The following is a 71,296-nucleotide window of genomic DNA, read 5'->3' on the forward strand; positions in this document are numbered from 1 at the left end:
ATGCTGACTATTGGTGATCACAGCATTCCTTTCTAGGTGCTCACAGACTGTTTGCTTAATGATCTGCTCCAGAATCTTCCCTGCTATTGATGTCAGACAGACTGGGCGGTAATTATTTGGGTCCTCTCTTTTCCCTCTTTTGAAAATAGGGACAACATTTGCCCTCCTCCAGTCTGCCGGGACTTCGCCTGTTCTCCAGGAATTCTCAAAGATGACTGCCAGTGGTTCTGAGATCACATCTGCCAGTTCTTTTAATACTCTTGGATGCAGTTCATCTGGCCCTGGAGACTTGAATACATCTAAACTAGCCAAATATTCTTGTACTATCTCCTTAGTTATTCTGGGCTGTTTTTCCTTTGCTGAATCATTTGCTCCAAATTCTTCAGGTCGGGCATTGTTTTCTTTATCGGAGAAGACTGAGGCAAAGAAGGCATTGAGGAGTTCAGCCCTTTCTGTGTCCCCTGTTTGCATTTCACCATCTTCTCCTCTGAGTGACCCCACTGTTTCTTTGTTCTTCCTTTTGCTATGAACATACCCATAAAAGCCTTTTTTGTTGCTTTTAACCTCTCTAGCAAGCCTGAGTTCATTCTGTGCTTTAGCTTTTCTGACTTTGTGTCTACACGTGCTGGCTATTTGTTTCAATTCCTCTTTAGTGGTTTCCCCCCTTTTCCATTTTTTGTACACATCCTTTTTTTAATCTTAATTCAGTTAAACGTTTGCAGGGCATCAGTTGAAGAAGGAGCAAAAAGGGTTTTCTTGTGTGTGGGTGTTTCTTTGTGGCTCATTAGCTGTTTTCCCTGTGTAAAGGTCAGAGGGGGCAGGGTTTCTGTTGAGGCAGGGGATTAGCTGTGGGAGGAGCTTATCAGAGTTTGCAGGGCATCAGTTGAAGAAGGAGCAAAAAGGGTTTTCTTGTGTGTGGGTGTTTCTTTGTGGCTCATTAGCTGTTTTCCCTGTGTAAAGGTCAGAGGGGGCAGGGTTTCTGTTGAGGCAGGGGATTAGCTGTGGGAGGAGCTTATCAGAGTTTGCAGGGCATCAGTTGAAGAAGGAGCAAAAAGGGTTTTCTTGTGTGTGGGTGTTTCTTTGTGGCTCATTAGCTGTTTTCCCTGTGTAAAGGTCAGAGGGGGCAGGGTTTCTGTTGAGGCAGGGGATTAGCTGTGGGAGGAGCTTATCAGAGTTTGCAGGGCATCAGTTGAAGAAGGAGCAAAAAGGGTTTTCTTGTGTGTGGGTGTTTCTTTGTGGCTCATTAGCTGTTTTCCCTGTGTAAAGGTCAGAGGGGGCAGGGTTTCTGTTGAGGCAGGGGATTAGCTGTGGGAGGAGCTTATCAGAGTTTGCAGGGCATCAGTTGAAGAAGGAGCAAAAAGGGTTTTCTTGTGTGTGGGTGTTTCTTTGTGGCTCATTAGCTGTTTTCCCTGTGTAAAGGTCAGAGGGGGCAGGGTTTCTGTTGAGGCAGGGGATTAGCTGTGGGAGGAGCTTATCAGAGTTTGCAGGGCATCAGTTGAAGAAGGAGCAAAAAGGGTTTTCTTGTGTGTGGGTGTTTCTTTGTGGCTCATTAGCTGTTTTCCCTGTGTAAAGGTCAGAGGGGGCAGGGTTTCTGTTGAGGCAGGGGATTAGCTGTGGGAGGAGCTTATCAGAGTTTGCAGGGCATCAGTTGAAGAAGGAGCAAAAAGGGTTTTCTTGTGTGTGGGTGTTTCTTTGTGGCTCATTAGCTGTTTTCCCTGTGTAAAGGTCAGAGGGGGCAGGGTTTCTGTTGAGGCAGGGGATTAGCTGTGGGAGGAGCTTATCAGAGTTTGCAGGGCATCAGTTGAAGAAGGAGCAAAAAGGGTTTTCTTGTGTGTGGGTGTTTCTTTGTGGCTCATTAGCTGTTTTCCCTGTGTAAAGGTCAGAGGGGGCAGGGTTTCTGTTGAGGCAGGGGATTAGCTGTGGGAGGAGCTTATCAGAGTTTGCAGGGCATCAGTTGAAGAAGGAGCAAAAAGGGTTTTCTTGTGTGTGGGTGTTTCTTTGTGGCTCATTAGCTGTTTTCCCTGTGTAAAGGTCAGAGGGGGCAGGGTTTCTGTTGAGGCAGGGGATTAGCTGTGGGAGGAGCTTATCAGAGTTTGCAGGGCATCAGTTGAAGAAGGAGCAAAAAGGGTTTTCTTGTGTGTGGGTGTTTCTTTGTGGCTCATTAGCTGTTTTCCCTGTGTAAAGGTCAGAGGGGGCAGGGTTTCTGTTGAGGCAGGGGATTAGCTGTGGGAGGAGCTTATCAGAGTTTGCAGGGCATCAGTTGAAGAAGGAGCAAAAAGGGTTTTCTTGTGTGTGGGTGTTTCTTTGTGGCTCATTAGCTGTTTTCCCTGTGTAAAGGTCAGAGGGGGCAGGGTTTCTGTTGAGGCAGGGGATTAGCTGTGGGAGGAGCTTATCAGAGTTTGCAGGGCATCAGTTGAAGAAGGAGCAAAAAGGGTTTTCTTGTGTGTGGGTGTTTCTTTGTGGCTCATTAGCTGTTTTCCCTGTGTAAAGGTCAGAGGGGGCAGGGTTTCTGTTGAGGCAGGGGATTAGCTGTGGGAGGAGCTTATCAGAGTTTGCAGGGCATCAGTTGAAGAAGGAGCAAAAAGGGTTTTCTTGTGTGTGGGTGTTTCTTTGTGGCTCATTAGCTGTTTTCCCTGTGTAAAGGTCAGAGGGGGCAGGGTTTCTGTTGAGGCAGGGGATTAGCTGTGGGAGGAGCTTATCAGAGTTTGCAGGGCAGCGGCGCGCGCCTAGCGGCGCGCGCAGTTAGATCCATCTTTTAGATTTAGGGGAGCTAGTCTCAAACGTTTGTTGGGGGAGATCTAGGTGTTTTTTGTGTGGGGGAAGTTATTTGTCCTGTCTTCAAGCTTTTTATGATGGAGGACCTCTGTAGCCAACCCCAACGACACGATCTCAAGATGGAAGGGGAGGGAACAGCTGCAGTCGCCTGCGATTCCTGCGCAATGTTTGCCATCTTGCCAAAGGTTGCAGGCAGCTTTACCTGCAGCAATTGCATGTTGATTGCCCTCTTAAAAGACAAAGTCCAGCAACTGGAGGAACGTGTAGCTACGCTCCAAAGAATTAGAGAGCTGGAGCTCTTCTTGGAAGCAACAGGGCACACCGTCTCCACCAAGGAGGAGACAGGGGACTCCCATGAGAAGGAGGCTAGTTCACCAACACAGGAGCCAGATATATGGAGAAACGTGACTCAAAGAAGTAGGAGGCCCAGGGTTCACTCTGATTGCTTAGAAATACACAATCGCTTTGAGGTCCTCTCCCCTAGCATGGAAGACGAAGAGCAGACTCCATTTGAGGATCTCTCCCTCATTACAGTCGATCAGGTATATGAAGACGAGCAGCAAAGTCAGTCCTCAGGGAATGTGCAGGCGACCTTGGAACGGACAGCTCACGGAAGAACCCCGACCAAACCCAAGAGGAGGCGTGTAGTGGTGATAGGGGATTCCCTACTGAGGGGAACAGAAGCAGTGATCTGTGGGCCTGACAAGATGTCTCGGGAAGTGTGCTGTCTCCCCGGGGCTAAGATCCAAGATGTAACTGAATGACTGCAAGGAATCATAAAACCCACTGACAAATACCCCTTCCTCTTGGTTCATGTGGGAACCAATGACACTGCAAGCAATAGCCTCCAGAAGATCAAAAGAGACTACGAGGCTCTCGGCAGGAAATTGAAGCAACTAAATGCACAAATTGTCATCTCATCTGTCCTCCCAGTTGAACGACGTGGCCCAGGGAGAGAGGGGAAAATAGTGGAAGTGAACAGCTGGCTTCGCAAATGGTGTAAACAGGAACGGTTTGGATTCTTAGACCACGGACTGCAGTTTCTTGAAGATGGACTTCTGGCAAGTGATGGGCTGCACCTCACAACGGTTGGGAGAAATGTTTTTGCCAAAAATCTCAGAAACCTCATCAGGAGGGCTTTAAACTGACTAATGTGGGGGAGGGAGACAGTGCTCCTGAAGGTAGGAGTCTATCAATTAATGAAGATGATCATCCAAATGTCATAGACCAAATGGAGCAAACAGCACGCGGACCTAGTGGTGGGAGGAAAAAATCCTTAAATAAGAGACACGGGGGAATGATTAATGGACTTCAATGTCTGTACACTAATGCGCAAAGCATGGGAAATAAACAAGATGAGCTTGAGCTCTTGGTACAGCAAACTAAATATGACATAATAGGCATCACTGAAACCTGGTGGGATAAGTCCCACGATTGGAATGTAATAATGGGGGGATACAATCTATTTCAGAGAAACAGACCAGACAAGAAAGGAGGAGGAGTGGCGTTATATGTCAGGGATGTGTATACCTGTGAAGAGATCCAAGATTTAGATCCTCAAAGCCAAAGTGAGAGCATTTGGGTCAAAATTAAGGGAGAGAAGAATAACAGAGACCTCATTGTGGGAGTTTACTATAGATCCCCAAGCCAAACGGAGGACATAGATGATGCCTTCCTGGAACAGATGGCCAAGCATGCAAAAGGAAGGGAGATAGTAGTAATGGGGGACTTCAATTACCCGGATATTTGTTGGACGTCAAACTCAGCCAAGAGCATAAGGTCAAACAGATTCCTCACTGGCCTTGCAGACAACTTCATTGTCCAGAAAGTGGGAGAAGCAACAAGAGGAACAGCCATTTTAGATCTGGTCCTAACCAATGTTGATGACCTGGTTAGTGGGGTAGAAGTGGAAGGATCATTAGGCGCGAGTGATCATGCTCTTCTGAAGTTTACTATACAGCGGAAAGGAGCAGCCAAGCATACTAGGACTCAATTTCTTGACTTTAAGAAAGCCGACTTCATAAAACTTAGGGAAGTGCTGGGTGAGATCCCATGGACAGCAATACTAAAAGGAAAGGGAGTTCATGATGGCTGGGAGTTTGTTAAGAGGGAGATACTAAAAGCACAACGTCAGGCAATACCAATGAGACGGAAACATGGAAGGTGCCTAAAGAAGCCAGGGTGGCTATCTAAAGAACTTTTAACTGAATTAAGATTAAAAAAGGATGTGTACAAAAAATGGAAAAGGGGGGAAACCACCAAAGAGGAATTCAAACAAATAGCCAGCACGTGTGGACACAAAGTCAGAAAAGCTAAAGCACAGAATGAACTCAGGCTTGCTAGAGAGGTTAAAAGCAACAAAAAAGGCTTTTATGGGTATGTTCGTAGCAAAAGGAAGAACAAAGAAACAATGGGGTCACTCAGAGGGGAAGATGGTGAAATGCAAACAGGGGACACAGAAAGGGCTGAACTACTCAATGCCTTCTTTGCCTCAGTCTTTTCCGATAAAGAAAACAATGCCCGACCTGAAGAATTTGGAGCAAATGATTCAGCAAAGGAAACACAGCCCAGAATAACTAAGGAGATAGTACAATAATATTTGGCTAGTTTAGATGTATTCAAGTCTCCAGGGCCAGATGAACTGCATCCAAGAGTATTAAAAGAACTGGCAGATGTGATCTCAGAACCACTGGCAGTCATCTTTGAGAATTCCTGGAGAACAGGCGAAGTCCCGGCAGACTGGAGGAGGGCAAATGTTGTCCCTATTTTCAAAAAGGGGAAAAGAGAGGACCCAAATAATTACCGCCCAGTCAGTCTGACATCAATAGCAGGGAAGATTCTGGAGCAGATCATTAAGCAAACAGTCTGTGAGCACCTAGAAAGGAATGCTGTGATCACCAATAGTCAGCATGGATTTCTGAAAAATAAGTCATGTCAGACTAACCTGATCTCGTTTTTTGACAGAATTACAAGCCTGGTAGATGAAGGGAACGCAGTGGATATAGCCTACCTTGATTTCAGCAAGGCATTTGACAAGGTGCCCCATGATATTCTTGTAAAGAAGCTGGTAAAATGCGGTCTTGACTATGCTACCACTCAGTGGATTTGTAACTGGCTGACTGACCGAACCCAAAGGGTGCTCATCAATGGTTCCTCTTCATCCTGGAGAAGAGTGACTAGTGGGGTGCCACAGGGTTCTGTCTTGGGCCCGGTCTTATTCAACATCTTTATCAACGACTTGGATGATGGACTCAAGGGCATCCTGATCAAATTTGCAGATGACACCAAACTGGGAGGGGTGGCTAACACCCCAGAGGACAGGATCACACTTCAAAACGACCTTGACAGATTAGAGAACTGGGCAAAAATAAACAAGATGAATTTTAACAGGGAGAAATGTAAAGTATTGCACTTGGGCAAAAAAAATGAGAGGCACAAATACAAGATGGGTGACACCTGGCTTGAGAGCAGTACATGTGAAAAGGATCTAGGAGTCTTGGTTGACCACAAACTTGACATGAGCCAACAGTGTGACGCGGCAGCTAAAAAAGCCAATGCAATTCTGGGCTGCATCAATAGGAGTATAGCATCTAGATCAAGGGAAGTAATAGTGCCACTGTATTCTGCTCTGGTCAGACCACACCTGGAGTACTGTGTCCAGTTCTGGGCACCACAATTCAAGAAGGACACTGACAAACTGGAACGTGTCCAGAGGAGGGCAACCAAAATGGTCAAAGGCCTGGAAACGATGCCTTATGAGGAACGGCTAAGGGAGCTGGGCATGTTTAGCCTGGAGAAGAGGAGGTTAAGGGGTGATATGATAGCCATGTTCAAATATATAAAAGGATGTCACATAGAGGAGGGAGAAAGGTTGTTTTCTGCTGCTCCGGAGAAGCGGACACGGAGCAATGGATCCAAACTACAAGAAAGAAGATTCCACCTAAACATTAGGAAGAACTTCCTGACAGTAAGAGCTGTTCGACAGTGGAATTTGCTGCCAAGGAGTGTGGTGGAGTCTCCTACTTTGGAGGTCTTTAAGCAGAGGCTTGACAACCATATGTCAGGAGTGCTCTGATGGTGTTTCCTGCTTGGCAGGGGGTTGGACTCGATGGCCCTTGTGGTCTCTTCCAACTCTATGATTCTATTATTCTATTATTCTATGATTCTATGACCCTACCTGCCCATGGACTGTCTCGCCAGAGTGGTGCATGCTCTGGTTATCTCTCGTTTGGACTACTGCAATGCGCTCTGTGTGGGGCTTTGAAGGTGACCTGGAAACTACAACTAATCCAGAATGCGGCAGCTAGACTGGTTACTGGAAGCGGCTGCCGAGACCACCTAACACTGGTGCTGAAAGACCTACGTTGGCTCCCAGTACATTTCCGAGCACAATTCAAAGTGTTAGTGATGACCTTTAAAATAGGGTTACCAGACATCCCCAGATTTGCAAATATGTCCCTGCAAACGTGGCAGTGGCAGCCTCAGCAGCCCGGAGCCAGCCTGTTAGCGTAGTTGGCTCTAGCTGGCTCCAGGAGCTGCTCGCTGCCATGGTGCCCATCATTTTTCCTGTGCCACAGCAGTGAGCAGCTCCTGAAGCCAGCCAGAGCCAACTGCACTACCAGGCTGGCCCCTCCTGGGAAACGACCGCCCACCCATGACTCCCGAGCCTCCCCTGATCTGTCAAGGGGGAAGGAGATTGGGGAAGGCTCAGGAGTCACAGGTGGGCGGTGTGCCATTGCCCAGTTTTTTAAAAAAGAACTCTGCATATTTATGTATCACAGGGTGTGAAAGAAAGGCTTTGCACCTTTATAAAATATGCATGCGTGCTTGGGCCCAGGGTCTTTTGCCTCACCATCCCCACTACTGACTCCCTGTTGCTACTCAGTTTTTTTTAAAAAAAGTGTCCCCAGATTCATTGCAAAAAAAATCTGGTAACCATACTTTAAAACCCTTTATATACTTTAAAACAGTATATCTGAAGGAGCGTCTCCACCCCCACCATTCTGCCCCCCCCCCACTGAGATCCAGCTCTGAGGGCCTTCTGGCGGTTCCCTCCCTGTGAGAAGTGAGGTTACAGGGAATTATTATTATTATTATTATTATTATTATTATTATTATTATTATTATGGTGCACCTGTAGCAAGAAAACTTGACGCCTCATCTGCCCAACCTGCAACAAAACATCTCTTCTCCATATCGGTCTCTACAGCCACAGAAAACGCTGTCACTCTCCAATGGTTTGACTTTAACCCTGAAAGTGCACCCTTCAGCTGTCTCCCAAGACAGATGGATGAGCTTCCAATTGCTTTCCAGTTCTGCGTTGTAGTTTATTTCACAACTAATGTGGCCTTTTTAAACTACACCTTCAATTCTGGCCCCCGATAGATCTGGAATGTACAAAGCTTGTATGTCTCCCAGGGTAACAGAAGTTTTTAAAGTCATCTTCATCCTTCTCAGAACTTCTTTCCAAAAGGGTGCAACTATCGAGCAATTCCAGAGTAAGTGACTGCTGCAGCTGGTTGTCGAAGGTGAGAGCAGAATGATGGATTAGAGAACCCCTTGGCCTGATACAGAAAGCTCATTTAGCATTATCTATATTGAAATGGCACTAGATCATCAGTATCTATCCTGGCCCATTCAGGTGCATTAGAGTCTAATTCTGATCTCCAGAACATAGCCTGGGAAATCAAGTACGGTTTGTAATACATAAATTGGGGAGAGTAGATCTTCTTTGTGCGACTGTGAGCTTAATTTAGAAAAAGCAATATGCGGCTTTATGCCTGTGCCCCAAATAAACTTCCCAAACAGCTTGCCTAAAGGGAGGGTGTGAGCAGAAGACCTCTTAAAATATACATTGTATTTCTTCTTAACATGTGCATTCTAAGTGCATTTCTTCTTTAAATATGCATTCTGTCAGCAGAGAAACCAACCCCCACAGCAGGTTGCCAGGAACGGACAAGACAAGGAAAAGTCCTTTACATCTGTTTTTATTCAATATTCACAGAGAGAGGCTTGGGAATGTAGTCTTTTGGAATAATGGCATCGTCCCGAGTGAATCTCCACCCCCTCCGTCTCTCCCAGTTCCTCATTTGTCAATCTCATAGTCTCTCCTTCAGATGCTGAAAAGTGCTCTCTGCCTTTGAGATCTTTGCTCTCCTACTTTCAAGTCTCACCGGATTCTGGGAGGGGGGATCCGGAATGCTTTCTAAAGAAACTGAGTCCGTCAGCTGTTGCTCCCCTCCTCCTCCTCCTCCTCCTCCTCCTCCTCCTCCTCCTCCTCCTCTCCCATTATTTCCCAGCTTTTCCCCTCATCCGCCTCTGAGCTGTGACCTACCTCAAACCCCTGCTGTAATTCTGAACTGTCTTCCTCTTCTGTGGAAGGGTCAGGCTGGGGAGGCAGTCTCCACCATTCCTCCTCTGCCCGGTCCCTGACACATTATAAAACATAGTTGCAACTAGAAGCTGCTTTGCAATGTTCAGGGAAAAGCAAAATCTGAAGGATAACTATGTTCTGATTCATATAATAGTCCATGAGCAGAGATCAAGTCAGTTTGAATTAAGATCCACAAAGAAAAAATTCCTCAAGCATCCATAATTTAAACAGGCCATCCTACTTAAATATCAAAACTGCTGAAATTGCAAGACACAGGAAACATTACGGCTCCATCAATGTATTGATTTTTTTTAATGATATTTATTAAAGTTTCAAAAAAGTTACAAAAATAAGAAAAAGAATAAGAAAGAAAGAAAAGAAAAAATACAAAATACAGAAAAATAAAAACACTTAAAAACAAATCAATCTTTCCATGTCTTGTCTTTTATTTACTTGTTTCCCTGACCTCCTCACACCTCCCTTTTTTGTATTCCAGTTCAGTTATTTAATTCAGCAAATCCTTTCCCTCTTTGTTTTTATCCTAATCCTTTAACTTAATATATTGTAACTTTGGATTCTCACCTGTTTACAAACCATTTTTACATACTCCTTTGTAACATTGCTGCTAAAACCACTTAACTTCATTCTGACATCATTCTAACATTCATTAATTTTGCAGTATTTCTGTAAATAGTCTTGTATTGATACACAGAGTTGCTGGGGAAACCCAGTCAGGCAGGGTGGGGGTATAAATATATTATTATTATTATTATTATTATTATTATTATTATTATTATTATTATTATTATTATTATTATTGAAAGTGGCAAAGCTAATAGTATTCCAAGAGACAATGCAGGAGGCAGGCAGCCCTTCGAATATAGGTTGCCTCCTCAGATCTTGCAGTAAACCTGATACTTCATCTTTGCTCCTAGTTTGCTTTTGGCTAAACACTCTTCAAACCTTCTGTCCATTTCTTGGTTCTGAGATTCTGAGAACAGGCTTTTCCAGTCACCAACAGATCCTGCAAATGTTTAAGATAAATGAATAGTTGTAGCATATATTCAGAAGGTATTTTATTAAGCTGGAGTCTCTTCAGTGGGGTGGATTTGCAGCAATGGCTTCCCAGACGCAGTGTCACTGCGACTTGCTTGAAAAGGGAGCAGACGTCCAAGACAGCAGCAAAATTATGGCAGTGTGATGGCAGTCTTTTACAAAGGAACTTTTCATTGCAACTAAGTCAAATTTAACTTTAAAAGAGGATAGTGGATTGGTTCTCACTTCACAATAGGGTAGACAATTATGCAATGTCAAAATAAAGTGGATTTGCATACATTTGAATAGAAATACATCTCACCAAATTGAGGAATACCCCAAGTGACTTGCCAACCTTGGACTGGACAGCCCTCAAACAGAGGACACCTTTAGCTAGAGAACGACTAGAAACAGCTCTTAAAAATAGATCACTGTCTTCTGTAAGGTAGGACTCAGGGACATCCTATTCCACAATCTCCAACCAGCTCTTGTGGGATGTATGTCCAAGTGATATTTGAAAAATCACCACCTGTTTCTCTTTTAAAATGTATTATCCAATTTAACTACTTCTGACACCAAAGTAGGAGACACAAAAGACAGGAGTGCCTGATGGTGTGAGGGGGACCTTGGTATAGTTCCTTCTGATGGATCCCTCCCATGCCAAGTCCCCCATATACCATGGGTGCCCTCTTAGCTCTTGGAAACAGGGGGCAGAATCAAATCATTGTGGGAAATCTAAGTGGTGGCTCCCAGTTCCTTTGCGCTGTCTACTACTGGGGGGAAATATGTGGACAGGAGAGTCCAGAGCAGGCATTAGAAAGGGATCCCAATGGGGCATGAGGAAGTTCCCAAGGTTGCTGCAAGTTGATACCAGAGACATGATGATGGCAGCCTTTTCTCCATCACAATCCTCAACAACTTCTGAGCTGATTTTATTCAGTCAAACATTGATTCCTATTCCTTTACACTGCGTTCTTGAATGATAACACAGAATGATAACTTGCCTTGAAATCACAGGTCTGGACTGAAAATTAAACCTTGCAACCCTTTGTGGCATCCCTACTTTACAAAAGCATACACAAAATATAACTTGATAAGTAACTGTAGATAGTTGTGATCACTTAGCAAGCAACTATTGGTGAACAATCTTATCAACGCCCACCATACCCTAGAAATTTACCTTTGCGGAAAAGAACATCTCCAAATGCTCCATGAGTTTCAGCAGATTTCTGCTTCATAGCTTTGAAGCTGCCTTTTTCGGCAACACTTTTAATTTCTTCTTCAGTCAGGACAAACCCAAAGAATTTAGCTATTTTTTGCAATCCTGAATGTAGATCCTTTTGTTTTTTCATAAACAAGAGAGAGCATATTGCATATGTCAAAAACATTACATCTATAGTGGAGCAAAAGTAATGTGTCTGTTAAATTAACCCAACATCATCTACTACTCAGTAGTCCAAAGATTTCACTACCCTTTTGTCAATCTCATTTAAATACCTATTTAGGCATATGGACATATAAAGCTATATGTTTAAATTAGGATTGATGGATTATTATTTTTTTGTATGTCAGCTGGCAATATTTTTTCCCTTTCTTTTTGTTATATATTTAAATAGCATTACTTTAAAATATTTTTAAAAATGATGTTTTAACTCTACACTGAAGGTGGAGACCAATGTCATATAAAAAGAAACTCACTCAATTGGGTTCTTCAGCTGTGATATCAGCCCTGCTTCCTCCTGGCCTTGTAATAGTGATAGGTGTAGAGTGACCTAGGTATCCGTTGAGAGGTATTCAAGCCTAATACATGCTTTTGCTTTCAAAACTCTGACCAGAAGAAACCATCTCTTTGGCTTAGCTGCCAGCCACAAGCCTACACAACATCTGTGTTATGAGCATTTCAGAAAACAGTCAGACATGTAATGACATGTCCGTGTTCAGATTCCTGATCCATGTTTGGAGTCATGGGATTGTTGTCTATCACATGATGGTGTATGTTTTCATTCCACAGAGTGGGAAGTGACGGAGACAGAATATTTTGGCTGCGGATACTCTGTGGATCCCTAAGTGTGCTGATGCTTCTTGGTATCAGTCGCTGTGATGTTTGGGCTGAAGAAAGCTTTGGAAGCTCCCGAACGACAGAGCAGGATGGAGAGAACATGCCAGTCGGGCATGTGTCTCTACCAGGGTCCTACATGAGAGTCGGACGATCCTAACAGTCCGTACGCACTCCTCACTTACAGGACACGTATAAACTGTCCTCTTCGACAACAGTTCACAAAGAAACCTAGTTTTGATATCCCTGGGGCTAATGTTAACCTCACCTCCTTAAGTTCTTCGTAACATATGCCCATGACATTTTCATCATCAACGTACTTGTCCCATTCTGAGACATGGTCAAAGTAGGAGCCCCAACACACTGGATAAAAAGGAGAAGAAAGCTGCATGATATCAACATTTTAGAGCTTATCATTATAAGCAAATTCAGCTATGCAAATTAGAATTGCTGGGGGAAGCAGCACTGTTTTCCACAACAAACACATTGAAGTAGAAACTATATAAACTAGAGGAGCATTTCATCAGTTTTTCCTTTTTGTGTGGGGGTTTAAGAGGTTCTTAGCGGTTTCCTTTTGGTTCACAGAAGCTAGTGACTTTATTTTTCAACTTTTCTCCCAAATCCAGACACAGCTTTTATGTCATTCTGAATGGAAAGAATGTGTGACCCACCAGTACCCTACCAGAGTAAGCTCGCCAAAACATCTTCACCATTTTTGTGGCATCATCCCTGGTTTCTTCCATGCCCAGAGCCCCCTAGAATTCACACATACACCTTAGATCCTTAACGCAAAAACTATCTGAGAACTTTAAGCTCACTGTTAGCATACACACATAAACTCACCAGCATACACACATGTGGGAACTCTCATTGGACTGGCATTCCCATTCATGTGGACATGGATGTTTTAAGAAGGCATATACATGTGTAGCTGTCATGGACTGGCTGGATGCACAGGAGTGGTGGGAGGCACCAGCTGGTTCCCAAGGGAGTGGTGGTTTCCAAGTGATGATAGCTCAGAGCCAGGGGATTGGTGGTGGGACAACGATGAGTTGTCAGAGGGAGAAGAGGGAGCAGGCTGGGAAGAGGGGGTGTTGGAAGCTGAAGAGGGGAAAGGGTTTAGTGAGCAGGAAGAGGCTGGGGCAGAGAGCAGTCCAGAATCAGAGGCAGAAGTGGAGACTGGAGAGGAGAGGCATCAAGAGGCAAAGATCAGGCAGGCTGCTGAAGAATCCAGGGGGTCTTCCCCTCCTGCTGCAACTAGGTACCCCCCTGGTCTCCCAGAACCCACAGTGGCATGAAGAGGGCAGAGTAGAGGCAGGCAAGGTGATGGAGCCTCAGATTGCTCGGAAAGGAATTGGGGGAGGAGTAGTCTTAGGCGGGGGGACCTTTAGTCCTTGCAACTGCCTCATTGGGGCAAGATCTGATGGGAGGAGTTGCTGTGCTCACTAGACCTGAGCTGTTTTGTCTCTTTGAATAAAGAGTTAACTTCACCAACACATTGTGAGTTATTGCTGACCTGCTCCCGATACCCGCCCTGACAATATAGGATTTTAAAGGTTGAAACCAGCACATTGAAATTAGCTTAGATACGTACTGGCAAACAGCGCAGCTCATGTAGGTCTAGGTCTGGATACTGAGGTCCAGCGCCGAGGCCCTTCGAGAAGCGAAGTTACAGGGAACCAGGTAGAGGGCTTTCTTGGTAGTGGTGCCCACCCTGTGGAATGCCCTCCCATCAGATGTCAAAGAAATAAACAACTATCTGGTTTTTAGAAGACCTCTGAAGGCAGCCCTGTTTAGGGACGCTTTTTGTATTTGATGAATTATTGTATTTTAATATACTTCACCCTCCCCCCATAAAATATTTGAGTTCCCACCCAAAGTTGATGGACATTTCCATTCAAATTGTGTCTGTGTGCTACATCCTGAGATTGATTATGCGGGGCAGGGCTTACCTGCCCCTCCCAATATTTTATTCAAGTTGGCTCCCTTCTTTCCATAGCATTCTTGACTGTGTCTAGGTCCTAAGTCTCTGGGAAAGGATGAAGCTGGCATATTAACCAAAGTGGACAGTACATACTCTAGGCTTCTGCTTCCACCTAAATATCAAAATGGGGTGCTGGATCCAGAACCTCTTCCCATACCATGAACTACTCTTGCATGTATTATTTTTGACATTTGTTGTAAAATAAAAAGGATACCTTGTCCATTCATAAAATCTGTGAAATATGCATCCCATGTTGCATTAGGAAAGCCAGGAAAATTATTGTTGAAATGAAAATAAGACACCACTGTATCTTTGGGATTCCGAGTCAGCACCAGTATCTGAAACACAAAGATATAAATCACGCTTTAAGATTGTGCTCTTAATGCTCTCAAATAACATTTAAGTGAATGCTGTAGTAATGCAGTCTTAGCTGAAAGACTGTAAGATGCATGTACTCACCTTGGCTTTACTTTTGAAAATAGATTTGGGTAGTAAATGAGGAGGGAGATGAGTTACTATGATCCTTCTGGAAGGTAATTTCGTCATCCTCTTAAATAAGATAGGAAATAAACACTGTGGTCAATTTTGAATTTAATCAGTTCATTTCTTCATTACATTGTAGTATGGATTGCAATGGAAACATTTCATTCCAGATTTTTCACTAGATCTATTTTTATTTTATTTATTTAATCCCTAGCCTGCTTGGTTCCTATATGTCTACATAACACACAAAGCGCTCTTCCCAATTCTGATTTTCAAGCACAGCTACCACTGTTCTAGGAGACATTTTTTGAATACGTGTCATGTAAATACAACTCTTTGATTTTGTGCACAGTTATCAGTATTTTACAGTTATTTTTTTAAAAACCTGGTCTTAAAGAATGATGGATAAACTGCCAACTGACCAGAAAAAAGGAAAAAGAAACACAATGATGAGCTAGATTTCTGGAACTGGCAGATTTCTCAGCTTACATAACAGTTTATTCGTGCTGCTGTTAATACAAATGACACAGTGAAATCAACATCTGCAGGGGGAAGTGCATCTCCAGTCTAAACCAAACAAAAAATGCAAACCCTCTTCCATGACTTCAGGTGAGGTTGTACCTCCCTGGTACATGTTATTATTATGCCCCATGTCTTCAATCTACTTTTAGGCTAAAAAGAATAACGGTCAGAGATGGGAATACATGCGACTGTACCATGATTTGATGTTTCATACATAAATAAACTTGCCTCAGAGACACTGTGTCCATCAGGCCATGAATACTTTGGCTTGGCCATCTGTGCCCCTCAGGATGACGCTACATAATCACCTGGCAACTGCTACCAAGCCACAGCTTCTTATACAGTGGTACCTCAGGATGCGAATTTTGACCGTCTGCACATCCACGAGTGGTGAAACCCGGAAGTAACATGCTCCGTTACTTCCAGTGCACCGCGGAGCGCAACCTGAAAGCGCTCAACCTGAAGCGTATTTATCCTGAGGTATGACTGTAGTTAAAAATAGGGGAGAAGACAGAAACTGGCCAGCTCATCAAAATATTACTCCCCTCACCCCAAAGTGATGCAATCCCCCCCATACACACACACAAATATAAGCAAAATCTCTATGAAAGGTTTTCCCCAAAACCAAAATGTGCTGGGGAAAGCATTAAGGCAGCCCCCCACTGTACATTTAAAGTATGTTCAACGCGCATTTGTAACAGAGCTCACAGAGCTACAATTCCCAGCAAACAAACAGTTCCCAACTGTAACAAACTATAGTTTTCAGGATTCTTTGAGGGAAGTTAAATGTGTGGTGTGGCTCTGCAGTAAGTTGAACAGATAAGTTGAACACCCAATTGATTGGAAAGAGTGTGTGGTGTTGGTTGACATGAGCTCATCATGTATGGAGAAAGGCCAGTGTTATTTCCCTCTAGCATAGGAATCCAAATGTCTGCTCCTTGGGTGACAAAGATCTGCATGCCATTCAAGGAGGTCTGATGCTTCCTAATTTTTTAAAAGAGTGGTTCTCCTAGACAATGAACACTATCTGTCTGCTTTTCAGAGACTAATTAATGTCAGTGATGGTCTGATTGCTGATGAACTAACCTTGATGGCGTCTAGATCCTCAAACTCAAGACGTGGAGGCACTGGCCATTCCTCTTCAATTGCCATTCTTCTTTTATATTCCTCTCCTGTATATTTCCCAGCCCTGAATTCCAAGTCACGTAGCATGGTTTCAAGCCAGTTTGTACCTGAATGAGATGCAAAACGTCTGGGGTATGTGCTTCATGCTTCTTTTTAATAACTTGCTCATGGAAATCCCTGCTGCTCAAGGACACTGACCACAAATAAAGAATTTATCCAAAATGTATAAGTTATGATTAAATTGGCATTTAAAAGACAAAATTGTTAAGTATGTAAGGATGTAATGGCAAAATGGGCCCAAGACTTCAGATATACAATAGAATTGGAGAAATGGGAAAATCTTTGGAAATATGATATCAAATTTTCAGCCTGCTATTTAAATAAAGAAAACTTTTTTAAAAAATGATGTATATTGGCAAAAATTGGCGAAAATGAACAAAAAAACCCAGTAGTAAGTACTGGGGATGTAACCATAAGGATGGGAATCTATTCCACATGTGACTTTAGAAAGCATTCCAGACCCCCCCCCTCCCAGAACCTGGTGAGCCTTGAAAGTAGGAGAGCGGAGGGCTCAGAAGCAAAGAGCCCTCAGCACCACCCGTAGAATAGATGACGAATGAGGAAGTGGGAGAGAAGGAAAGGAGAGATTTACTCGGGGCAATGCCATCATTCCAAGAGGCTGCGTTTCCAAGCCTCTCTCCGTAAATGTTGAATAAAAGGCAGGTGGTAAGAACTTTTCCTTGTCATATCCATTCCTGGAAACCTGCCACGGGGGTTGATTCCTCTGCCTCCTGACAGTAATGGAATTATTAATGGTCAGACATGAATGTGTAGTCTGGGGGTGAAGCCAAATCAGACAGTTCTCCATTTTTTAGTATATAAATAGGGAGAGTCATATAAGTACTCCTCCTGTGACTCTTTCCTCATCATGGTTGGGCTATTTAGATTCCTTGGCTATATGTAACTGCACCTATGTAATTTGTTTTTTATACAGACTATGTTCCATGTATGGTTATGTTCTTCATATACTGCCTTTCATAAGACATTTTGGTTAGTGTCAGGGAACTGACATCAGAGGCACGGGAGAAGGAGAGGGTCTCTGATTCTGCAGGAGAAGGTCCCAGCGCTAGGGGGAGACTCATCTGGGAAGAAGGGGAAGAGAATGAGTGTAACACCAGGGATCCAGGAGAGCAACGGGACAGGGAGGTGCAGGGGCTCCAGGACTCTTCGTTGGAAGTTAGTGAGGAGAGCCCAGGCACCCCGCTGCCCACGCCTACCCTGCGCAGGAGACTCCCGCGCAGTGATAGGCGGAGACAATTGGGCGTCAAACAGCTCTTATGTTGGCAGCGCTTTAAGAAACGCCCACAGACAGATTCTACGAGTGACTAAGGGCAGCCACGCTGAGATGGGCTGTGCAGTCCGGAGGGTTTAAGCAGGCAATCCAATGCTCAAACGTGGCAGGATTACGCACGAGTAACTCCCAACCACTACAGTTAGGGTGGAAAAGATGGCTACTCACCTGTTTTAGGATATCCTACCAGGATCACATCATCTGTTCTGGCTTCAAAGGTTTCAAGAGCTTGGAAATTTTCTAGCTTGCAAACAGCAAGAGGATACAAAATCCCTTTATAGGTAAATAGCTTATCTTCTGGAGCTAGATTGACACCATTAGCCAACAACTTGTCCAGAATTTCAATACGTTTCCTGTTCATGGTCATCTTTGTATCTGATGGGATGGACACTTGATGAAGACTGAGATTTGAGCTATTCTGCCTGAACAGATTAATACTTATGTTGATCAGAAAAAGTTAATATATTACCAAGATTACGATTCATATCTGGTGATGAAGTTCACAGTGTAAAGTTACTGTTTAACCAAGATGCCTGTAAAGTACCTCTAGCCTTACATTTCCCATTCCATGTTCACAGCTGTCCTTGACATTTGGGCTTCTGATTCTTTCAGAAGTCATCAGCATCAAGAATAGTTTTGCTGGATCAGTTCAAAAGCCATCTTACCTAGCATCAGGTTCTCACAGAAATTGGTTCAGTGTGTTCAGAAAACAGGCATTGTGTGTGTGAAGCAGGCGAGAGAGACTCATTAGTAAGTGTGGTAAACAATGAAAAGTGTCGGTAAGACGTACAGTAGCCATTATACCATGTATATGTCCATTGGTTGAAATTATAGCAGTGCAAATAAATGATTTTAGACCACCACTTCCAATGGTTTGTAAAATAGTGTTATTTTCCAACAGCATTTTACAAGAAGATAAACAATGAGCCATACACAGTTGATAACCTTCATCCCATATCAGCTAGTTTCTTCTGCTTTTGTCTTAAGAGAGCTATTTATTTCTCTGGCTAAGTTTGCTTAAACTATTGCACACAGTAGTATGAACTACTGTGGCCACACCCTTACGTAAAAGCTTTGCTTTAAATGCCTTATCTTGGCGTTCTGCGACCAAATGCCACCCTTCAAAGTTTAGCACCTCAGGCTCTGAGAATGAGGAAGTGAGTGGGGAAGGAGTTAGCACCAGTTAAACTGAGCTGACTGCAGCTTCTGAGAGGTTATGACCAGAGCTTGTGACCAGGACTCGTAAACAGGAGAATTTGTGAGGGTGTTGAGCAGGGAAAGCCCTTGGTGCTGTCTCACGGTATGCATAGAACCAAGATACATGAGAGGTGAGGAAGCTGCTGCAGAGACATGCAACACCTGTGCCATGTTTGTCTTCCTCCCAGAGAACATGCAAAAGTACACTTGTGGCAACTGCAAATTGGTTGCCTTGCTGGAAGAGAAGGTTTAGCAACTTGAGACCCACCTAGCCCCACTTGGAGCTACAGAGCAAGAATTTTTTCAATAGTGTTGAGTGGACCATGCTGGACTAGTAACAAAGGTGGGGTGCCCCTAGAGAGGAAGAAGATTGCCCACTGCAAGTGATGAACCCCTGGAGGAGCATGACACACAGAAGCAGGGCTGTCAGGAGCCATGCTGCGTCACTGGAGCTGCAAAATGGATTCCACACGCTCACCTCAGTTTCAACTGAGCTGCTTTGCAAAGTTCAGTTAAATGCAAAATCTGAAGGATAACCAATTTTTATACAATAGTCCATGCACAGAGATCAAGTCAGTTTGAATTAAGATCCACCAAGAACAAATTCCTCAAGCATCCATTATTTAATCAGGTCAACCTGCTTAAATATCAAAACTGCTGGAATTGCAAGACACAGGAAACATTATGACTTCCTCAATGTTCTGTACAGGTACACAGAAAGAGACAAAGCTAATTGTATTTCAGGAGACCATGGAGGAGGCTGGCAGCCCTTCGAATATACGTTGCCTCCTCAGATCTTGCAGTAAACCTCATACTTCATCTTTGCTCCTAGTCTGCTTTCGGCTAAACACTCTTTAAATCTTCTGTCCACTTCTTGGCTCTGAGATTCAGAGAAAAGGCTTTTCCAGTCACCGACAGATCCTGCAAACATTTAAGATAAATGACTAGTTTTAACATATATTCAGAAGGTATTTTATTAAACTGGGGTCTCTTCAGTGGGGTGGATTTGCAGTGTCACGGCCACTTGCTGGAAAGGGAAAGGGAAAGCCAAGACAGCAATGAAGTCAATACTGTGTGATGGCAGCAATAGGTGTTCTGCTGTTGCTCCCGTGCAGCCCCACCCTTGTGACTTGCTTAGCCTTCCCTTCCCCTCCAAAGCAGCAGTGGCTCCACTGTTGGAAGGCTTTTGCTTCACCTCTGTTCCACTGAGCCTGCTGCTCCTATTGACTCCTTTGGAATTTGTTGGCTAAAGGAGGTAACTGACCTTGACAGAAAGGTACCATAATCGTTTGCTCCTCAGCCACACACCACACAGCTGCTGTTAGGATTTACTATGAAACATGCTATTTATTAACCACTCACCGTGCATAAGTCTCTCACACAGGAGCTGTTAATTACAACTAAGTCAAAATTAACTTGAAAAGAGGTCAGTGAATTGGTTCTCGCTTGACAATAGGGTAGACAGTCATGCAAAGTCAAAAAAAGTGGATTTGCATACATTTAAATAGAAATACATCTCACCAGATTGAGGAATACCCCAAGTGACTTGCCAACCTTGGACTGGACAGCCCTCAAACAGAGGACACCTTTAGCTAGAGAACGACTAGAAACAGCACTTAAAAATAGATCACTGTCTTCTGTAAAGTAGGACTCAGGGACATCCTATTCCACAATCTCCAACCAGCTCTTGTGGGATGTATGTCCAAGTGATATTTGAAAAATCACCACATGCTTCTCTTTTAAAATGTATTATCCAATTTATCTACTTCTGACACCAAAGTAGGAGACACAAAAGACAGGAGTGCCTGATGGTGTGAGGGGGACCTTGGTATAGTTCCTTCTGATGGATCCCTCCCATGCCAAGTCCCCCATATACCATGGGTGCCCTCTTAGCTCTTGGAAACAGGGGGCAGAATCAAATCATTGTGGGAAATCTAAGTGGTGGCTCCCAGTTCCTTTGCGCTGTCTACTACTGGGGGGAAATATGTGGACAGGAGAGTCCAGAGCAGGCATTAGAAAGGGGTCCCAATGGGGCATGAGGAAGTTCCCAAGGTTGATACCAGAGACATGATGATGGCAGCTTTTTCTCCATCATAATCCTCAACAACTTCTGGGCTGATTTTATAGAATCAAATACAGATTTCTAATCCCATACCCTGTGTTCTTGAATGATAAATAAAAAACCAGAAGAAGAACTTATATGCCTTGAAATCACAGGTCTGGACTGAAAACTAAACTTTGCAACCCCTTGTGGCATCCCTACCTTTAAGAAGCTTACGCAAAAAATAATTTGATAAGTACCTATACATAGTTGTGATCACTTAGCAGGCAACTATTGGGGAATAACCTTATCAACCCCCACCCCACCCTAGAAATTTACCTTTGCGGAAAAGAACATCTCCAAATGTTCCATGAGTTTCAGTAGATTTTTGCTTCATAGCTTTGAAACTGCAATTTTCTACAACACTTTTAATTTCTTCTTCATTCACGGAAAAGCCAAACAATTTAGCGATTTTTTGCAATCCTAAATTTGGATCCTTTCCCCCCGAAAACAAGAGATAACATGTCAAAACAGTATATGCAGTCCTTTCATTCTAGCTGTACGCAACAGTATGTAGTCCTGCCACTTTTGGGGGGGAAGGTGGCACGAGGGCTCTCGAAAGCATTTGTCCAGCTTAGGACAAGGAGGCACAATGCTCTGACAGGATCCTGGAGGCCTGCTGTCTCCTTCCCAAAGTCAGGAAGGAGAGGCTTCTTCACCCAAGCAGCAGCGCCCTGGTAGGTGGGTGGATAAGGGAGCATCAAGCAGCTACTCCGCCCTCACCGCCCAGACTTGGCATCAGGCCACGCCCCCCACACTGGCTCCTCCCCCTGCTTGCTGGTGAGTACTGACACCTTTTTCAATAAAAAAGCACTGATTACATCTATAGTGGGGCAAAAGTAATGTGTCTGTTAAATTAACTTAGTATCATCTACTACTACAGGTCTGATGGGCCTGTTATTACTACTACTACTACTACTACTACTACTACTACTACTACTACCCTTTTGTTAATCTGATTTAAATACCTATTTAGGCATATGGACATATAAAGCTATATGCTTGAATTAGGATTGATGGGTTAATTTTTATTGTACGTGTCGGCTGGCTCCCCCCCCCCTCCTTTTGTTATATGCCCATAAAATAATTTAAAAATATAAAAGTTCTAGCCCTACACTGAAGGTGGAGACCAACCCAAAGAATTCAGCTTTTTTCCCCTTCTTTTTTTGCAATTCTGAATGTTGATCTTTCCCTCCCAAAAAAACAAGAGATAACATATTGCATATGTCAAAACATTACACCTATAGTGGGGCAAAAGTAATGTGTCTCAACATCATCTACTACTCAGTAGTCCAAAGATTTCACTACCCTTTTGTCAATCTCATTTAAATACCTATTTAGGCATATGGACATATGAAGCTATATGTTTAAATTAGGATTGATGGATTACTATTTTTGTATGTCAGCTGGCAATGTTTTCTCCCTTTCTTTTTGTTATATTTTTAAATAACATTACTCAAAACTCTGGCCAGAAGAAACCATCTCTTTGGCTTAGCTGCCAGCGTAGGCCACGAGCCTACATAACAACTGTGTTATGAGCATCTCAGGAAACGGTCAGGCATGAGATGGCATGTCCGTGTTCGGATTCCTGCTCCATGTTTCTAGTCATGGGATTGTTGTCTATCACATGACGGTGTATGTTTTCATTCCACAGAGTGGGAAGTGACGGAGACAGGATGTTTTGGTATTACTGTGTTCCGGAAAGTGGGACTATTGTCCTTTGTTCTTTCTCTCTTTGCTATCTGATGAGAAAGAGGAAGGAGCTAAGTCAGAATGCTTTGAGTGTATTATATGTAAATAAAAGTAGATTAGCCAAAATGCTGTGCTACTGAGTTCTGTTACGCAAACTGTGAATACTCTGTGGATCCCTAAGTGTGTTGATGCTTCTTGGTATCAGTCACTGTGATGTTTGGGCTGAAGAAACTTTGGAATACATGCTTTTGCTTTCAAAACTCTGACCAGAAGAAACCATCTCTTTGGCTTAGCTGCCAGCCACAAGCCTACACAACATCTGTGTTATGAGCATTTCAGAAAACAGTCAGACATGTAATGACATGTCCGTGTTCAGATTCCTGATCCATGTTTGGAGTCATGGGATTGTTGTCTATCACATGATGGTGTATGTTTTCATTCCACAGAGTGGGAAGTGACAGAGACAGAATGTTTTGGCTGTGAATACTCTGTGGATCCCTAAGTGTTCTGATGCTTCTTGGTATCAGTTGCTGTGGTGTTCGGGCTGAAGAAAGCTTTGGAAGCTCCCGAATGACAGAGCAGGATGGAGAGAACATGCCAGTCGGGCATGTGTCTCTACCAGGGTCCTACACGAGAATAGGATGATCCTAACAGTCGGTGTGCACTCATCACAGACAGGACATTCACCTATAAAGTCTCCTTGTGCATTTATCTCTTCGACAGCATTTCACAAAGAAACCTAGTTTTGATATCCCTGGGGCTAATGTTAACCTCACCTCCTTAAGTTCTTCGTAACATATGCCCATGACATTTTCATCATCAACGTACTTGTCCCATTCTGAGACATGGTCAAAGTAGGAGCCCCAACACACTGGATAAAAAGGAGAAGAAAGCTGCATGATATCAACATTTTAACACTTAGCAGGCTCTCTGCTAGCGTACTCACATAAACTCACCTGCATACACACATGTGGGAACGCTCATTGGATCTGCTTTCCCATGCATGCAGACACTGATGTTTAAGGATGCATGTGTCTTAGTGTAGGATTTTAAATGTTGAAACCAGCACTTTGAAATTAGCCTAGATACAAATTGGGAAACAGCACAGCTCATGAAGGTCCACTATCACGAGTCATGCTGCTAGATTCTGGACAGATGGAAGATGCTGGCCTATTTTCAAAGGCAACACCAGCTAAAGCACATTACAGTAGTCAAGTCAACAGGTTGCCATAGCATTCATGACAGTGTCTAGGTCCTAAGTCCCTAGGAAAGGATTCAGTGGGCATATTAACCAAAGGTTAACACTCCCAGCTTCTGCTGCCACCTGGACATCAGAATGGGGGGGGGGGCAGATGCAGGACCTCTTCCCATCCTGTGAACTACTCTTGCATGATTTTTTTCAAAATAAGAAGGATACCTTTTCCATCCATGAAATCTGTGAAATATGCATCCCATGTTGAATTAGGAAGGACAGAAAGGTTATTGTTAAAATGAAAATAAGACACCATTGTATCCTTTGGATTCCGAATCAGCACCAGTATCTGAAACACAAATATATAAATCACGCTTTAAGAATGTAATCATAATGCTCTGAAATAACATTTAAGTGAATGCTGCTGTAAAGGAATTATAGCTGAAAGACTATAAGATCTATGTACTCACCTTGGCTTTACTTTTGAAAATAGATTTGGGTAGTAAATGAGGAGGGAGATGAGTTACTATGATCCTTCTGGAAGGTAATTTCATCATCCTCTTAAATAAGATAGGAAATAAGCACTGTGGTCAATCCATTCCTTTCTTCACTACATTGTAAATTGCATGTAAAAGAAACACTTCATTCCAGATCTTTCACTAGAAGTATTTTTATTCTATTTATTTAATTCCTCGCCTGCTCAGTTCCTAAGTGTTGACAACATACAAAGGGCCCTTCACAAATTATCGCTTTCAGGCATAGCTACCATTTCTCTGGAGAAAATTGAATATGCGTCATATGATAAATACAACTCTTTTATTGTGTGCACAGTCACCCACATGTTTTTATATTTCCTGTAAGCTGCCCAGAGTATCTGAGGAAACCTAGCATGATGGGTGCATAATAATAATAATAATAATAATAATAATAATAATAATAATAATAGGTGTTTTTTTAAAAAAAAACAACTGTGCTTAAAATGCTTTTCAGAGATGAAATAAAGTCAGTAATGTGCTGATTGCTGATGAACTAACCTTGAATGCATCTAGATTTCCAAACTCAAGGCGTGAAGGCACTGATAATTCCTCTTCAATAGCCTTTCTTCTTTCCTTTTCCTCTTCTGTATATTTCCCAGCTCTGATTTCCAAGCCGCTGAGCATGGTTTCAAGCCAATTTGTACCTGAAGCAGATGGCTTATGTCTTATGTATGTACTTGAGACTGGTACACATGACCACTCTGGCTTCATGCTGCTTTTAAATATTTTGCTCATGAACATCCCTGCTGCTCAAGGACACTGCCCACAAATGTCCCCTGGTATCCTTTACTGGTGACTTCTCCCCAATGATAGCATGGGCAGTTATGGACCAGAAAACCTCAGGGACTGTGGTTATACAGGTAAAATCCATGTGTCACCCCTACTGACTGACAGATGGGGACTACAGCACTGTGACTTAGGGATGGGTGAATTGGTCGGCTTTGGTTTCTCTCAAAGCTTGAGATCTTTCTGAACTTTTGGAGTTCTGGATTAATTGGACTTGTTGAGATGTCAGAATGTTGAAGCAATTGGTTAACTTTCTAAAGGAACCAATGCATTAGAAATTCACCAATGTTCCCATTTTTTTCTTTCTGAATATTGCAGATATGTGCTGCAGTTCATTGGTCATCCTGCTCCCTTCACATTACATGATAATTGATACTGATAAGTTGATATATGAATAAATTGACATTGAGGACATCTCAAAAAAGCAAACTTGATGTAATTGCACATACAATTCTGTCAAGACTCTTTTTGAAGGGACATGTGGGCACAGTAACAGCCCCACAGAAAATAAATTGTGCTGTAGTTGCATGTACAAGCACAACAACTTTGTTTTTGTTGAAGTGTTTTATCAAACTACATGTGCACATTGGTGTCTCCAGGGTGTGGGAGAGGGGAGAAGCAAATGATCTAAAGATGTGGAGAATAGAGTCGTGATGCCCATACGTCAATTCTGAATTTTGCACATTCTATTATAAATGAACCTTTAATCTTGACTTTATTTTGACTAGATCAATAATGGAATTATTAGAAGAGTGACTAGTGGGGTGCCACAGGGTTCTGTCTTGGGCCCGGTCTTATTCAACATCTTTATCAACGACTTGGATGATGGACTCAAGGGCATCCCGATCAAATTTGCAGATGACACCAAACTGGGAGGGGTGGCTAACACCCCAGAGGACAGGATCACACTTCAAAATGACCTTGACAGATTAGAGAACTGGGCCAAAACAAACAAGATGAACTTTAACAGGGAGAAATGTAAAGTATTGCACTTGGGCAAAAAAAATGAGAGGCACAAATACAAGATGGGTGACGCCTGGCTTGAGAGCAGTACATGTGAAAGGATCTAGGAGTCTTGGTTGACCACAAACTTGACATGAGCCAACAGTGTGACGCGGCAGCTAAAAAAGCCAATGCAATTCTGGGCTGCATCAATAGGAGTATAGCATCTAGATCAAGGGAAGTAATAGTGCCACTGTATTCTGCTCTGGTCAGACCTCACCTGGAGTACTGTGTCCAGTTCTGGGCACCACAGTTCAAGAAGGACACTGAGAAACTGGAACGTGTCCAGAGGAGGGCAACCAAAATGGTCAAAGGCCTGGAAACGATGCCTTATGAGGAACGGCTAAGGGAGCTGGGCATGTTTAGCCTGGAGAAGAGGAGGTTAAGGGGTGATATGATAGCCATGTTCAAATATATAAAAGGATGTCACATAGAGGAGGGAGAAAAGTTGTTTTCTGCTGCTCCAGAGAAGCGGACACGGAGCAATGGATCCAAACTACAAGAAAGAAGATTCCACCTAAACATTAGGAAGAACTTCCTGACAGTAAGAGCTGTTCGACAGTGGAATTTGCTGCCAGGGAATTTGCTGGAGGTCTTTAAGCAGAGGCTTGACAACCATATGTCAGGAGTGCTCTGATGGTGTTTCCTGCTTGGCAGGGGGTTGGACTCGATGGCCCTTGTGGTCTCTTCCAACTCTATGATTCTAATTATCAGTGATCAAACATGAATGTGTAGTCTGGGGGTGAAGTCAAATCAGACAGTTCTCCATTTTTTGAGTATATAAACAGGGAGAGTCATATAAGTACTCCTCCCATGACTCCTTCCTCATTGTGGTTGGGCTATATAGATTCATCGTAAAACCTTTGCTATATGTAACTGCACCTTTATAAATTGTTTTTTATACTGAATATGTTCCATGTATGGTTATGTTCTTCATATACTGCCTTTCATAAGACATTTTTGTTAGGGTGGAAAAGATGGCTACTCACCTGTTTTAGGATATCCTACCAGGATCACATCATCCATTCTGGCATCAAAGGTTTCAAGGGCTTGGAAATTTTCTAGCTTGCAAACAACAGCAGGATACAAAATCCCATCATAGGTTAACAGTTTATCTTCTGGAGCTAGATTGACACCATCAGCCAACATGTTGTCTGTAACTTCAATCCCATGTTTACCTCTCATGGCCATCTTTGTGTCTGATGGGACGGGCACTTCATGAAAACTAATATTTTCTGTATTCTGCCCAAACAGAACAAAGTTAATAGATTACCACAGTTGCAATTTGTATCTGCTGAGGCATTCAGAATGTAAAGTTATTGTTTAACCAAAATTGCTGGAAGATGTCTAGAAAACATCTCTAGCCGTTGCATTCCCATTGCATGTTAACTTAAAGTTAGCAGACGTCCCCGTTTCCTGGGGATAGTCCCTGGATTTACAAATCAGTCCCCATATAAAATCCATTGAAGTTGAAAAGTGTCCCCGGATTCATTGAAAAACATCTGGTAAGCTTATGTTAACTCCAGTTAACTTGACATCTGGGCAGGGCTGGATTTAGGTTTGATGAGGCCCTAAGCTACTGAAGGTAATGGGACCCTTTATCATGTCCAGCTGTCCTTTATCAACAACAAATTGTTGGTTTTTTGTGTTGAATATATGCTATATGGTAATTTATGGACCTAATTGGTATCTAAAGCCATTTGCACATAACAGAATAGAAGCCTACACAACACAAAACACTGTTGCTGTATGTAGGTTTTATTTTATTTGGTTTTTTATCTTATATTTTGGAAAGGTACATCCAGGTTTTTTTCCTTTAATTTTTTTTGGGGGGGGGGCCAAGAGAATGGGGTCCTAAGCTATAGCTTGTTTAGCTTATATGTAAATCCGGCACTGCATCTGGGCTGCCAATTCTTTCAGAAGTCATCAGCATTAAGAAGGGTTTTGCTGAATCAGTTCAAATTTCATCTTACCTGGCATCGGGTTCTCACAGTGGCTAATCAGATACCAAAGGGAAGCCTGCAAGCAGAACATGAGTCCACTTGCCCCACTTGCGATTCTCAGCTGTTGGTATTCAGAGGCATAGTGCCCAGCAGTGGAGCTACTGAAATGTTGCCTGCATTCCCAACACACATTTCAGAATTAGAATTAGTTTTGGAGTTCAGAAAACAGTCCTTATGTGTGTGAGCAGGGGAGAGAGATTTGTGTATAAGTGTGGTAAACAATGAAAAGTTGCAGTTAGTCATTGAGAAGCCATGATCAGCCAGAGACCAAATCTGCCTCCTTAGTAATGACAATAAGCCTAGTTTTGAGATAGAATCTGCCTTTTTGCCCTATGGGATAACCTTTGCTGGCAAAGCAGGTGTGTGGGTGGGTGTTTGTGTGTTTGTGTGTTTGTTTGTTTGTTTGTTTGTTTGTTTGTTTGTTTGTTTCCTTTGGACCTCTCAGGGGTTTCTAAGCCATTGATTATACCACTCTGCAGAGGCTCTCCAAGCTGGTTGTGAGAGGCAGCACTTGACAGTCGTTCCACTCCTATTTGGCGGGTGAGTTGAGTAAGATGGGATTGTTGCTCAACCCCCTTTACAATTGTGCTTTGGGGCCCTGCAGATTTCTGTTCTTTCTCTTGAGCTACATAATGTTGACATTGCTGTTGGGAAACCTTTGCAGCTCAAGGGTCACGTTCCTGCAACATTCCAGGAGCCACATGCCAGTGCTGGGCAGAGTGAGAGGCCAAAGTACAGTGGTACCTCAGGTTACAGACGCTTCAGGTTACAGACTCCACTAACCCAGAAATAGTACCTCGGGTTAAGAACTTTTCTTCAGGATGAGAACAGAAATTGTGCTCCGGTGGTGCGGCAGCAGCAGGAGGCCCCATTAGCTAAAGTGGTGCTTCAGGTTAAGAACAGTTTCAGGTTAAGAACGGACCTCCGGAATGAATTAAGTACTTAACCCGAGTTACCATGATAGATAGAGCAATGAATGCAAATTTTTACCTTTCTACAGTAGGTACACCTGCATGTAGCCCACTTTAGCATTTATCCAGGCAAGCCAGAGTCATTATCAGAGTCCAGCCAGATAGAAACCCTCATGAAGGGTATGAAACAAGGCCTGTGAGGGGGGTGGTTTGCGGAGAGGAGTGTGTAGCTGGGGAGGGATATGGCCTGGAGAGAGTCCCAAGGGCCAGATAAAGAGGCTTCGGGGCCATATTTGGCCTGTGGACCTGAGGTTCCCCACCCCTGATCTACAGGGAACTCCCAGGAGAGGTCATCTAGAGATGTGGGTGGAGATATCACCAGTATATGGGTGACACTCAGCTTTCCCTCTCTTTTCTGTCAGATGCAGGGGAGACTGTGGGTGTCCTGAATCAATGCCTGGGCATGGCAATGGGCTGGATGAAGGTGAATGAACTCAATCCAGGCAAGATGACAATGTTGTAGGTGGGTGATTCATACACCCAGCTGAATGGGAATCAACTTGTTCTGAACAGGGTTGGCATTCCATCTAAAGAATCAGGTTCACATCCTGGGGTCAGTTACTGATCCAGCTTTGTCATTTGTGGTTAAAAGGACCTCTGTGGTTTCTGTCTATCAGCTTCAGCTGAAATGCAAGCAGCAACCGTACCTGGATTGAGATAGCTTGGACACTGTCACCTCCTATTCAGACTATTGAGACATGGCTTTAAGGACAGCCCAGATTCTGCAGAATAACTAATGGAACTGGGCAGTTGGATCATATTGCACTACTGCTTTGTTCGGCCAATTTAAGGTGATGGTTATTATCCTTTTAACCTGACTTGGGACCAGGTTACTTGAAAGATCAGCTTCTACCATATATACCCCCCTACCAGTCATGGCATGGCTACACATTATCTCCTGTAAGAGAGGCAGCATACCTCAGAAAAGCAGTTGCTGGGAAACAAAAATACCTAACAAGTTGTTCTCTCTACAGGGCAGTAGGAACACTAGTGAAATTGTATTGTGAGTACAAGCAACTGGAGTGTTGTTTTCTAGCAGTGTTTTACAAGAAGATAAACCACAAGACAGCACAAAGAGTAATATGAAGTTGAAGACTTTTATTCCATATCAGGTGGTGTCTTCTGCTGCTGTCTCAAGAGAGCTATCTATTTATCTGACGAGGTTTGCTTAAACTTTTACACACTAGGAAGTTATGAACTTTTGGTTCCACACCCTTACACAAAAACTTTGTTTTAAATGCTTTAACTTAAACCCCACCCTTTGACGTTTGGCGCCCCAGGGCCTATGAAACATAAGAGTTCTTGCCTCTCTAGCCTGGTGTGTGGTTTCCCACAGAAGCCTCTGAAGCCCCCATGGGAAGCCCACCAGCAAGCACAGGAAGGCAACAGCCCTCTTCTGCTCTTGTTTGCCAGCAAATGGGATTCAAATGCTGCCCCTGACCGTGGAGGTAGAGTGGTGGTCATTTTGACAAGTAGCCTTATTCTCCATGAATTTGTCTAATAGCCTGAATTCTTGCCATCTCCACATCTGGTTAGTGTGAGAATGTTGAGGAAGGTAGGAGAGGATATATTGATTAAATGTTATCCCTCCTCACTCACACTACTTGGGCAAACAGCAAAGCACATTCCATTGCAGATTGCTGGAAGCAAGTTGATGATTTGTTAGAATCCTTTAAATTAAGCAATGTAGTCTGGCTTGTCTGGCCTGGCTTGTTCCTGGTAAGTTTCCCCTTTATTTCCCTTTTAAAATAACAACAACAACAACAACAACAACAACAACAACAACAACAACAACAACAACAACACAACAGTCTTCTTTAAAAGTAAGAGTAAAGTTGACTTACATTCAGTTCACAGCAGTAATCTAAAGGTAGGTTATATCTTGTGCTTACATTTACATTTGTGGAGAAAAGAAGTCTGAGCTGGGCTGCAGACTTTCTGTCCTCTGTAAGGAAGAGCCAGAAGAGGAGGTCAATGCCCATCTACCTGGTCACACACAAGGGGAGGAGGCTCCAGAGCAGGTATGACAGGAACTGGAGCCACATTCCCCTGCATGTCCACTCTAGGCAAAAGGAAAATGTTGCATTTGACTGCTTCAGTGATGATACATCCCACAGTTAGGTACTGTGCAGATTCCAGCAAACTGCTTTCACCAAGACTTCTGGGACAACGCGATAGAACCTCCATTTCTGAATATGTGAAATCCAGTAGTTATTCATATCTGTCTCCAGTCCAGATACATCTATCACTCTATTTTTTAACTTTTAAATTTGTCATATGCAAAACATAATCTGCTCAAAAAAGTAGTCTTCAAAATCATTATACCAAATTTAAAAATGGAAATTAAAATTCTTAAACATGTTCCAGCTTAGGAAGTCTTTCTTCTTTCTGTTCTAGTAATTAGGTCAGGCATCCCGAATGTTTGAGGCCCTCCAGAGGTTTTGGGACTACAACTCCCATCATCCCTAGCTAACAGGACCAATGGTCAGGGATGATGGGAATTGTAGTCCCAAAACAACTGGAGGGTCAAGTTTGGGGGTGCCTGAATTAGGTGAATGATACCACACAAGTCTGCTCACCCCTCTTTGTGCGGCAGCATTACAGGATGGCAGAGGCTTCACAGGGGCCCCGACGAGGGAACTGAAACAGTGGTGCCCTACTTGGTAGATGATGGGGGCTTAAGCCCCCTCTGCCTATCAGGAACTGGATCCTAGCCTGCACCCAGCTTTGGTGAATGGGGATGCAGGCTGGGGACTTGGGCTGAGCCAGGGGGCAGAGCCGACAGAGCAGGTAGGCTTCCCTCGGATCCACCCATTGCCTATTTAAGCAGCCTGCACCTGGGGCACTACCTGTTTGTTCCTTCGCTGGGTTTTCTTCACTGCCTACCCACCCTCAGTTTAAGCTGATAGTCAGTGACTTTGCTGTGGCTATGGTGGTTGCTGTTCTTTATCGGGCCGGGTAGGAATTTGCCCACCGGGCTAATTGGCACCGACCTGGTGGTTTTGCTTACCTCATAGCAATTGTCACAACCAGTTTGGCATTGGGTCAATCCTTTGTTTTGGATGGAGGGGAGGTTGTAGTCTCCCTGTCCCTCCAAATGCTGGGGTATCCCGTTAAAGGGATCCAGGGGCAGTGGCCATGTCTGTGTGCCCAGGCACTCCCCCAGACGGTGGTCCCCACAGGGGTCACCCTTGTTGGGAATTCCACTCCACCCTTTGCTGCAGATATGTGGATTGTTACATGTCACATGTCTGTTTACATTCCAGCACAGATTGCTGGCATGAGCGGAACTTCCGCTCTGTATTGCTTTTGTTTTTCTCTCTCTCCGAGAAAACGGCAAGGAGAGAGGCCATGTTTTCCTTTGTCCTGATTTATGTAGAATAAATGCGTAGCTTAGTATTGTATCCACGCCTCAAGCCTGATCTGTTGTGCAGTTTACACTGCTGAGTAATGTGTGCTCAAGCATGCACTGCAGCTTGAGTCACAGACGCATGTCGGAGGAGGATGACTGATGGATCTCCACAGCGGCAAGGCTGAGAGGGGAGACGCTCCAGGTGGGGCCGAGCCTGATGGCTTTTCAACCCCCAATTCCGACAACCCTATTTGATGTAAGTCTTAGGAAACCCCATCTGGACTGACCACGCCTCACTTCCGGCCAGTGGGCCGGAAGTATTTTGATTGTCCCATGCCCAAGCCAAACCTCTTTCATTTGTATTCAATAATGTTACAGCCTGTTTTGACCCCCAAAAAACCAGCCTCATTGGACTCTTATTTGCATGGGTTGGGGGATGGGAACCTGACGCCTGGTCCTGCAAGTACAGTTTCAGTTCAGAAATAATAAAAACTGTTGGAAATAGTTCACACTTTGAAAAAAGAAATTTTAATAAATTTTACTATGAAAAAATTATCCATTTTATTATGGGCATAGAGATGGGCATATACCAGAAAGACTTCCCTTTAACAAAACCAACCCAAACATGTCTTCCTTTATGGACAAAACAGAAGGCATGAGACAACTGTAGCACCATTACACTTCTTAGCTCTTGCAATATAGGTCGTACTTCAACATCTTTCCAAGCTTAGTTCTTCCTGCAGCCTCCTCAAATTTTCTATCCATTTCTTCATTCTGGCTCTCAGAGAAGACACTCTTCCAGTCACCTACTATGCCTGCAAATATAAAGCATAATAAAGATTATAGTACAAGAGAGAGATATTTATTGTGCCATGAGCTTTTGGTGACTGGAGTCACTTTATCAGACACATGGAAGTGTTATCTTAAATGAGCCCCTGCTTTTAATTCTCCACAACTACCGCCAGATGGGCCCCCAAAACTGGATCTTTTCAGGTGCCTAAAATGTAAAGCAGCTCCCCAAGTCAGGTTCACTTGGTCCCTTTGCTGCTTGTTACAGCAAAAGCCCTCTTCTGCTGTCTGGGACACACACACATGGGCTAAAAGTCGGGAGGGGACAAGGGTGCACAGGAAAAGAAAGTCCCTGGTGTCCCCACCTGTAGCAGGGAAAGTTTGAAGGGGGGTTGTTAATATGTTTTGGTAAACACACTTAGCATCTTCCTTGGGACTGGGATCCCCTGTGATCAGGAAGTTGGGCAGGGATACTGCATTGTCTCCTGCCGATTTTCAGCCCACACACATTTGGGTGAATGCCTGTCTAGGGCTGTAGAATATTTCATTTCAGTGAGCTTTTGTGGGTTGCCATCTTGCAATATGTGCTTACTTATTTTAGAGCTCCAAAGAATGTTGCACTGAGTGGTATGAAACTGAGTGGTAAGAATGAATACAATTGCAGCCTGGGATTGTTTCAGACTGATTATGGTTTTATGGACACCGCGTTGTTGGTAGTGATGGTTTGTTGTTGTTGTTGTTGTTTTACTGCAATCCACCATGAATGTTTTGTTGAGAGGGTGCCCTTCAGAGGCAAAAATATATTATGATAAATATAAATGACTCAGGACCGCAATACCTCAAGAACCACCTCCTTACATGAACCGACCCAGACCCTGCGCTCATTATCTAAGGCCCATCTTCGTGAGCCCTCTCCATGAAAAGTCTGTGGAGTGGCAACACGAGAACAGGCCTCTTCTGCAGTGGATCTCCATGGGGAGGTTCGGCTGGCACCTTCATTATATACCTTTAGGCACCAGGCAAAAACTTTCCACTTAAACCAGACCTTGAGCTGATTGACATCCAATGCCTTTTTAAATGTGTTGTGGGTGGGAGGATACTTATTTTTATTCCTATTTTCATTATGTATTTTGTCTTTTTTATATTGTAAATCTATGGATGAAGGGCAGTGTACAAATTTCATAAATTATTGTTATCATTATGGTTATGATCATTAAAATGCTATAGCACTTAACGTAAAAAAAATATCTAAACAGCTTATACTGTAAATGATGAAAACAGAACAACCAACATTCACTAAATATGTGGATGAATTCATGTGGAAAAACTGTAAGCAGAGCCCTGAAATCCAAGAGGAAAGGTAGGTTTGTGGCATATTCATGAAAACAACAGATTCTAGGCTACTTTCTACCTGATGTAACAGAAGCACTACGGAGGTGTGGTTTCTCTCCCTCAATAGAGCTTCACTGAAACATACAATCCCGATCTACATACTACAGTGGTACAATCCAGTCATAAGACTGTGCTACAGTTATAGATTTACTTTAAAACATTCCACTTATAGGCTTACTTCTCATACTGCACGATGTTTCTGGAAGAAAACGTACTAGAGAAGCAAGGTATGTACTGTTGATGATAGTAATTTAACATATTAGAACAGGGGTTGGCAAACCATGGGCTGCGGGTTGGATTTGGCCCAAGGGGGTCATTAAACTGGCCCCTGGCCCTTGCCGCCCACTCAGTCAGTCCCTGCATGGAGCTAAACCGGGGTAGTGCACTGTTTAGCTCCACACGGGGACTGACTTCCGGGATGCAGCCACAGCTTCCTATTGGCTGCAGGAAACTCCTGCAGCCAATAGGAAGCCACAGACACCTCCTCATCCTCCCCCGCCATGGCTCCGAAAGCCAGCGAGGAAAGAGCAGCGGGCATGTGTGCATGCGCATGGGTGCACATGCTCCTGTGCGCAGGCGATCTGGCCCACTGGTGGAAAAGTTTGCTGACCCCTGTATAAGAATGTTACCTTTACGGAAAAGAGTGTTGCCCATTTTTCCATGGGTTTCATTGGATTTTTCTTTCATGCTGTTGAAACTGGTCTTCTCCATAATGGACTGAATATCTTGTTCCGTCACAGAAAAATTAAAGAATTCAGCTATTTTTTTTATTCCCAAAGTTGTGTTCTGGATAAAGAAAACAAGGTGTCACAAGTGAAAAATATTGTGTCCTCATGAAACTTTTCCAGATCCCCAGTTCCTGTTTTTGTTCTGCATTCTACACAAGAGTTGCAACCAGCACATAAGTTTCTTCAATCCTGCTCAGTTGTTCTTTGACTACTAAACAATATGTTTTGTAACAGAAAAACATGTGACCTTATTATTGTTTCCAGATGTGTCTTTCCTTGCAAGCTGTAATTGTTTGGAACTGTCTATGAAGAAATAGTCCTCAGTGACTTACAGAAATCCAGTCAAAATAAGATTTAACAAATCCAGAAGTTGTATTTTGAAAGAAAGCATTCATGAGCTGTTTACCAGTCAAAGAGAGTAGAGATGAGCAGAAACCATGATTTAAATCCAGTTTCAATTTCCTTCACACACACTCCATTAGAAATGCTTTAAAAATTTAAAAATAAATTTTAAAAAGTGTTATTTACCTCTTTTAGGTCCTCATAGGTAATAAACATAATATTTTTGTCATCCAGATACTTGTTCCATTCAATGATATGATTAAAGTAAAGGCCATAGGGAACTATTAAGAAGAAAGCAGAACATTTTATTCATGTAACAAATCTCTGATAAGACAATGATAAAGGCTTTTATGTAAAATCTGAATTCATTTTCCACAAGTAACATTTGCTTATGCAAGCTAATGTTTGGAAAGGTAGCATGTGAAAATGTTTCTCAAAATGTCTTCCATGGATCTTGTTTGCTGATGGTCCTATGTTATGTCTTTTACGCCAAATCCGTAATTCTACTGAGGGAAGACTAGCCTCTAGGCCAGTGGTATCCAAACTTGGCCCTCCAGCTGTTTTGGGGCTATAACTTCCATCATCCCTAGCTAACAGGACCAGTGGTCAGGGATGTGGGGAATTGTAGTTCCAAAACAACTGGAGGGCCAAGTTTGGCCACCACTGCTCTAGGCGTTTGGGATACAGGGTGGTACAGAGAAAAATTGCCTTAAAAACTTTGATTGGACAGCTTCCGTAGATCCAAGGTCCAAGTCTGAGCCCTGTATAATAACTGTGCGAGGGGTTTAGCTTGGAACACTTCCAGGACCGATGGTATATGTTTACCACCTTTTGTGTAGAAAAAACATGTCAGAATTTCGGCACTTTGGGATGCTTTTTCTTTTGCACATTTCTGGTGTGCTCCCCATGACCCCATAAATTGGAAAATAAGGCCAAGATATTTGAAGACTTTGACTTGTTCAATTAGCTGGTTGTCCATGCGCCATCTATGGGCCTTATGTAGTTTCTTGAGAAAACCATGACTTTGGTTTTCTTGTAATTCACGGCCAGCTGTTCTCTCTGTTATGTCTTTTACAATGATTCATGAGGTTAATTAATTAATAATAGTTTTCAAATGCACTTCACTTATGTGCCTGTGCATTGTGTGCACCAATATTTATTATATGCGCTAGTTCAAATGTAATTCTTTTCACTTTATTCACTTTTCTGGAAAGTATAGACCACCATGCATAGCTTAGACCACTTTGGCTTTGCCTGTGGTGACTGCTTCCACACAAATCGCAGATTGTCTGGCCTTGTTCTCCAAAACTGAAATTCTGTATGTCAGCCAATCAGCAAAGGTGTGGTGTATAAAAATTCATTTACAGTTGTACCTCAGGTTAAGTACTTAATTCGTTCTGGAGGTCCGTTCTTAACCTGAAACTGTTCTTAACCTGAAGCACCACTTTAGCTAATGGGGCCTCCTGCTGCTGCCACGCCGCCGGAGCCCGATTTCTGTTCTCATCCTGAAGCAAAGTTCTTAACCTGAAGCACTATTTCTGGTTTTGCAGAGTCTGTAACCTGAAGCGTATGTAAGCTGAAGTGTATGTAACCCGAGGTACCACTGTATTGTTCATGATGCCATGCAAGATTTCTGGTGCTTTAAAAAAAAAATGTATTTGCAAAATTGCAAATCTAAAACTGCTCTACTGAAGACTTGTGAAACTCCAAACAGTTTACAGCAGTGTTTCCCAACCAAGCACCATATGGCCCTCTGTCCCCCCCCCCCCGGATATTCCAAGGGGGGCACAGGTGAAAATTACGTAAAGGGGGGGCACAGAGGAAAGTGAAAAAGAAAAGTGTGTGTGTGTATCCTGATTGGCTGGCTGGCTATCTACCTGCCCAATCACAAGCAGGTAAGCGGGCAGCCCACCAGGGGGCCACCTAGTACTTCTTTTTGCCCCATGCATTTTCTTGGGGCAGTCCTGGTTTGTTTACAGAAGGAGAGGACGATCACGATTGCACCTGTTCTGACCACTGCTTGTAGCTGCCACCAGTGTTGGGCCAGGTGGCAACCTGGGCCTGATTCTGCAAGGCACAGGGTACATTCCATCTCAGCGCCAATCAGATCAGGGTCTTCAGATGTTGCCAAGGGGCACAGGGCCCATTGACCACATCAGCCTGGCTCTGTAGCCCCGGCGCCTAGCCTCGTCTGGTGCTGCTGACTTGCTAGTAAATAAGTGTCTTCTCAGAAGAAAGCCGCACTGAGTTCAGTGGGCCTTACTCCCAGGTAAAAGTGTGTGGGGCTATAGTGTTTCATCTAGACAGCCAGGGCTACTTTAGATGACAAGATCTTTTTGCACCAGGTCAGTAAGGACCACTTGCTTTTTAAAATTCTCCCATATATACAGAACTCTCTGTGAGCCTTTTGTAGATCCTCCAAGTGTCCCTGTTTTCCAGGGACAGCCCCAGATTTACAGAAGTCATCCCAGTTTCTGGTTTGATGCCGGAATGCCCCGCTTTTCCTTAGGACGTCCCTATTTTCACCAAATGTTGAAGGGTATGGAGTTATCCAACCCCCTAGCCATCTGAAGGCAGCCCTGTATAGGGAAGGTTGGGTGGTTTTTTTTTAATGTTTAACATTTTATTATGTTTTTATATATGTTGGAAGCCACCCAGTGTGACTAGGGCAACCCAGTCAGATGGGCGGTGTATAAATAGTAAAATTATTATGATGGAAGAGGGCGTCCCTATTTTCATTGGAGAAATGTTGGAGGGTATGCTTACAGGTGTTTTCCCCTCTGTATCAAATAACTGGGGTCAAATAAGTGTTGTTTACGTTTTATAATACATGGAAGATGGATCTCCCTTGGGAGGATCTGGACTTTCCTTCCTTGGAGGTTTCAAAGCAGAGGTTGGATAGCCATCTGTCATGCATGCTTTAGCTGAGTTTCCTACATTGCAGGGGGTTGCAGTAGAAAGATGACCCTTGTCGTTCCTTCCAGCTCTATGATTTTTCCCCTTCAGTAAAATTTCATTAAGTTCCTTTCATTTTATGTAATTGCATTTTGTATAAATTTAAAATAAAACATGTTCTATTTAGAAATGAAACATTTCCACAGGAAGGAAACAAGGTTGGAAGGAGGCCACGGTCAGAGAAAAGTTGGGAAACACTGATTTAGAGCAACATGACCTTTTCTTCTTCTTACAAAATCATATTTCTGTTGTACCTAGTCTAGAATTTAATAGGCTGAATGGAAGAGGCACATACCTATTCCATTCATAAATTCTGAGAAGAACTCATCCCAGGTTTTCTGATCAGGGATGATGCTCATGCCTTTGGAAAAATGGAAGTAGGATACAGCCGTGTCTTTCGGGTTTCGAAACAAAACCAGGATCTTCAAAACAGAAAGAGGCAGAACAGGTATGCAGAACTAGGTGGACAAAGTTCATACCCATAATACCAAAAACATAAATCATCTAAACTTTTTCTTTAATCCGTAGTATGAAAATATTCATGTATTTAGCCATGAATTAATATGACGAAGTTTAGAGAAAGAGTATAAAACAAGGGGACAAACCCCTTAAAAAATAATAATAATGAGATGAGCTCCTAGCTCATTGTTAGAAATTGTTCGCTGAACATGGAAGTCAATTCCTCAGAATCCCAGGTAAGAATTGTACAGGATTACAGCATCAGGGTGGAATCCAATGTAGCCCCAAAGCCACTGTTCCATGAGCTCAAGGATTTCTGCTTGTGCAACAGAAGGCCTCACCCTCTCCTTTCCTTGTACTCCCCCTTAAACTACTCTGGAGTTTCCCCCAACCCTTTGGAGCAGATTTGGAGAGGACATGGGGCATGTACAGAGAGAGGCAAAGACTTTTTGAACAAGTGTAAATCCTTTGGCTGATGGGACTCCTTAGCAGAAAGCCATCCTTAGGATGGCAAAAGCCTCTGCTTGAGACCCTGATAAACTTCTGCCATGCAGAATGCAACCATTCAGTGGCTGGGCATGATGCTAATGTATTCTTTAGCATTATTTTTTAAAAGCAAACCTTAGACTCATGGGCTGCACCTCTGCTCTCTTCTCCCTCTTATACAAGGAGACTGAAAACTTCTGCCCTTGGTTTTGAATAAAACAGTTTTCCATTGTAAAAATGAAACAAACCTAAAGTTTATTCTGACCAGAATCTGAAACAAGAGTTTGTTCATTGCCATATTTTGGTATGTAAGCCAATTTGATGAATTTTTCATGAAAAGTGGTATATAAATATTCTTAATGGTTGGATAGATGGATGGAGGAAACTTTAAGCAGTGAACTTACCTTTGCCTTCTTTTGGAAAATAGATTTGGGAATCTTTTGAGGAATGAGATGTGTTTTTATCACTCTTCTGGAAGGTAACTTCTTCAACCTCTTTAGTAACATGTTAGAAAAAAAGTGAAATGTTAACATTCCTTTGTGTGAAAAATAGCAAGGTGGTTTGATTGTACTATAGGAATAATCCACAGCAGGTTTGACACATTGAGAGCTGCTTCACATAACTCTGAATGTAACCATTTCTATGCAGAAGTAAGTCTTATTGAATTCATTGGAGTTCACTCCCTGGTAAATCGGGTTAGGATTGTAGCCTTAAATATTAGGAAGCCAGACAAGGCACAGCTGAAGTCACTTGTTTTTGTCTCTGGCTTCTACAAGCTCATCCAAACAAATGCCCAGAAGAGGTTCTGAGTTGAGCTTTGGCACGGAGAAACTGAATTCAAAGCTGGGAAGCCAGCCACACCAATGTGTTCTCTCTACCCACCCCAATGGCACTAACTCATCACACTGGCTGCATATTTCTGGAGGTTGGAGAAGACCATATGGTATCTCTCATGTCATTCTAATGCATCAAGCTATGCACGATTCTCGCCAATACTGACCTCAAACTTCCCGGGATCTCCAAATTCAAGGTATGGCAGTAATTTTAATTCTTTCTCTATCTGCTGCCTCCGCTTCATTTCTTCTTCATCGTATTTTCCAGATGCGGCTTCCAACTCTTTTAAAATCTGACCAACCCAGTTAGTACCTGAAGGAATGCCAGAGGACTGTTAGAAAACATAGAAAGAGACTCCTCATACCTACTGTAACATAGGCCTTGCATCACTATTTCACAGCCAAAGGATCTTCAGAAACAAAATTCATAACCATGGAATTTGAATGTAGTTGTGGTGTGCATATAGGTTAAAGAATAGTAAAGGTAAAGGGACCCCTGACCATTAGGTCCAGTCCCAGACGACTCTGGGGTTGCGGCGCTCATCTCACTTTATTGGCTGAGGGAGCCGGCATACAGCTTCTGGGTCATGTGGCCAGCATGACTAAGCCGCTTCTGGCAAACCAGAGCAGCGCATGGAAACTCCGTTTACCTTCCCGCCGGTGTGGTACCTATTTATCTACTTGCACTTTGACGTGCTTTCAAACTTCTAGGTTGGTAGGAGCAGGGACCGAGCAATGGGAGCTCACTCTGTCGCGGGGATTCGAACCGCTGACCTTCTGATCTGCAAGCCCTAGGCTCTGTGGTTTAACTCACAGTGCCACCCGCGTACAATCAAACTGAATGTTCAGGGAGACTCCAAAAGGGGTAGGTTGTTTTGTTTTGCAGACGAATACAGCATAGCAGGTGGTGCTATGGGGACGCATGTGGCAGTGTGGTCTAAAACCACTGAGCCTCTTGGCCTTGCTGATCAGAAGGTTGGCTGTTCGAATCCCTACAGTGGGGTGAGCTCCCATTGCTCAGTTCCAGCTCATGCCAACCTCCTGCCAAGCATGCCCAAAAGTGCAAGTAGACAAATAGGTACTGCTCCAGCAGGAAGGTAAAAGGAGTTTCCGTGCGCTGCTCTGGTTTCGGTATTCTATTGCGCTAGAAGCGGCTTAGTTATGCTGGCCACATGACCCAGAAAAACTGTCTGTGGACAAATGCCGGCTCCCTCAGCCTGTAAAGCGAGATGAGCGCCGCAATCCCAGAGTCGTATGTGACTTGACTTAACTGTCAGGGGTCCTTTTACTTTACCTTTTACAACATAGATAAGACCATACATGTGCAGTGGTTTGCATTGGGTTTTGTTTTTTGTGTGTGTGTTTTTGCAGGGATGATAATGAGGCTGACTGGTTCTTTCCCCTAGACCTAACTTAAGAATGATGTCCATTAACCTCTCCCAATTCAGATCAGGGTCCCCTCTGTAATAAACAAAATCTGCCCTTATTCCCTTATGGGGGACACAAGAGCCCTTATAGAGTCCGTTGTAGGTTCTCCATCAGTAGGAGAAAATAACAGAGGCGAACCAGAGAATATTGAGAAGCAGAGCAGCTAGTAAGCCTGATATTTATTGAACTGTTGCAACAGAGTGCCTTCCTCACATGCAGGTAAGGAGGAGGACCCAGAACCAAGGTGTGCCTGCCCTTATATAGACATTTTAAATTGCCTTCCCTGGTGCTCAAGACCACCCCACCATACATCATACATACATCACAGAAAAGGTGGTCTACAACAAAAATTTGAATGTTGTTTTTCCTGTCTGCCAGGTTATCTGATAATGCCTTATCTGATTGCCTTTCCTGGTAGTCTGGCCATTCCTTTGAGATGGTGATTACCCACTTCCTGAGACAATGGGAAGGTTCCCTCACCCCCTCTCTCCTTGCAGAGAAAACATTTGGTCAGTTTGGGAGTCAAAATGGTTTCAGGGCGGTCTTCCTGTGCTGCTCCAGACATGTGGTCCACATATCTATGTATGTGCATGATGGTTGGTACATTTATGAACATTTATTTTATATATAAAATAAAAAATTTAAAAAAATTAAGCCCCAAAGGGGGATTGAAATAAAAAAATTAAGGTGTGAGATATATATATATATATATATATATATATATATATATATATATATATATATATATATCTCACACCTTAATTTTTTTATTTCAATCCCCCTTTGGGGCTTAATTTTTTTATTTCATCACTGTCACTATGTTCCTCTGAATTCTGCCTTTATAGATCTATGTTTTCCTGTATATCTCTGTTTCTCTAGCTCCACGGGCTTTGCAAGAAGTAAAGTTGTGATGGAGCTGAGCAGGGCAGAATGATTTTATTGTACTGAACCCTTCGGGATTTTGTCTATAGCCAATAAAAGGTTTGAGACTGAGATTGAAACAAAACAAACACGAACCCTGGGTAAGCGCCTGGAACCCCTGGAATCTCGCACTGCTCAGAGATTGGGGTGCAACAGTATGCATGCAAGGACATGATTGGGATGGATAATGCCCCCCCCTACACACCTGTGCTGTATCTCATTGTAATGCTTATAGAACTCGACATTTTTATTTTCATGCTTATTAATTCATATCATTTAACATGTAGGAGGTTTTTAAAGTCATAAATAGCAAAATCTCATTTTGCAGGCTCTGTATTTCTCCCCACCCCCCACCCCTTCTCTTAAATCATGGGTAGGCAAACTAAGGCCCCGGGGGCCAGATCTGGCCCAATCGCCTTCTCAATCCAGCCTGTGGGCGGTCCATGAATCAGCGTGTTTTTGCATGAGTAGAATGTGTCCTTTTATTTCAAATGCATCTCTGGGTTATTTGTGGGGCATAGGAATTCGTTCTCCCCCCCCTGAAAAAAAGATATAGTCCAGCCCCCCGCCACAGGGTCTGCTGAAAAAGTTTGCTGACCCCTGTCTTAAATACAAGTGGTTTTTTTTTTCCTTTTTCTTTTGAGGCACTTTCACCAAGACAGCTCATTAAATGTTTCACAACTAAGTTTCTGCTGATTAAAAAAAGGATGTGGTGCTAATTATAATGAGAACCTTAATATTATAATATAAATGCTTTATTATTATTATTAGTAGTAGTAGTAGTAGTATTCTCTCTCACACACACACACTCCCAAGTATTTCTTGCAAGATGAGCATACTCACCAGTTTTGGCGTATCCCACTAATACCACATCATCACTCCGAGCTTCAAACGTGTCAAGAATTTTCATTGTGTCGGGACAGCAGACTATGCTAGGATATAAACCCCCATCATGCATAAACAACTGGTCTTCAGGAGCAGCCTTTCCAGCTTCTTCCAACTTCTTGTCCATAATTTCCTTCAATCCTTCCTGAGACATGATTGTGCAGGATAGGAGACCAGTGCACAGGCAGACTGAAATCTCGGCCAATGATGAAATAAAAATATATAATTATAGAGCCATCGTCTAGTCACGTGCTAAAGAATAAGTTGCCGTGCCTGCCTTGAAGAAGAGAACTGGTTACAGATTAACTCTGAGTTGGTGTTTGGAGCGCAAGAAAGGACTCTGACCTTTTTCTTCCAGCCTGCACAGCATTTAGCGAAGGTGCGGCCAATTTGTACTGAGCCAGGACATTGAGAAATGTTTGTTTCTGAGAGAAAATTGGCCAGAGGGAGAGGGAGGAGGGGTGCATTTCCTGGAAACCTGCGAATAGAAGAAGGCAGTTTTCCTTGCTTCCACCCACAAGGAGGAGTAAGAAGTCAACTTCTAAGCTGAGATTTCAACATCTAGAACTCCAAATTGGACAGAAGCACGCACATTACTGGGAGTGAAACTGCTTTCATGAAACTCTTCTCACGCAATCCATTGATTTTCATTATGCTGGGCAGAATCCTGCCCTCAGCTTTCTGGATAATGCAAAAGGAGCTGTTTCCCCTCCCCCTGCCTCTTTCTCAGGAAGGTGAAGAGATTTCAGCAGAGTTTGCACCTACTTTACTTAAGGGGTATGTGAGAGTGAGTGTCCTCTTCCATTATACTGTTCTAGATTAGGGACACACACACACACCCAAACCCTAGAAATTAATAAATGCTAGGATTTTGATTATTTGGGATGTGAAGGGAGAAATACCAGTTGCAGAGGAATTCCACATAGCCTATGGGCCTGAGGTTCCCCACCACTGATCTACAGGGAACTTCCAGGAGAGGTCATCTGGAGATGTGGGTGGAGGTGTCACCATTATGTGGTCTACTCTTGGCTTTCCCTCTGTTTTCCATCAGCTGCAGGGAAGGCTGTGGGTGTACTGAAGCATGGGCTGGATAAGGGTGAATAGACTTGATCCAGATAAGACGAAGGTGCTTTCAGTAGGTTACTCTTAGACCCAAGTTCTCCGTAGAGGTTGTGCTCCTTCTAAAGGATGAGGTTCACAGTCTGGGGTCAGTTATTGATCCAGCATCGTCAATGGAGGTCCAAGAGGTCTTTGCAGTTTCTTTCTATCAAGTTCAGCAACCTTACCTGGATGGAGATAGTTGGGTCATAGTCACCCATGCGCTGGAAACCTCCCATTCAGACTATTGCAGTGTTTTGCTGTGTGTCATTCTGCCTTTAAAAAGAGAAACAGCCCAGATTTTGCTGTTGATCCAAAATGGGGCCACAAGATAACTTACTGCAACTATGCAGTTGGATCATATTACAGTGGTACCTCGGGTTAAAAACTTAATTCGTTCCGGAGGTCTGTTCTTAACCTGAAACTGTTCTTAACCTGAGACACCACTTTAGCTAATGGGGCCTCCTCCCGCCGCCATGCAATTTCTGTTCTCATCCTGAAGCAAAGTTCTTAACCCAAGGTACTATTTCTAGGTTAGTGGAGTCTGTAACTTGAAGCATCTGTAACCTGAGGTACCACTGTACACCACTCCTTTGTCAGGTAGACTGGCTCCTTGACCATATATTTGTATTTTTATGTTGCGAATTGCCCTGTGATCTTCGGATGAAGAGTGGTATACAAATTTAATGAATAAATAAGGACCCAGTTAAAGGGTTAGGACCCTTCAAGGCAGGGGTTGGCAAAGTTTACCTCGCCTGGGCCAGTTCACTCCTGCGGAGATTGCTCTGTGTGCCAGATCGCATCTGCGCATGTGCAGACGTGATTTCCAGCGTTTGTGTCAGCACAGATGTGATTTTTGGCATCTATGCATGTGCAGACATGGTTTCCGGTGCCACGGAAGCAAGTCCCCGCTCTGCGCTGCGCCAGTTTAGTGCAGCGCGTGGGGACTCGCCAAGCAGGCAGCTCAGTTCGGGGGTGACTTATGGGCTGCTTATGGCCCATGGGCTGCAGGCTGCCGCCCCCTGCTTTAAGGTCTTTGTGGCCTGTGATCATCTTACTTGAAAGATCACTTTCTTTCATGTATGGCTACTAGTCATGAATACAGTGGTACCTTAGTTCCCGAACGGCTTAGTTGTCAAACAAATTGGCTCCCGTATGCCACAAACCCAGAAGTAAGTGTTTTGGTTTGCGAATGTTTCTCGGATGTTCTGGAAGCACCTGCAGCCAATCGGAAGCTGCGCCTTAGTTTTCAAATGGTTTTGAGAGTCAAATGGACTCCCGGAACGGATTAAGTTCGAGAACCAAGGTACTGTACCACTGTATATTATATCCAGTAAGAGAGGTAGCATACTGTAACTCAGAATAGCAATTGCTGGGAAACAGTAATACCTGCCCATTTTCTCCCCTTAGAGGGTAGTAGAAACAGGTCAAAGTGTTGCTGTGAGCACAGGTAACTGGGACAATATGTCCCGAGAGCATTTTACAATAGGGTAAACAATGAGAGTGCAAAGAGTAGCACGGAATAAGGCAATTGATGACCTTCACCCCATAAGCAAGCTGGTTTCAGAGCTATCTGATTGCCTTCACTGGGCTTTTCTTAAACTATGGCATACTATATGAACAGCTGTGACCAGACCCTTACATAAAAGCATGCTTTAATTATGCTGGAAGCTGCCCAGTGAGGGTGGGGCCAGAGAACTATCTATTTGTCTGACTAGGTTTGCTTAAACTTTTACACACTAGGAGGGTATGAACTTCTGGGACCACACCCTTACATGAAAGCTTTGCTTTAGATGCTTTAACTTGGTGTTCCTGGAATTCAAACCCTACCCTTTGACGTTTGGAGCCCCAGGGCCTATGAAACATAAGAAGAGCTCTTGTCTCTCTAGTCCGGCATGTGGTTTCCCACAATGGCCTCTGAAGCCCCCATGGGAAGTCCAGCAGCAGCCCTCTTCTGCTCTTGTTATCCATCAAATGGGATTCCAGTGTTGCCCCTGATCCTGGTAACCCTTATGACTAAGAGCCTTGTTCTCTATGAACTTGTCTGATGTCCTTTTAAAGCCAACTGAATTCTTGCCATCAGCACAACTTGTGGTAGGACATTCCATAGTTGGACAATGTGCAATGCAAAGAGGTGGGAGCTGGATGGGGCTAACCTGATTCAGCTCTGCCTGCCTGGATGCTCTCGGCAACACCAATCCAGGCCAGAGGGTCAGGAGAAGGCATTGTCATAGTTCATAGAACTGGTTCTCACACTAGGAGCTACACTAAAGGACTTGCATTTGGCATGGTGCCGTGGAGACAGGCTGAAGATGCTTTTGGTATATCACCCACCCTCCTGCCCAGTGAGCTCCCTGATGGAGGCAGTCTCTGGTGCTGTGTTGGAAGAACCCAAGATTGTGCTAAGACTGACTCGGGGTCACCTCAGAAGTTCAAAGCCTCCTGTGGTCATTATGGGACTGTCTCAGAGCAGAGCATACCATTGACTATGAGCTGAAAAGCACAATGTGATTGTTTAAGAGGCACTGTAGGCTTAGAATAAAAAAAGGCCTTCCTTGATCAGTAATGTTGCCTGCACACAGAACTAATGGATTGGCTTGCATATGCAGTAATGTCTTACTGTTTTCAGATAGATCTACTGTCTTTTGCCATTCTTTTGCAATGTTCTGTTCTGTACTGCTTTTGATTTTTTTGAAATCTAAAACAGTATATAAATATTTTTAATTAAATAAAATGAATAAGTGAAACAAAAGATCCTGGAGTAGTTCTTTGAATATTAGGGGTTGTGATCTCCAGGGTGACCCATGCAAAAGGTTCACAGGATCAGAGCAGGGCAGGCTTTACAGGCTATCCCCCTTGCAACTTCTGATGATGGGATTTTGACAAGTGTGTGTGAGAGAGAGGCAACTCACCTGTCAATCATGTGATACTGCAATGCCATCATGTGACTGGCAAGCAGATTGCCCCACCCACATCACAAAGCTAGCCCAGAAGGTGAGAACCAAACAGATTCCTCAACTGTGGTCTAAGGGGGGGGAGGGGTGTTTGGCAAAGTCTAGTTTTGTGGAGGTTGGAAAAAGGTGGGGGGAGTTTGGCAAGTGGATAGGTGGGGTTGGTGAGCAACACAAGCAGAGCCACAACCCCTAGTTTAAACATTTTTGGATAATACATCTATTTGACAGTTTAGTGTAATAATCTAAAATACATAACCAGGCTAGTCTACCTGAGGAAAAATTAGTGAAACGGAAAAAGTGTGTTTCTACACTAACAAAAGACTAATCAAATAAAATATATCATTTTACAAAGTTTATATCTTTTAAAGAACAATCTGGCATCAATCTGATTAGGATTAATTATAGGATGAGTACATGTACAGTATATATTGAAAGTTTTCACCAAAAATGCTGGTATAATTTCTCTTGCCCTTTCGTATAGATATAATGTTGATGAATTCATTCCAAAAACCTGGATTTCTTGCTGTCCTTGAAATTCAGAGGATCATTTATGAATCCTCTCCTAGTAGTTACATCTGTTCTTCAGTCTTCATTATTTACAATAGACATCGTATTTTATATTTGATCCCACCTTGGTCCCTGCTAATCTTTCTTTAAATATTCTGTCCATTTCCTGACTATTTTCTTGACTGAAAAGTGTCTTCCAGTCACTTACACCACCTGAAAACAAGGAAATATAAAATTATATATATATATGTATATACTTCCACAAGCAACCATGATTTTCTATTTGTAGTCCAGAAATCACATATTTGCAGTTGCAGGTAAGCATTAGTAAGTCCAAAGCATTACTGGAACTACTAAAGCATATTAACTACTTTTGTGAATAAGTAATTTTATTATTTTTACCCCGCCCTTCTGGCTGGGCCTCCCCAGCTACTCTGGGTGCCCTCCAGCACACATAAAAACATAATAAAATGTCAAACATTAAAAATGATGAGTAACACAATTCCTACCCTTCGTGGTGCTGCCATTTTGTTACTTTTTCAATTATTATTATTTTTAGACATTTCACTATCTTTTTCTGCATTCTAAATAAAATACAGATCCCCTGAAGAATTTTGAGGTGCTTCCCCTGAAATCTTGTTTTTTATGCAATGCATAAAAGCTATTTATTCGTAGCCTTGGGTGATTTTTCCAAAGCTGGAAGAAGAGTATAGGTTGCTTTATAGCATTTACCTTTACGGAAAAGAACATCACCAAATTCTCCATGGGTTGATTTGGAATTGCCTTTCATAGCTTTGAAAGTGCTCCTTTCTGCAACACCAAGACAGTCTTCGTCACTTAGGTTCAGTTCAAAGAATTCAGCTATTTTTTTGGCTCCTGCAGCTGTGTTCTGCAAAGGGAAAAAGGAAAAGCAATGTGTGTAATACTCTGATTGGATGTTTGATGAAGTAAGTTAATCAAACTTACTTATATAAATTCATACATCCAACAAATAAATCCAGCTTGCTTAGGGAAAGTCACAATGCAACACACTTTACTTCCATTTGCAGTAAAGGACCCCTGGACTGTTAAGTCCAGTCAAAGGAGACTATCGTGTTGCGGCGCTCATCTCGCCACTGACCTAATCCCATGGGGCTCGTCTTATGTTCTTATTATCTACACTGTCTAAGCTCACATAATGGTGTTTCTGGGGATAGAGCCTGGGGCTGTCTACAAGCAAAGCAGACATTTTATCACTAAACAATGGCCTTTCCCCATACATACAGTTCATGTATTTTCATGTATTTGTATTACAGAAGTGCCTGCTGGGGTTCTTGTTCTTTATAGCCTGGTGTGGCGACTCAAATCCAAGTTCTCCAGTTATATATCAAAACACTAACTGTAACATCTTCTGCGGGTATGAACCTCAGTTCAGTTGAACTAGGTTCAGCTCAAAGGGGCCTCTTCCAACCTGAAATGGGGTCATGCAAGAGATATTTGAAGACTCTGCTTATTTCACTTATGGAAGCAAACACTTGTGTGCTGCTTGGAACATTGTTGTCCTGCTTTTGCATTGCTCTGAATTTTGTGATGCAGTTTTTGGCTTTAATAATGTACATTAGGCTGTCGAAAATGGGCGGAAATGTTAGGAAAAATCCAAACGTATGGCAACCCATGTAGGAAGTGTAGTTTTGGTGAATTTCCTTAAAAATAGCTCAAAAACTCAACAGCTTTGGCCAAAATAAAAGGGGGGAAAGCTCAACAGCTTTGCTAGGGTTTCCATATTTCACTTTTTGAAATATGGCAACCCTCTTTTAGCTGAACACTTGCCTGAACTACAAGGTATATCTGAACATGATTAACCTTACCTCTTTCAGCTCTTCATATGTTATTGGCATGACATTTTCTTTATCAATGAATTTGTTCCACACGCAAAGATATTCAATATAGGAACCCCAGGGCACTGGCAAAAATCAGATCATACAGCAATGGTGAGAGCAAGATTTATACACAATAATCTTGTAGTAAGTCCCATTGAACCCAATGGGGTATACTAGGCATGCATAGTGTTGAACTTACACTCTTACTGTTAAGAATAAGTATAGAATTCGTATAACAATCTTCATTTTCCGCAAACACCATGGCTAAGCTCGGGAATAAATGTTAGACTTACTCTATGCCCCTCAAATTGGGAGTGTGCCATGCAGGATTGTTCCACACACCATCATGAGGGAGAGAAGAGGATACACTGGGATGTAGCCTTCACAATGGCTGACTGTCATGGACAGTAGTGGTGGGGTTGCTGGTGCTTACCTGACCTCCCACCAGCTGAGTTGCTGCTGCTTACCGGGAGGGAGTGGGATGAGATGGTGCAAAAGCATCAGTATGTTTGCACCAGACTGAGCTTACTGCAGCCTTGACCTTCTCCTCTCCCACCTGTAAGCAGCAGTGGTGACTTAGCCAGCAGAAGGTCAAGAGAATACCTGAGGACTACCATTGCCCAGTATGTCCCTATCCAGAAGTCCTGATTAACTGTGGGAAAGGGAAGTTTGGCACTAGGAAGCAGCCGTGCGAAGCTGGGCACAACATTGGGGGGGCAGTCACATGTGTATGACATCACATGCGATCGTGGGAGGGGGAGCAGGAATGGCGAAAACATCCTCCAAGCCTCCTGCCCCACGGGAGGCAGGGGATGGTGGCCCCCTCGATATTGGGAGGGGTGAGTCCCAGGCCTCAAAATATTGAGGGTGCTGAAGCCCTTTGTGCCCCATATACCCCATATACATGGCGCTCCTGCTAGAAAGCAATATTAATCCTTCAGCTGCAAGGAGCATGCCTGCCCAATGTTCTGTGAACTGATCATGAAAATACAAATATGTATTTTTGATGTGGAATGAAATGTGCCTCCCTTTTGCGTCAACTCTCACCCCCAAACCCTGGGCCTTAATAGTATCAAAAGTCTGAGAAGCACTGGAATCAACATATGGTAATGTTGGTGCTCCATGGTTCTCATTTAACTGAATCTCAAAAAACAAATTTATGATGGTATAGTAAATCAGGATTTTGAGCGTGGGAATTAGGACTGTCCAGCTGATGGACTTGTCAAGGAGGCATTCAGTCTGAACTGCCTGTACAAGTCAATGCAATGACAATAAAGATTCTTATGCAAATCAGATCTCTAGATATCTAAGCAGCAAGCCTGACACTTCCTAAGAACTGTACATGTAACACCATAGTTTAGTGTTACATACAGGAGCTTTTGACTCATGTGTTTCCCCTTCCTACAACTCTTCAGTTCTCAAGGAGATTGGAAACATCTGCTTCCATTTTCAACTAAATGTCATTTGTTGTTATGTTCAATTTGGGAATTGTGATTGGTGTTAACTATTTTTTCTCGGATGAAGCTAGGATCATTATCCACTGTAAGATGATGCTTGAATGAAATGAAATGTTTTTTTAAAAAATGGCTTTACAATATAATCCCTTCAAATTCAACATTGGATGACTTTAGAGAAGACATAAAATCAATAGGTTGTATCCAACAAAGTCATCCAATTTGTGCAATGACTTCCTCTCCCTTTCCTCTTCCTACATACCCCACACTCCCCAAATCTGCTTGGGAGGGTTGGGGATCCCCCAGAACAGATTTGGAGGATGGCACACGAACAACTTTGTTAGATGCAAACCATTGTGCTGTTCATATTATATGCATTATTATAGTTGACATAGATAGGAAAAGGGAATGTCTACTTTGTCCTTCCATTAAAGCTCGGAAGTAATCTTCAAATTTATCATAAGGGGGATATGGAGCGAAGGTGTTCGAGAAATGGAAAAAAGATGCAGCGACATCCTTTGGATTCCGAATGAGCAGCAATATCTAGAAAACATGAGAATGATAAGTATGAGATGATGGAATTGCACTATCTACAATGCACCATATTTCTCATAAATCAATGTCAGGGACTGGACTGAGGAGGAAGAGTGGTGGAGACCGCTCCCAGGGAGGAGGAAGAGGAAGACGGTATAGCTTTACAACAGTGATTTGCGGGAGGTCACTGCTCAGAGGCAGAAGAGAGGAAAAGTTGGGAAATAATTGGCTATGAGGAGCAGGCAGAACCAGAGCAGCAGCTGGCTGACACGTTGTCACTAGAAAGCATTACAGGCCCACCATCTCCTAGAATCTGGCGAGCTTTAAAAGTAGGAGAGCAAAGAGCTCAAAGACAGAGGGCACTTAGCAGCATCCATAGAGGAGGTGATGATGGTGACGAATGTGGAAGTGGGAGAGACGGGGAGGGTGGAGATTCATTCAGGACAATGCCATTATCCAAGAGGCTGGGTTCTATGGCTTCTCTCTGTAATGTTTGAAATAAAAAAAAGGGCGGTAAGAAACTTTTCCTTGTCTTTATACTTCCCTGGGCAACCAGCCGGGAGCCGCTGACAGTACCCTGACAATCAATTAACACACCACATGTTATCACTGCAATCTAATGCACTGGGAGTGAGACCCATTGCAGTCATTGTGATGTCTGAATACAAATTGATAGAACTGGGCTGCATAGCACATAATTGACAAGAACATAGGAAGGACACTGTAGGATCCCACAATGGGCCAGCTACTCCCATATCCTGTTCTTACAGTGGCCAACCAGATGCCTATGGGAGGGCCACAAACTGGACATGAGTGCAACATTCTTGTGTTCCTCAGCAACTAGTGCTCAGAGGCATAACACTCTCACAGCCATTATGACTAGTAGCCATGACTCGTCTCATCTTCCATGAATTTGTCTAACCTCTTTAGACGAGAAGCTTTCACCCCCCCCCCCCCAGGACTGGCTGTCATCCACATTCATTTTATCTGGTAAAAGCTACCTTCTTTCCTGCTGCTTTTAGCTACTGATTTACAAGTACAAACATGTCCTGTTGCTACTATAGGATTTCCTATGCGGTGCAAATTGGATCAAGTCACGCTACACAAAAGGCTGCCAGAAAACACACCTTCAGATCTCACACTGTGGGACAATTGTTGCATTATACTTAAGCGGAACAAGGGACAGAGTAGAATGTTGGCACCAGGATTAAAGCAATAAACCAGCCCATTGCAGTTCTGGCAGGACTTATTTCACCAGCTTTGATGGGCCATTGTTGATGGCAACAGGCCTGGATCTATTTCCTGCACCAGCCTGGGAGCTGGCATAGCAAAATTAGAATTTGAACTTTCTCCCACACCACTCTTCTGCTCTGGCTGGTCCAAGTAACAGGATTGTAGATGCAGTTGTGGCTATGATGCTCTGTTATATCTGATTTTGTTTAATTTTTTTAAAGTGCTTGTTTGTATATTGGATTCTTACAACATATAATGACATCATACACACATATAGTAAAATATCCCTCCCTAACCCAGAAGATGGAGTCTAGGCATATATGCAAAAAAGAGAGTTAAGTTCCTATCCTAGACAACCATTTGTATAGAAAACAATAAACAAGTCAGGTTAACCAAAAGATTATATAATGTGAGGAGAGTCCTCTGTTTTCATCTGAGCTATATGCATAATAAAGCTATACCAATCAGTTACAAAAGAGTCGTTACGCTTCGTCCTTGTGCCAATGTTATTTTATTAGTGAAATTTTCTACAAGTGCTATTCTACATGCTTTACTGTACCAATTTGTCAGAAAAGCACCCTCTAAGTTCTTCCAGTCTTTCAAGCCTGGCTGCTGGTAAAAAAGAAAGCTTATTAGAGGTTTGAGCTGTAAGTTAACATCTACCTTGAAAAGCACTTGACTTGTTTGCTTACAGTTATGTGTTGGTTCAAGGCTGATCTACATACGAGTACCACTTAAAATATTTTTGTGATAACAGTACTTAAAAGGTAAGGGTAAAGGGACCCCTGACCATTAGGTCCAGTCATGACCGACTTTGGGGTTGTGGCGCTCATCTCGCTTTATTGGCCAAGGGAGCCGGCGTACAGCTTCAGGGCCATGTGGCCAGCATGACTATGCCGCTTCTGGCGAACCAGAGCAGCGCACGGAAATGCTGTTTACCTTCCTACCGGAGCGGTACCTATTTATCTACTTGCACTTTGACATGCTTTCGAACTGCTAGGTTGGCAGGAGGAGGGACCGAGCAACAGGAGCTCACTCTGACGCGAGGATTCGAACCATCGACCTTCTGATCGGCAAGTCCTAGGCTCTGTGGTTTAACCCACAGCGCCACCCGTGTCCTGAAGATAACAGTACTTACTTTGGCTTTATTCTTGAAGACGGATTTTGGAAGCTTATCAGGGCGGAGATGAGTAAACATCACTCTCCTGGAGGGATAGCCGTTCATCCTCTTCCAGAGGCCAAATTAATAGGCATGAAATGGAAAACAGATGATTCATTTTTTTAAAAAGCCACCTTAAAAAAATATAATCAGTTCTATTATTTGCCAACAGCAAAACTGATTGGGCAATCCAAGCTTTGTGCATGACTCTTGAAAACACTTCCAAGTATTTCAACATAGAAATTAAAGTTGAGCTGAAAATTTGCAGAGAACCCCTTCCTTTGGGCAGCTTCTTTTAAAACTTGTTGTTGTTGTTGTTCCTGCTGCCACATCTAAAGTAGTAGCAGCAATGGAACTCTCCTCGGCGACCACAAAGCCACTAGATGTTGGCTGCCATTTTGACTCCCAGAATGTCCAAAACTGCGTGCTATTCTGGGGCATTTTTGGAGGGGGAGCCTTCCATTGGGGGCCACAATGCCATGCCCCTTCAAAAGGCATCTGGGTTTTTAAAAAAGCACAAGTTTCTGGGGAGGGGTAAGTTTTCCCCACCCCAAAATTTGTCCTTAGCTGCACTGGTGTCAGTGCAATGAGTCAATGGCCTTTTCATGGAAGTGATCAGGGGAAACTTTGCTCAGGACTCTCCTTAGGAAGATCCACTGTAAACTTTAAGAACTATTCTACCAGGGTAGTGGCACTAATGGTAGCATTGGTGACAAATGTGACAATGGGAGGGGGGGTTATGTCTGAGCAATCCAATGATGTCTGAGCAATCCTGGTTTCATTACAAACAAAGAGTACTAACCTGATACTTTTCAAGATCTCCAATTTCAAGATATGGAAATTCCGCAAGTAGCAATTTTTCATTCAGTTTCTCCGGTTCATGTTTCTTTGCAGATGTGACTACTAAATCTGTAACTATTTGGCCAACCCAGTTGGTACCTAGGAAAACACAGAGCTGAGAATGAAATGCTTTTTTTCAGACTGCCAACAAATGCATAATAATCGGAGAACTGATTAATTCATGCGCAAGAAGATTAGTGAGTTTCAAGAAACTCTGATAGAAGACATTCTTTCCCAATTTTTTTTATCATAATTGTTTTCTCTCCTCAAAAAGCAAAATTACTTTGCCAGAAAACAAAGGAAAAAGGAGATATTTAAAGACTGCAATAGAATATTCACTAACATACAATCATACCTAAGGTGTGTGTGTGTGTGTGTGTGTGTGTGTATAAACAGAAAGACTTATTCACATATATTTGTGAGTGTCACCTAGCTGTTTATTTACCTTCCTGTTTATTTCATTAATTTCCCAAAACAGATCAACCTTGATGGTAAAGTTTTAAAATATTGTTTTAAAATATTGTTTAAAATAGGCCTTAAATCAAATTTAACAACAAATCAAGACAGAAGACAACAGCAGAAAACTAACTAATCTGAGTGACGCTAACATTAAGTCTTATCCCATCAACTGCCTGGGAGAAGAGGAAATGTCGCACCAAGATCTCAGTTTCCCCATCAGATTGCCAGAGCTCACTAGACGAGAGGCATATGCTGTGTCAAACAGTAGAAATACATTTATCTTATTATATTTTTGTTTTACATTTAGACCTCCCTACATCTAATCAGGATCCCTTGGTGGTTATATCAGCTAAAGACGAGTGTCCTATCAAAACAACCTGTCTCTTTTGAACTCTCTCCCCACATTAACATGTCTACATTTGTAGCATATCCCTTGGTCATCAAAGTTCTGCAGCCAAAAATCTTCAGAAGATTAGAATTGAGGTTTGTTGTTGTTCTTGAGAACCATAATTTTTTTTCCTGTCTTTAGGTCTTTGCAAATTATGGTATTATACTGCCATTTATTCAAGAACATTTTCCTCTCCCCCCCCTTTTTTTTTTTTTTTTTTGCATCCTATCATTCCAGTCTCCACTAGCACTTTGACTTTAGCCAATGTTAAGATGGCCACACACTCACCGGATTTGCAGTATCCTGCTAGAATCACATCATCACTTCTTGCCTCAAAAGATTCAAGAGCTTTGAACTGCTCTGGGCTGCAAAGAGCTGTGGGATACACAACTCCGTCATAAGTAAATAGCATTTCCTCTCGAGTCATCTTTTCACCATCTTCCATTGCTTTTTCCAGAATGTCAATGAACTTCTGTCTAACGTAAGGCATTTTTCAAAGGTCTCTTCTTTCTGTTCTGGAAGTGGAGTGACTGTAAAGGAAGGCAGAGACTTTAGCTTACACACTTGAGTGTAAAGGGACCCCTGACCATTAGGTCCAGTCGTGACCGACTCTGGGGTTGCGGCGCTCATCTCGCTTTATTGGCCGAGGGAGCTGGCATACAGCTTCAGGGCCATGTGGCCAGCATGACCAAGCCGTTTCTGGCGAACGAGAGCAGCGCACAGAAACGCCGTTTACCTTCCCGCCGGAGCGGTACCTATTTATCTACTTGCACTTTGATTTGCTTTCATACCACTAGGTTGGCAGGAGCAGGGACCAAGCAATGGGAGCTCACCCTGTCGCAGGGATTCAAATCGCCGACCTTCTGATCGGCAAGTCCTAGGTTCTGTGGTTTAACCCACAGCACCACCCACGTCCCTTGAGATACTATAGGTGTTGCTTTTTTTAGGACAGCTTGCAAAAAGTAATCAAAGTCATCATTTTTTTAAAAAAACAACATATTAAAACAAACGAAAATAAAAGCAGACATGTTAAATTTTAAGTTTTGTCTTTTGTGTTGAAAAAGAAGACCCTCAACCCTCAGCATTTTAAACAGAATATAGATTGAAATAATGTAATTGTTTTAGTCATTTAAAAGTTAGCAAAAGCATGGCCAAAGGTGCTTCTTTTGGGGGGGAGTCTCTTACCTGACCCCAGATTTTTCCCTTCTGTAATCTGAGGATCTCCGGTTAGGTTGAGCTGTGGACCAAACTGAGCAAATATTTCCTTTCCAATCCCATGAAGCTTTTATACTGGTCTCAAGTCTCTCCCTCGTCCTGCCCTACTTTTCATCCCACCCTCCTTTTTTCATGTATTTCTGGGTTGTTATGTAATCGCTGCAGATTTTGCAATATGATCATGTCCAAAGTACAGCTCCATCCAGGTTCTGGGAGAATGTCCAGTTTCCTTCAAATATTACCCAAGGGGTCAACCGGCTGCAGTTATCAGGCTTACTTGTTGCCTTGCTTCTTCAAGATGTTGCAGCCTACAGGGAGCCCGAGAAAAAATGAGAAAGCAGCATGATCAGCCTCGAAAATGTGCCCAAACCAGTTATTCCCATTTGGCTTTGCTCTCCTTCCCCTTTTATTTTTGCATTCCACAATGCTTGCCTCCTCCTTTTCTCTTTCTCTTTTAGGATTTTTTGAGCCTTACTTTTTCCATTTTCTTTAACTTTTTTCACTGAGTGTGTTTCTCAGATAGCTACTGCTAGAAATCCATTCCTTTCTTTTTCCACCACGTGACCACAAGCACCTCTTCTATATTTTTTTGAGCTATGGTTACTAAATAAAATCAGAAAGCCACTCTGCACATGCTTTGGTACCTCGGATTTGCAAAATCACCCACTGACTTTCCTTGGACCCTATTCTTCATTTGCCATGGTCTGCACCCCTTTTAGCGCCAGGAGAAACCATCTGATATTCAAGAAGTAGAGGACATTCAGTAATGAGGATCATCTCATAGATTGCTCATAGAATGGTGCATAGATATTGCTTGTGCTTACAATTTCCTGCCACCAAATAATATTTGTTGTTGTTTAGTTGTTTAGTCGTGTCTGACTCTTCGTGACCCCATCGACCAGAGCATGTCAGGCACTCCTGTCTTCCACTGCCTCCTGCAGTTTGGTCAAGCTCATGTGGGTAGCTTCGAGAACACTGTCTAACCATATCGTCTTCTGTTGTCCCCTTCTCCTTGTGCCCTCAATCTTTCCCAACATCAGGGTCTTTTCCAGGGAGTCTTCTCTTCTCATGAGGTGGCCAAAGTACTGGAGCCTCAGCTTCATGATCTGTCCTTCCAGTGAGCACTCAGGGCTGATTTCCTTAAGAATGGAGAGGTTTGATCTTCTTGTAGTCCATGGGATTCTCAAGAGTCTCCTCCAGCACCATAATTCAAAAGCATCAATTCTTCGGAGATCAGCCTCCTTATGGTCCAGCTCTCACTTCCATACATCACTACTGGAAAAACCATAGCTTTAACTATACAGACCTTTGTCGGCAAGGTGATGTCTCTGCTATTTAAGATGCTGTCTAGATTTGTCATTGCTTTTCTCCCAAGAAGCAGGCGTCTTTTAATTTCGTGACTGCTGTCACCATCTGCAGTGATCATGGAGCCCAAGAAAGTAAAATCTCTCACTGCCTCCATTTCTTCCCCTTCTATTTGCCAGGAGATGATGGGACCAGTGGCCATGATCTTAGATTTTTTGATGTTGAGCTTCAGACCATATTTTGCGCTCTCCTCTTTCACCCTCATTAAAAGGTTCTTTAATTCCTCCTCACTTTCTGCCATCAAGGTTGTGTCATCTGCATATCTGAGGTTGTTGATATTTCTTCCGGCAATCCTAATTCCGGCTCGGGATTTATCTAGTCCAGCCTTTTGCATGATGAATTCTGCATATAAGTTAAATAAGCAGGGAGACAATATACAGCCTTGCCGTAGTCCTTTTCCAATTTTGAACCAATCAGTTGTTCCATATCCAGTTCTAACTGTAGCTTCTTGTCCCACATAGAGATTTCTCAGGAGACAGATGAGGTGATCAGGCAGTCCCATTTCTTTAAGAACTTGCCATAGTTTGCTGTGGTCGACACAGTCAAATGCTTTTGCGTAGCAGAAGTAGATGTTTTTCTGGAACTCTCTAGCTTTCTCCATAATCCAGCACATGTTTGCAATTTGGTCTCTGGTTCCTCTGCCCCTTCGAAATCCAGCTTGCACTTCTGGGAACCAAATAATATATCCATCCACAAAACCAGGCCAACACAGATCAACCTTTCACACAATCCAGATTCAAACAGTGGCATATGGAGAAAGCAAGCACTAAAAGTGTATAAATCAAGTAGCTGTTCTCAACGGCAGCCTACATATCAAGTCGTACCTTGGTTCTCAAACAGCTTAGTTCCCAAATGTTTTGGCTCCCGAATGATCGAAACCCAGAAGTGAGAGTTCTGGTTTTCGAACTATTTTTGGAAGCCAAATGTCTGACGGGGCTTCCACAGCTTACAATTGGCTGCAGGAGCTTCCTTCAGCCAATCAGAAACCGTGCTTTGGTTTCGGAAGTCGAACGAACTTCCGGAACACATTCTGTTTGAAAACCAAGGTAAGACTGTATTAGGAAAGGAAGTTTTTATAAGCAGTTTAGGCTGCAGACCTATAAGCACTTACCAGATGGAAATAAGCCCCAATGAAAACAATTGGGTTGACTTTTAAGTGGGCATGTATAGCAGGGGTAGTCAAGATGGTGCCCTTCAGTTGTTGTTGGGCAATTGTCCTTGCTGGCTTGGCTGATGCAAATTGGAGCCTAACAAGATCTGGGTGGCTCCATGTTGGCAACTGTGAAAAGGGCACATTCTGTGCTAGAGATCATTAGGAAAGGAATTGAAAAGAAAACTGCCAACATCATAATGCAACTGCATTTGTATTACTGTTTGTACAGTTCTGGTTGCCTCAGTTAAAAAAGGATTATTGTAGAGTTGTGAAAGGTGCAGAAAACAACCACAAGTGATTCCCTATGAATAAAGATTGCAGTGCTTGGAACTTTTTAGTTTAGAGAAAATATGAGTAAGAAATGACATGATAGAAGTTTACAGACCTATGCATGGAGAGCACCACAGTAATACTCATGTTGAGATACATCTAAGGCCCTTCTAATTCTGTTTCCCATTTTACAAATGGGAAGCACAGAGGTGGAAAGTCTCTAGTCTAGCAGCTACTGCACACTGAGGCCGACATCTTCACTGGGTCAACATCTTCATCCAGCTATGTACTATGACCCCAAGGTCTTCCTTCTGGTCCATCACCCCTAGTTCATACCCCATGAGTGCAAGGGTGAAATTAAGGTCTTTTGTTCCAACATGCGTCACTTTACACTTGTTTATGTTGAACTGCATTTGGCGTTCTACTGCCCATTCACTCAGTTTGGTGGGGTCCTTTCAGAGCTCTTGATAATCTCTTTTTGTTTTAACAACCTTGAACAATTCAGTGTCATCAGCAAACTTGACGTTTTCCCACTCTTTGGGGGAGGGGAACAGAAAGCATTCAGAAAGGTCACTCTGACCTCTGCAGTCTGCATGCAGGAATCTATTCCTGTCTCAGCAATATTTTGCGGTAGTGGTGGCACTTTTCAACAATGGCAGAGGCAGTATGTGCAAGGCAAGGAGAATTTGAGGAGCCTGCACCAAAGGAGATGTAGGGGTGCCGCACATCTCCCACAAGGCATAGGCAGCTCGCCTCTGCATCATATCAATGCACAATGCCGAAAGAGGCTGAGGTTTGAGTGTGCACTGCAAATCCCATCCCAGTCTCCAGCTTCTTATCTTCCATTGTCTAGTTCATGACAGACAAAGCAAACATGCTTGGCCTTGGATTGAGGGTGGAGAGATTATAGAGGCAGTGTAGTATAGTGGTTAGAGTGTCAGACTAGGACCTGAGAGACCAGATTTCAAATCCCTACTGGGCCATGAAGCTCACTGGGCAACCTTGGGCTGGTCACTGTTTTTTCCCCTAACCTTCCCTCTCAGGGTTGTGGGGGGGGGGTTAAATGAAGTAGAGCATAGCGTTGGACTCACTGGAGGAAAAAATGAGTTTTAATTACAATAAATAAATATTCACATCAGCAACAGGTTCAAATGACAAAGTCAGCAGAAGCTTTTGTGCTCTGAGTGGTTACTGGAAAACTCAACACAAGTACATAATTTCTTAAGTAAACCACTTTGTTTTTAAAAATGTAGATTTTTCTAAGCCTCTGAGGTTTCACAACATTCAAACAGTATATAAATCTTGCGAAACAACTAACTAAATAAACATTAAGTGCAGAGAAGGAAGGGATTAAGTGGCTGGTTTAGAACAAAACCAGTTTCGGGGATTTTAAAGGGGAAGTTTCACCCCTTGAACAAAACCTGGGCGTTCCCTGTCCAACTGCATGTCTCTATGCCTGATATGCCTTTTCACCACCTGTAAATGGGAAAAAACTGTTATTCTGGAGGTAATGAGGGTAGGGCAAATACTATAAATTATGTTAATCCCATTGTTTGCTCTTGCATTTTGGGGGGTTTTATCTTCTTTCAGAAATAGTCATGTGTGGTGGTTTTGAGTCAGACAGCATGAGAGATGGGAACCTTTTTCTTTGCCCCCACTCAAAACCCATGGTCCTGATCTGACCCCCCTGCACCTGCAATGTCTATGGATGGTTGAAAGTTGCCACTGAAGTAAATGGGAATGCTTTTTCTCATGCAAATTGCAGGTACAAAGGAGCTGATCCGGATCAGGACCGTAGCAAGGGCAAAGGGGGGAAACTCTGGCTAACTCTGAAACTGCTCCCCCAAGGAATAGCCCCATTGATTCTGAGCGACCAGTTTCAGTCTGGCTGGCAGACAGCAGTCTTAAACACTCTTCAGAAACTGGGTCTTGCTCCCCAAACCCTCATAACTATGGGCCTGGACAAAGCTAGATCCATGGTTAGGCAAAGTATCATGGACATAGAGAGACAACAGGACTGTACAAGGGTCCCCGATTATGAAATCATAGAAAACGGGAGATACGTGGCTGCTCCAGCAACATATCTCTATTTCCTCACATCCAGAAATTCCTCACATCCAGAAGCACAAGAAGGGCTTTCACTCTTGCTAGAAGCTCGGCCTTGCACTCACCGGTTCTGGAAGGCTCCTATGGAAGAGTCCTGTACGCACAGAGACTTTGCACCTGCCCATTAGGGGAAATAGGAAGCCCCGAACATATATTTTTTAGGTGTCCTTTTTATGTTGAGATTCGTAGAGACAGCATTGATCCTTTGCTGAAGAGGCTCGCTGATTTTTCAGACAAGTCTAAATTTAATTCTCTCCTCTTAAGCAAAGATCACAAGACGACCTGGCTGGTAGCCAGATTCTGTGCCCAGATTTGTAGGCACAGATCATCCTCTAGAATAAATAGGGAAATGCTGAAGTCGCCCTTTGGGGTGCCTCAGGGTCAATTTTTATGGTAGCCCAAATCTCAGTTGTATGGGTGTATGTATATATCTCAATTTTAACTCATGAGCTATTGCTGCAATCTGCTCCGATTGTATATCTTATCTTTATGAACGCTGTTTTTATTGTGTTACGCGAGCTGGTCTTTGACTGTAAAAAATTATCTAAATTATCCCTACCGCCATCCTCAAGCCAGGGCCCCAATCCAAATGAGGACCCCTATGCTGGTGTCAGGGACTGGACTGCAGAGGAATGGTGGAGCCCTCCCCCCCCCCGTAGCCCAACAGCTGGCTATTTGGGAGAGAGAAATTATGCACTGCAAGTGATACCATTAAGAACATGTGCAGCTTCGCCTTTAGTCTCCAATGGCAGAGCTCAGTCCTCCAAAGGTGCTCTGGAATTCCCTCCACTCAGACAAGGGAGCCTCTAGAAATAAAGACACTGGAGCCATAAATCACATTTCTATTAAACATACCAGCATTTTGGGTTATATCCAGTGCTATTTTACTAGGGAAAAAGGTGCCGGATCTCACCATGAGCGCCTCCCTTGTTCTCTTATAATGGCAATGACTCCCACCTGAGAGGTGCCAGAACTGAGTTCCAGTGAGTTCCAGCTGAAAAAAAGCCCTGGTTAAATTGTAATTTGGGGAGTTGGATCCAAATGAGTGAATATGTGCACCTGGGTTTCCTTGACTTCATTTTGTCATTTATTATTTTACTTATTGTATTTATACATTGTTCTTCCCTCTAAAGGAGCCCAAGACACAATGTAATAAAAATAGCACGATTTACAACACACCACAAGCACAGCTGGATTCAGAACAGGTTTATCTCCTTAAAGTTCAGGTGAGCAAATGTCAAGGAATGGCTAGATGAGGAAGAGTGGTGGGAGCCGCCCACCCAAGAGCCCCCCAGGGAGGACACAAAAGACAACGACTTAGATCCCGGATCCTGGTGGTGGAACACTAAAGATCAGTCTGCAGACGGGACTAGCTGGGAGGTGCTAGAAGCAGGGAGTTTGAGCAATCAAGGGGGGGGGTCAGAAGGAGGGCCTTCCAGGACAGGCTTAGAGGCTGAGAGTCACAGTGTGAGTGCAGACTCAGACAGAGAAGAATCAGAGGCTACACAGCATCAGGACAGTCCCAGTCCGCTGGTTCTCCTGCAAGTTGCTGAGCAACAGACCAGGCAGACTCCTCGCTCACCCCCTTGACGCAGCCTTCGTCTGCTTGTGAGGGATCCAGAGCGAAAGGCTAGAGGGGGAAGGGTGGAGCCAGTGGTCAGTTTCAGCAACATCTCAGCTGGATTAAGATGAACCAGAGGACTCTACTGTGTTGTTATTTTCTATGGATAAAAAGTTAATTGCATTCCGCGTCTCCCATGTCTGTGCCTGCCCTGTGGTTGACCTGGCTTGCTTGACAGCTCCTTGACAGCAAATATGTTTTCAGTAGGCATGCTTGATCATGGGTCGAGGTACAACCTAATATCCAAAATCAACAAAAGTTCTATGGTAATCCCGCTGCATTGTACACTGTCATGGGTATATAGTTGTGCCTGTAAATGCAGTTTGCTTTGGAGGTTTTTAGACAAATTGCCAGCACTGGAGAGGAGAGGCAATCCCATTCAGAAGCCAAGTGTGGACTGCTTGAATTCATTACACATACACCAGGCTTTCTCAACCTCGGCCCTCCAGATGTTTTGAGACTACAATTCCCAGCATCCCTGACCACTGGTTCTGCTAGCTAGGGATCATGGGAGTCGTAGGCCAAAAACATCTGGAGGGCCGAGGAAGCCTGACATACACTATGTTGTGGGTCTGAGCTGCATTTAACCCTCTCGCTGCACTCCCGCCCTCATATGTGGCAACTTGCATTTGTTAAAACAACTTTGATCCATTTTAATGGGATTTTGTTTCCTTTGCAAATTGCGGGTGTGGCTCTCCCAATTTGGGTCAGTGTACAGTGAAAGGAAGGGATGCGGGTGGCACTGTGGGTTAAACCACAGAGCCTAGGACTTGCCGATCAGAAGGTAGGCGGTTCAAATCCCTGCGACGGAGTGAGCTCCCGTTGCTCGGTCCCAGCTCTTGCCAACCTAGCAGTTCGAAAGCACATCAAAGTGCAAGTAGATAAATAGGTACTTGCAGTGACAATTTGTGTAATTAAAAAAAAAAACCCCACATCAAACAAATCTGTACTTACTGCACAGTATTGATATCGAGTTCACCTCTCAGTGAGCTTTTATTTGAGATACTGGGTCATTTAATTTGTTTGCCAGTTCTAGAATGACCAAATCAAACATGTTTGATCTTTGCACCTGTTGCATCACTGTTAAATAGTTTGGAAGATTAATGGGTCTGTGAGCATATAATAAATGATTAAATAGCTCTTCAGAAGAGGAAAGTACACATTATGGGCCAATGCCTATAATAAAACCTTGACAACGGATTCTATATAACAAAATGAAAGCACACTCATAGGCCTTTAAATACTCCTATGTTCTAAGAGATAAGAGCACCATAGTTTCTCTTGCCTGTTCCTGCCCCCAGTTCTGTCATCCATCAAGTCTCCAACTTGCTGCAATTGACCAGGACTCCAAGTATACCATACAGCACAGGGATACCATGGAGGTGTGGAAAAAAGTAAGACCCAGGTAGGGATGCTTGAATCTGTCAGTTTCCATTTCTTTCAGTTTCCAATTTTTCCAGTCTTCAAATCAAGTCATTTCAGTACATAATTATTACTTTTTAAAATTCCTCTTAAAAATTAATCAGCAGTTTTGTGTGCATCTATCCAAACATGCACATTTTTGTATGCACTTTTGACTTTGCACACATATTTGCAAGCAATTTCCCCTAATATAATGCATTTCCATTTGATATTTTAACCAATCTCTTCATGTTTATGCACACTTCCCCCCAACAGACAGCTTTGTGCTTTGGCTATATGTTTTTGGGAGACTGAATTTTTTAATAGGTAATGTGGATCCTAAAAACATACACCTCAAGGGTCAAAAGCCAGGGTAAAGAGTTGCATCTGCAGCATTCTCTGAAAGCTGTCTAATGAAGATGCCAAACGCATGCCTGGAGAGATTTTCCTCAAGGGCACCTCAACATTCCTTGTGAGTTTCACCAGCAGAAGGTCTAGCAGCAGAAACATTTTAAAATGTTTCAATTGTAAAGTGCTTGGCACGAAAACAAAACAAAACCCTTGGTCCTATTTGACTGAAATTTTGATGCCCTGCCTTCAATCCCTGCAGATTTCATACAGTTATGTTCAGAACTGTAAACACTATAGGCTCCCTGGGACTTTGCCAGAGCCATAGCTAGGTGATCTTGCACCCCTGGCAGAACCTTCAAGATTGAGCCCCCCAGCCCCTAACCACAGACAAATTAGTTCTTCTTTCTGCGTCTCCTCCAACCCCCCTCTATTTAAAACCCGTTTTTATGAGGCAATAATCAATATTTTTATTTATAGACATATTTATGGCCATATTTTAAAGCCGATTCTGGGGGGAGGCCTCGCCTGCACCCCCATTGGGGGCCTTCCTCACCACCCCCTAGCTACGGCCCTGGACTTTGCCATTCAAATCACTGGAAAACACAAGCAAATCTTCATTCATTCATGAAATGACCTTACAAAGCAGGAATAAAACAAAACAACATATGATCACAAAGTAACAAAAGATAGTTTACACATTACACTTAAAAGGGTACACCTCACATGTACAAGTGTTTGTGTGAAAGAGTGCACACTTCTTGACTTGTACAGTGGTGCCTCGCAAGACGAAATTAATTTGTTCCACGAGTTTTGTCGCCTTGCAATTTTTTTCGTCTTGCGAAGCACGGTGTCGGGAAAGTTTTGGAAAAGCTTCAAAAATCACCAAAGTCTTAAAAAACCTCAAAAAAGGCTACCACACCGTGTTCTATGAGTTGCTCCTCGAAGTCAAGTCGCAACTGTATTAACGGTGTTAAGAAAAAGGAAACAAACTTGCAAGACGTTTCCATCTTGCGAAGCAAGCCCATAGGGAAAATCGTCTTGCGAAGCAGCTCAAAAAACCAAAAACCCTTTCGTCTAGCAAGTTTTTCGTCTTGCGAGGCATTCGTCTTGCGGGGCACCACTGTATAGCACTGTTACAAAAGCAGTGGCAAGAGTCCATGGGGTCCCAGGCGCACACATAGGGTCTGTTGCCCTTTGGAGAATAGAAGACACGGTGGAGACTGTCATGCTTTAAGAAATATGGTTTATTCACCTATTTACACCTTCAGTCTGCATGGAGAGAGTCCAGATCTTACAGCATAGTCATTCCAAGAGGCAGCAGCATAAGCTGCCTGCAGCCAGCGCACTCCAAAGACGGATCTCAGCCCTTTCTTCCTCCTTCTTTCTCCCAACAACCCTTGCTCAAAAACTCTCTCTCCTGTCCCCTCAAACACACCCCATCACCTTGGTAACAGCTCATTCCCCAGGCTAAAGGATTCCTCTCCCCAATAGTCCATCAACACCTTTTTATCACGTTAGCAGGTTTGTTTGCGTAAGCCAGCTCAGGAATTCCTTTGCAGCTTGCATTCTCCTTTCATATCACAAATAACCAAAACCCAGCATTTATTAACTTCTAGGGTTTATCCTAAATCTATAACAATATGTTCACAAAGTAACAAAAGACAGTTCACACATTACACTGAAAAAGGTACAGCCTCACATATACAAATGTTTGTGTTAAAGAGTGCACACTTCTTGATTTGTATAGCTGAACTATTGTGTACACAGGTGCAAAGAGTGGACACTGCTGAATGCAAATTGTAAATGCCTCTATACAAATAGATGGGAGTTGCACATCTCTACTAGATACAGACATAACATTTTGAGCTTTGGCACTCCCCTCATTATGCTCAGTTTAAACAAGCTTAGCTGTAGGATTGGCTCTGGGTCAAGACTTCAAGCCTTGCAGTACACCCCATATTTTAACTTTCTTCCCAATTCTGTTCCACCCAAGCGCTCTTCAAAAGTTGCATCCATTTTTTGGTTGTGCTCTTCACTGAAATGATTCTTCCAGTCACTAACTCCTCCTGAACAGAGTAGAATATCATTAATAATGATATCCTCAAGCAATACGTTTTGATCAATTGACAACTTCTCCCGCAGTTCCAGAATCTGGGTGCTCTAATGACATTTCCCCCCTATCCACTGGTGTGCTATTGCTTTCGAAAACCAAATCTGCTCACTGGTGTGTATTCCTCAAAGAAAGGGAAGAGAAGACTGGGCAATGCTCTGAACTAAAGAGAAAATATCTTCTGAGAAAGTCCAGATGGGGCTAGACTGATGATCTAATCTGAGCCCTCATCTGTACTATACATTGAATGCAATATTAAACAGGCATGGCTCCCCTCAAATAATTCTTGCAACTGTAGTTTGTTAAGGCTCATGAGAGTTGTTGGGAGACCCCTACTCCCCTCACAGAGCTTCAAATCCCAGAGTTTTCTGAAAAGAGAGGTTGAACATTAAACCACTCTGAGACTTATAGCTCTGTGAGGTGAACAGGCTCTCCTAACAACTTCCAGTGCCCTTTACAAACCACAGCTCCCATAATTCTTTGGGGAAGCCATGGCGGTGTAAAGTGGTATAATAATGGCTTAAATATGTGTTGCAGATGGAGCCTCAATAAATGACTACCACTTCTAATGTCACAATGAGGCCACCAAGCCATTCTGTTCCTTGGAACAGGAGATGTGCTCTTAGTGATGCTTCCAGAGTCCACACTTCCTTAGTTTCACATATGAAACTCATCAACCAACCTTTCATCACCAACTTGCCTTCAACATAAGGGGAATGTTGTAGTCCTCAAAATTCTTCTCCAGCTTGGATTTTAAGCTGAGTCGGAGAACTTCTCCTTCTTTCCCACCCTTTTTCTTATCAGACTGCCACAGCAGTTCCAATGTTGACAGGGAGAAAGGCCTCCTCTCCCTGACCCATCTATTTCCCTCCTGCTCTGTCTTTGACTGAAATGCAGCTATATCAACAATCCAGGCACCCAGAGCCCCTGGACATGCAATTATTTGGTTGCAGCTATTTTTAAACTCTAACAGAACATTAACATTGTCTTTGAAGTTTACCTTTGCGGAAAAGAATTTCACCAAATGTGCCATGGGTTTTTCCAGCGTTTTCCTTCATAGCTTTGAAACTGCTTCTGTCCACAACCCCTTGAATCTTGTCATCAGTTAGTTGCAAGTCAAAGAATTCACTTATCCGTTTCACTCCCAAAGGTCTATTCTGAAGTAAGGAAAGTAAAATATGCAACGTTAAGTATTAATTGTTTCTGGAGGAATTGTCAAAAATGCAATCATTGTGGGGTCTACAATGTATAAGCATGGAGGGTACAGTTTTGCGGTTTCTTGGAAGACTTTGCCAGGAACCATAGGATGTAGGAACTACCAAGGCACTTTGTGGAAGGAGGGATAGAAGGAAAGAAGGGCCAATAGCTCAACAGCAGAGAATCTGTCCCAAGTTCAATCCTGGGAATCACCAGATAGGGCTGAGAAATGCTCCTTGGCTGAAACCCTGGACAGGCACTGTCAGTCAGCATTTTTAGGGTGGGGTGACTGGTGTGGTCACACTGGGTGCCATGCTGCAAGGGGCACCACAACAATGGGGTAGAATGATTGGATTAAAAAAGTGCTGCAGAATGAAGTGTGAGAAGCGGGGGCACCAAATTTTAGTATCACGCAGGGTGCCGCTGGAATTTGAGAGCCCAAAGTCTGCCACTGAACAATCATCCGACACAATATAAGGCAGCTTGCTGTGATTCTAAGGCCTTTACTTGTCATTCGATCACATATCACTCAAAGATTATAATTACTTTATGCTAGATACATCTCTACAAAGAAAGAGGCATACATTTTGATGTAATACAAGTGTTTCGACTGGTTCTTGTACAGTGGAACCTCGGGAAACATACCACCCTCCTTATGAAGGCTTCGGGTAACAAGCCTCGCTAACCCGGAAGTAGGTGCTTCTGGTAGCGAACTTTGCCCCGGGATGCGAGCGGAAGTGCCGCGGTGGTGGCACAACAGCAGTGGGAGGCCCCATTAGTGAAAGCGCACCTCATGTTAAGAATGGTTTCAGGTTAAGAACGGACCTCCAGAACGGATTAAGTTCGGAACCAGAAGTACCACTGTATTCCAATTGAGGTGACCATTAGGCATCGTTGTCTTGACTATTTATAGCCGCATGGCCAGGATTCAGCAATGCCCGTTGCCAAAAGTGCAGGGCATCCTCCACACAGCAAAGCACTTACCTCCTTCAGCTCCTCATACGTGATTGGCATGACATTTGCGTCATCAGCGTGCTTATTCCATTCAAAAACAAAGTCAAAATAAGAGCCCCAGACCACTGCAAGGAAAGACAGAAATACAAGGCTGGTTAGCTGAGGATCAAAACATTCCTGTGCATTCTGAATATAATGAGGCTTTGCTAGTCAGGTGTAGATGTTATATCATTAAAGGTAAAGGTACCCCTGAAAGTTAGGTCCAGTCGCGGATGACTCTGGGGTTGCACGCTCATCTCGCTCTATAGGCCGTGGGAGCCGGCATTTGTCTGCAGACATAGGTCCATACACAGAGGAAAGTGCACCCCTTTTTGCCATCTGAGGTAAAAAGGGAATGTGTTGCCATGCTACCCTGCCCCTGCGCCACCCTGGGAAGCCAAAAAGGCAATGCCCCCAACAGTGGCAGAGAAGACACTGGTTTCTGGTGAGCTCTTACAAAATCTCACTTGAAATCAATGCCACTTCTCCAGAGGTGAGTGGGGTACCTGGTGCTGCCACCTCTTTGGCTTCTGTTTCACCCTGTCTCATGGGGGGGGCAGCCCTGTCCATACACCTTTTTTCTTCTATTTACCCCTGCCCAGAGAAAGCATCAGTTTGAAACCATGGGCAAACTAGGTTTTTCCCCTAGATGCTCCTTAATATATGTGAAGAATCTGGAGGCCTGGCATTTCCTAACCAAGGGCCATGAGAGAGAGATGGCCTCTTACCCTGGTGTAGAAGGAGGAGCATCATTTAGATCAACCTGTATATCTGGCCCTCAGTACCTTTCAAACACCACACTTTTCCACAGCCACACGCCTTTCTCCTCAAGCTATACACCCCTCTTGGTCCTGCTTCACACCCTCCTTGAATGTCATTGTCTGACTGGAATATGTACACCAGCTCTGCCCACACATTATACTTGTCTGGATAGAGAACAAAGGGGCATGTTTGTATAGCGATCAGTTTACTGTACAAAGGTAGAATTTACATTTCTCACTCTGGCCTCTGGTCTCTCCAAACACTGGCTTGTGACCCCTGTAAGGATGACCTTGAGATAAAAAAGATTCCCAGCCTCTACTTTCTGAACTTCTGGAATTAAAGACAATGACCGGTGGCTGTAATGGGCATGGGGTCAAACGAAGTATGAATCATATCCCTGTTTCTTTCCTTTAAAAAAATACTGTGACATAATGAGCATGACTAATAACCCAAAGGTGCAGTAGCAGAGTATTACATACCCTCCAACATTTCTCCGATGAAAATAGGGATGTC

General features: G+C 43.3%; 3 protein-coding genes across 3 annotated transcripts in view; all 3 read right to left on the minus strand.

Annotated features, from left to right (window-relative positions):
* Positions 1-10,035: 10,035 nt before the first annotated feature.
* Positions 10,036-32,057, minus strand: LOC309528702 (uncharacterized protein). Its single transcript, XM_082216300.1, has 15 exons — positions 31,029-32,057; positions 27,200-27,452; positions 24,921-25,066; positions 24,357-24,446; positions 24,112-24,235; positions 23,471-23,565; positions 21,282-21,438; positions 19,717-19,822; positions 17,873-18,156; positions 16,315-16,460; positions 14,683-14,772; positions 14,438-14,561; positions 12,508-12,602; positions 11,364-11,520; positions 10,036-10,172 (listed from the first exon to the last, which is right to left on the minus strand). Exons 1-15 carry the CDS (start codon positions 31,164-31,166, stop codon positions 10,042-10,044), a joined length of 2,136 nt encoding a protein of 711 aa, XP_082072426.1. The 5' UTR covers positions 31,167-32,057; the 3' UTR covers positions 10,036-10,041.
* Positions 32,058-33,211: 1,154 nt separating this feature from the next.
* On the minus strand, positions 33,212-57,762 carry LOC309528703 (uncharacterized protein). The gene is made up of 15 exons (XM_082216301.1): positions 57,425-57,762; positions 56,528-56,769; positions 55,355-55,491; positions 54,532-54,621; positions 52,043-52,169; positions 50,161-50,255; positions 49,046-49,202; positions 48,402-48,526; positions 43,713-43,980; positions 40,688-40,833; positions 40,092-40,181; positions 39,038-39,164; positions 35,974-36,068; positions 35,347-35,503; positions 33,212-33,351 (listed from the first exon to the last, which is right to left on the minus strand). The coding sequence occupies exons 2-15, from the start codon at positions 56,727-56,729 to the stop codon at positions 33,221-33,223; spliced, it is 1,947 nt and encodes a 648-aa protein (XP_082072427.1). The 5' UTR covers positions 56,730-56,769; positions 57,425-57,762; the 3' UTR covers positions 33,212-33,220.
* A 9,168-nt stretch (positions 57,763-66,930) lies between these two features.
* LOC309529271 (sulfotransferase 6B1-like) overlaps positions 66,931-71,296 on the minus strand; it is an 8,295-nt gene continuing 3,929 nt past the window's right edge. Inside the window, exons 5-7 of the mRNA XM_082217116.1 lie at positions 70,013-70,107; positions 68,832-68,988; positions 66,931-67,787 (exon numbers count right to left, since the gene is read on the minus strand). Of these exons, the coding sequence (XP_082073242.1) occupies positions 67,657-67,787; positions 68,832-68,988; positions 70,013-70,107 (383 nt within the window). The 3' untranslated portion in view covers positions 66,931-67,656. The remainder of the gene's footprint in view (positions 67,788-68,831; positions 68,989-70,012; positions 70,108-71,296) is intronic.

This window comes from Podarcis vaucheri (assembly GCF_965113315.1).
Source record: "Podarcis vaucheri genome assembly, chromosome: 3".
Lineage (NCBI taxonomy): Eukaryota > Metazoa > Chordata > Lepidosauria > Squamata > Lacertidae > Podarcis > Podarcis vaucheri.

What these genes read in the sequence shown, in the direction of transcription:
- LOC309528702 (XM_082216300.1), bottom strand. Translation starts at nt 31,166, where the DNA reads ATGGGCATTGACCTCCTCTTCTGGCTCTTCCTTACAGAGGACAGAAAG. An exon ending in AGATGTTCTTTTCCGCAAAG is followed by an intron (nt 19,823 to 21,281) that starts GTAAATTTCTAG and finishes AAATGTTTGCAG; the next exon opens with GATCTGTCGGTGACTGGAAA. An exon ending in AGATGTTCTTTTCCGCAAAG is followed by an intron (nt 10,173 to 11,363) that starts GTAAATTTCTAG and finishes AAACATTTGCAG; the next exon opens with GATCTGTTGGTGACTGGAAA.
- LOC309528703 (XM_082216301.1), bottom strand. Translation starts at nt 56,729, where the DNA reads ATGCCTTACGTTAGACAGAAGTTCATTGACATTCTGGAAAAAGCAATG. An exon ending in AGCAGGATACTGCAAATCCG is followed by an intron (nt 55,492 to 56,527) that starts GTGAGTGTGTGG and finishes GTGTTTTCCTAG; the next exon opens with GTACCAACTGGGTTGGCCAA. An exon ending in TGATGTTCTTTTCCGTAAAG is followed by an intron (nt 48,527 to 49,045) that starts GTAAATGCTATA and finishes CCTTGTTTTCAG; the next exon opens with GTGGTGTAAGTGACTGGAAG.